Source organism: Phaethon aethereus (assembly GCF_964289735.1).
Source record: "Phaethon aethereus genome assembly, chromosome: 16".
In the NCBI taxonomy this organism is placed as follows: Eukaryota; Metazoa; Chordata; class Aves; order Phaethontiformes; family Phaethontidae; genus Phaethon; species Phaethon aethereus.
The window spans coordinates 16,759,857-16,831,498 of record NC_138592.1 but is presented as its reverse complement, the minus strand read 5'-3'; the positions used below and the strand labels follow the sequence as shown (position 1 = coordinate 16,831,498).

The 71,642-nt window shown below is 48.7% G+C and overlaps 1 protein-coding gene across 1 annotated transcript; it reads right to left on the bottom strand.

The window, feature by feature from the left end:
* Positions 1-17,918: 17,918 nt before the first annotated feature.
* On the bottom strand, positions 17,919-56,136 carry LOC309410750 (uncharacterized protein; the record flags this gene model as incomplete). Its single annotated transcript, XM_082007196.1, is given in 29 exon segments — positions 17,919-18,260; positions 18,683-18,838; positions 19,612-21,633; positions 21,694-22,146; positions 23,924-24,078; positions 25,822-25,942; positions 26,199-26,324; positions 26,756-26,948; positions 26,950-27,071; positions 27,847-28,006; positions 29,266-29,591; positions 30,023-30,166; positions 31,024-31,193; positions 31,399-31,526; positions 33,821-34,014; positions 35,908-36,138; positions 36,348-36,494; positions 36,777-36,921; positions 37,867-38,049; positions 38,488-38,666; positions 38,994-39,155; positions 39,462-39,560; positions 40,049-40,145; positions 40,738-40,965; positions 42,255-42,361; positions 43,093-43,258; positions 54,978-55,060; positions 55,775-55,843; positions 56,038-56,136. Coding segments are annotated over 29 exon segments (6,687 nt in total). The 3' UTR covers positions 17,919-18,038.
* Between the last annotated feature and the right edge of the window lie 15,506 nt (positions 56,137-71,642).

Genomic DNA, 71,642 nt, shown 5'->3' with positions numbered 1-71,642 from the left:
ACCTTCCATGACGGGGCTTTCTTCACTCGGGTGTCGTGTATCCCCGGTTCCACTCCTCCAACCTTGATTGCAGTATAAGTTGTTAACAGTACCTAGAATGGTCCCCTCCACTTTTCCTGCAGTGGTTCAGAGTTCCAAGTTTAAAGATCACCTGGCTGATACTGATGTACAGGCAAGTGACCTAGTCAGCACAATATATCTCCAAAGTGCTCCAAGGACTTTTCCTAAAGAAATTAGATACACTTGCAAATCAGTTTCCCCAGCTACCTTCATATCCCCTGGGATTAAAGGAGTCTGGTACAGTTTACCATACAGGACTTCATATGGACTTATACCGTCTCTTGACCTTGGTTGGATCCTGATTTTCAAGAGAGCTAGTGGTAAAGCCTGTGGCCACTTCAAAGATGTTTCCTGACAAATTTTACTTATTTGTCTTTTCAACATTTGATTCAATCTCTCAATTTTTCCACTCGATTGTGGCATCCAAGGGGTATATAAGTCCCATTTTATACCCAAAACTTTACTGAACTATTGAACTACATCTGCCACAAAGTGTGGTCCCCTATCAGAAGACATTCCCAATGGCATTCCAAATCTTGGTATTATTTCCTTCAACAACACTTTAACTCCCTCTCTAGCTTTGTTGGTGCGGTAAGGGAAGGCCTCCGGCCATCCAGAAAATGTATCCATTAGTACTAATAAATACCTGTACCCGTTCTGACTGGGTAACTCAGAGAAATCAATTTGCCAATAATCTCCTGAAGAATTTCCTTGTTTTATCATTCCTAGAGGTGGCCTCTTTTGGTTCATGGCGTTATTTTTAAGGCAGATTGGACATTTAGCTATTATTGATTTAACTATTCCTGTCATTCCTACACATACTACAGATGTTTTTAAACTTGAAACCATAGCATCTACTCCCCAGTGTGTTTGTTCATGTTTTTCCTCTGTGAGTTATGTCATAATTTGCAGGGTTACTATCACCTGTTTTTTTGTTTTACTGGTACTAGTGCAAGGATACCTCGTTCTGCGGCCTCTTTTGCAGCTTTGTCTGCCAATCGATTACCTATATTTACAGCCGTCTGACCAAATTGATGAGCTTTACAATGCATTACCGCCACTTCTTTCGGCCTCTGCACATCTTCCAGGAGTTGGAGAATTTCTTCTTTATACTTTATTGATGTTCCTTGAGCTGACAGCAGTCCCCTTTCTTGCCAGAGGGCTCCATGAGCATGGATCACACCAAATGCATATTTAGAATCAGTCCAAATATTCACCCTTCTTCCTTCAGCTATTTGCAGAGCCCGCCTCAATGCCACCAATTCTGCTTTCTGTGCTGAGGTACTTACAGATAGTGTCCTTGATTCCAATACCTCAGAGGTGGTGATGACAGCATATCCAGCCATTCGTTTTCCTTCTCGTACGAAACTGCTTCCATCTGTATATAGCTCCAGATCAGGGTTTTCTAGGGGTTCATCTCTCAGATCTGGTCTGCTGGAATAAACTTGTTCAATAGTTAACAAACAATCATGTTCCAAATTTCCTGTTGGATTCTCTGTTGACAAAAATATTGGATTGCTGGATTAACAATCGGTGTGGTTTTCAATTCCACATCATCTTGTTCCAATAGGACAACCTGATACTTCAGCATTCTGCTGGGGGATAGCCAGTGACCCCCCCCTTTTGCTCTAGAACAGTTATTACCATATGCGGTACGTACACCACCGTCTTTTGACCCATGGTCAATTTTCGAGCTTCTTGGATCAGCAATACTGTTGCTGCCACAGCACGTAAACATCCTGGCCATCCTTTACTCACGTTGTCAAGTTGTTTAGAGAAGTACCTCACTGGTCGTCTCCAGGGTCCCAGCTGTTGCGTCAGCACTCCAAGAGCCAGATGTTGCCTTTCATGTGCAAACAACTCAAAAGGTTTGGTCACATCAGGTAATCCCAGAGCAGGTGCCATCATTAATGCCTTTTTCAGTTCTTTGAATGATTTCTAACATTGTGGTGTCCAAGTCAGATACTGATCCTTGGATTCCTTTAAAGCCTCATACGGTGGCTTTACATACAATCCATAATCCAAAATTCAAAGTCAGCACCACCCAATCATTCCCAGAAAAGTTCTCAATTCTTTCAGGCTACTTGGTTCAGGAATTTGACGGATAACTTCTTTTCTTTCATTTCCCAATTGTCTCTGTCCTTGGGATATTTCAAATCCCAAATAAATTACTGTTTCTTTTCCTATTTGGGCCTTATTTCTGGAGACTCTATATCCTCCTTGGCCTAGGAAATTTAGTAAACTGATAGCAGAACACTTCCCTTTTGGTCCTGTCTCTTCCATATCTCTAATTCCTTTGCCAATTGATTCCCAAATATCGTAGGGCTATTTTTGAATCCTTGTGGAAGTACAGTCCATGTCAATTGGGTCTTTCGTCCTGTGGCCAGACTTTCCCACTCAAAAGCAAATATGTTTTGGCTGCCTATATCTAGAGGTATGCAGAAGAAGGCACCCTTTAAATCTAGTACAGTAAACCATTTATGTTCCTCTTTTAAGGAAGTCAGTAAAATATATGGATTAGCCACTACTGGGTGTATATCTTGGACTATCTGATTTATACCTCTTAAATCCTGAATCAATCGGTATTCCTTACCTCCGGATTTCCTTACTGGTATATGGGAGTGTTATATTCTGATTCACACTCTACCAATAGTCCATATTCTAAAAATTTTGTAATCAACCCCTCTAATCCTTTTCGAGCTTCCCACTTAATAGGATATTGTTTTTGTCTTACCGGTTTGGCTCCAGGTTTTAAAATCACCTTTACCAGCTCTGCCAATTTAGATGGTCCCAGAATTCCACTTGCCCAGACCAAAGGAATAACTGCATTTTCCACTTCTTCTGGAATCTGTTCTTCCCTGTAGGAATCCTGTAACATAAACACTCTTGCCTCTATGGCTTTTGATTCTGGCATTAACAACTTGATTTCTCCATCTTTGAAAGTTCTTTGTGCATCTAATTTACTCAACAGATCTCGTCCCAACAAAGACAGTGGACATTCAGGCATATACAGAAACTGGTGAGTTACCCATTGTTTTCCCAATTTAAACTTTAATGGCTCTAAAAATGGCCAATTTTCCTTCCGCCCTGTCGCACCAACAACATCTACTGATTTGTGACTAAATTTCCCTTTACATGTATACAATACTGAGTAAGTAGCTCCAGAAACTCTATTTCTTCATTCCCTAGCTTCAATGTAACCAGAGGTTCAGCTAGGGTTGATTCCCCCAGTCCCCTTCATAGTTCTTCATCCAGAGTCATTAATTTAATTGCCTGCAGAGCCGGATCTAATTCTCCTGCCTTAGGACATTCTCTTTTCCAGTGCCCACACTTCTTGCAAACAGCACATTGATCTTCTGCCAATCGGGGCTTATTTTCCTTCTCTCTCTGATATTCATTCCTTGTCCTCTCCCTCTGCCTATCCTGTTATTCCCTGCCAAAACTGCTAGTAGCTTTCCACCCCTTCGGGTTTGCCTCACCTATTTTTCTTTTACTCTATTGTTATATACAGCCTAAGCAATTTCAAGCATTTTACCTTAGCCACCCTTTCGGGATCCTCCTGATAGGTACCTGCAGTCTCTTTCCATGATCTTAAATCAGTAATTGAAAATTAATTTCACCACCACTGTTTCGAGTTCTCATCACATTTTCCCTTTTTCATAATCTTTACCATGGGATCATACAGATATATTCCATACTGTCTCTGCCATTCTGGATGATTTTGTAGTGTAAAGAACAAATCAATATAAGCCATTTCTTCCCATTTACCCTCCTTTTTACAAAACAACATTAATTGCAAGATGGTGTTATATTGCAATGTCCCATTTTCTGACCATTTCTCCCCACTGTCCAACCTTGGACATACATTGGCCACCAATGACTGCAATATTCAATTAATTGCTTCCGAGTCAGAGGATCACCTCCCAGATCTTTCCAATGCCTCAAAATACAACCCAAAGGTGTTTTTTGTGGGATAGATCTTTTACTCGGAAATGTTCCCATCTTCCCAAGACTAGTGGGTGTGATTGTGCACTATCACAGGCACTAGTCGGAGGGACCCCTACTCTCCTCGAGGGTCCCTCTGGATCTTCTAGCCCCCTGCTAGAAATCCCCCAACCTCCTTACCTGGGCCCCTAGCCCAACCTTGCGAGGCTTTCGCCGCGTCTTATAGGCAGGCATTCCTTGTGAGGGTCTCGTACCCTCACCCTTTCCAGAGGTACCTTTCAGCCCTACTCTGCGTAGCTTTCGCCGCGCCTTACGAGCGAGCTAGTGGGACTCGAACCCACGTTACTTCAATCCTTTAAAGAATGCCTTATTACCTTTCCAGGGGACTTGCTCAGAATTCTTTGGTCCGGGGATCAGAGGTTCTCCCCGAGAATCCCTCGGTGCCGGCTGGAGGTCCTGTGATCCCACGGATCCGTCGAGATTCACAAGCAGGGTCCCATCTGGGTCGCCAAAACAGTCACCGAAATCGGGAATAAACCTCGTAACACCAATGTAGTGTTAAAAGGCAGGCATTCTTTATTCACGGCGCCGGGAACACGGGGGATAGCTCCTCCTAAATCGTGTTCGCTCGATCAGTTCAAAAATCAAACATTTATAGGCAAGATTAATACATATTCATCAAGTGTCCATACAATGATTGGTTAAGTATTCCTCGCCTACCATGTAAATGACCACGCATGCTCACTATAATTTCTTGGGATTTTACTTCCTTAATCTTTTGAGTCGGAGGGTTTCTTGAGTGGGTGGTCTCTGAGTCGGTGGTCGCGATCTCCCCCTGCCGGAATTACTTTTCCTACAAAGTTCACTTAAGCTTGGCAACACTAAATAGATCTTCACAGGCTATCGGTCCAGTATGCAATCATTCACCCCGCAGTCCTTTGTTTTAAGACAAGACTATAGAATGAATAATTACCTACCCACCGGACCGTAGAACTCACCAAGGTGTTCCTTCTTTCTGACTACTTGTTATTAGAACAAAACATAATACCATGATCACAACGTTACACTTAACTCCTTGATAATTAAATCAAGATGAGAAGGGTTAGGTGGGTTCTCGAGCAGCATTGCTGGTGCATAATGTTCTTACAGTTACAACTTTCTACAAATTCACAAACCTATTTTCTAACCCTATTTTATTTTAATTCTCTACCACCTTGGTTACAGAGCGGACGCCCCTGGGCGCGCCTCGAGCACTTTCCTCGGAGGGGAGTCCGCTGCCAGCCGCTCACCGCGGGAGCAGACAACAACCTCCTGAAGCTGCGGAAGAAAACGGTATGTTTTATGAGGGGAGCCTGTAAGTCGTACGCGTGGCCGGGGCAGCTGGTAAATCGCGCGGAGACGTCTGGCGTGCAGCACAGTCCCCGTAGGAGGAGGGTACCCTGTATGGGAATAGGGGGATTTGCTGACCGAAGGGGAGGCCGCTAGCGATCTTGAGGGTAGATCGAGCAAATCCGAGGTCACCGCTGCATCCCAGTGTCGGGAGCCAGGATGGACCTGCTAATGACTAGTATATAAGAAGCAGGAGAAGGGTAAGCGGACCTCCTCGCAGTTGCGGTAGGGTTATTATTTTATATATTTGCAGCTGCTGGATGGGTGTTACCTGGAGTGATGAATGTATAAATTAAGTACCCGGGAATTTTATGTTAAAAGTCTTTGTCTTTATGTGTGTAATATATAGAAAGATTGTGAATACCTTTATATGTTAATGAAGAAGCGGGGCAAAGGGAATTACTCCTTCAGTGGTTCGGGCTCGAACCTTGGGGATATCTAAATGAAGGAAGACATTGGATAAAAAGGGGAAATGAACAATTTTTTCTGAGGAGCGTATGTGACTCCTGCAGGGTGGAAAGTGGCCTCAGATTGGGAACAACCTTCAGACATTTTTTGTAAATCCCAGTGTTGGTGGACAAATAGGAGTAATTCCCTGTTTTGTGTGTGGAAAGGAAAATCTAATCCCGGAAATTTGGGAAGTGTGGGAAAAGAACTGGAAAGAAACCATAAAGAAGTCTAAGGAACAGCTTGTGTGGAAACTTATTGAAAAGTATATCAGAAACTAAAGTAATAGAAGAGCTTTGCAAAAATGGGTAACACTCAAAAGGGAGTTTTAAAGAAAAGCCCCCTAGGCTGTGTGCTTGCTCATTGGAAAAACATTGTTGGGATTGGGGGAACAGAAAGTAAAAAAACCCTTATTAAATATTGTAATCAGTGGTGGCCGTTGTATAAGTTAGAGAATGATGCTAAGTGGCCACTTAATGGATCTATAGACTATAATACCCTTTTACAATTGATGTTGTTTTTAAGGAGAGAAGGGAAATGGGATGAAGTTTCATATGCAGACATGTTTTTCACCCTCCGAAACCATCCGGAGTGGCAAAGGGACTGTGGAATGGTGCCACCACAGGACCCCCTGGTACTCGCACTTGAGCGGGAAAATAATAAAGAACTTAGAGGTAAATTAAAGCGATGTTGCTCGGCGTGCAGCATTGGACAAAGATGCATTAAAGTAAACAAAACCCACCAGGCACCGGAACCAGATTTAACTGACCTATTTAAGCCTCCCCCTCGATCTCAGGAACGGGATGTGGACTCAGACGAAACTTCCACCCCCCCAGATAGCCCCGTATCTTCCCGCACTAGGGGGAAGTCTGCTCCAGTGGCCTTACAGGCACCTCTCCGAGAGGCGGTAGGACCCGAAGGTGGGACAATGCTAATCAGAGTGCCTTTTTCTATTGCTGACTTACAAGGATGGGAAGGGGCTGCGAAGGATTACAGAGCTGATCCAGTGAGAGTAATGAGGCATTTTCAATTTATTGTGAAACAGCACAACCCTGACTGGAAAGATATACAGTTATTATTAGAATATATGACTGAGACAGAAAACCAGCTGATTTTAAAGACGGCAGGGAATTTAGCCGAAGATCATTATAAGAGTATAGGAGGGGACGTCAAAGATTATTTTCCTCTCCAAGATCCGAAATGGGATCCTAACAAATCCTCACATATGGAAAGATTGCAGGGGTATCAGGAATGGATTTCGAGAGGAATAGAAAGAGCTATCCCCAAAACAATAAATTGGTCAGCTTTGTATGCAGTCAAACAGGGCCCCTCCGAGTCCTCGTCTGAATTCCTGGATCGGTTGAGAGATGTAATGCGCCGTAACACACCGCTAGATCCTGGGTCAGAAATAGGGATACAACAATTAGTTTCTCTGTTCCTGGGTCAATCTACAGGGGACATCAGGCGTAAGCTTCAGAAGCTACGCACTACAGAAGGAAGGAATCTGGAAATATTGTTAGATGAGGCATGGAGAGTGTTCAGCAATAGAGAAGAAGGATATAGACAAGGACAGCGGAAAGTAATAGCGGCTCTCAGAGAAGAGGAAGGAAAAAGGTACAAACGAGAACCACCTCAGTTAGGCAAAGACCAATGTGCACTATGCAGGAAATTTGGTCATTGGAAAAGAGAATGTCCAAACAAGGAAAAGAGACGGGGCTACCAGATTGGGAAGATGGTAGCCCATGTAAAAGAAGATTGACGGGGACCCGGGGAATCTACCCTAGCGGATCCGCTGGTTATAATGAGGCTAGGGAAAGAACAACAGGAAGTGGAGTTCTTAGTTGATACAGGGGCAACCTACTCGGTTTTGAATCAAGCCTTGATGCCCCTGGGGAACGATTACATCATGGTAAAAGGGGCGACTGGCCAAAGCGAAAAGGCATATTTTTGCAAACCTTTGAATTATAAATTTGGAAAACAATGGGGGATCCATAAATTCCTATATATGCCTAACTCCCCAAAGGCCCTTTTGGGAAGAGATTTGTTAGAACAATTGGGTGCAAAAATTACATTTAGAAAGGGAGAGATTATTCTGGAGATAAAAGACCACGATTATATTCAAGTACTGAGCCTATTTCTAGCCAGTCTTCCTGGAGAAGGAGAGATTAGTGAAAAGATCCTAAATCAAGTATATCCTGGGGTATGGGCCACTGATGTACCTGGAAGGGCAAAGAATGCCCCACCCGTTGAAGTTAAACTCAAAGGAGGTCGGCAACCCGTAAGGGTTAAACAGTACCCCTTGAGGAAGGAAGATAGGGAAGGGATCCGACCAGTCATTGAAAAATTTTTACAATTAGGATTATTAAAAGAATGTGAGTCTGATTTTAACACACCTATATTACCTGTCCGTAAGCCTGACGGGTCATACCGCATGGTCCAGGATCTACGGGCTGTAAATAAAATAACTGAGGACCTTTACCCCGTAGTGGCGAATCCATATACCCTGTTGACTGTATTGACACCCGAGCTAACTTGGTTTACTGTTTTAGATCTAAAGGATGCCTTCTTTTGCCTCCCTCTCCATAAAGCCAGCCAAAAATTATTTGCATTCGAATGGGAAAACCCCAAAACTGGTCGCAAAACTCAGCTCACTTGGACGGTGTTGCCACAAGGATTTAAAAACAGTCCTACCATCTTTGGCAACCAGCTCGCAAAAGACCTGGAATCTTGGGAAATCCCGTCTGAAAAAGGGAAACTGTTACAATATGTAGATGATATCCTGATCGCCACCAAAACAGAGGACGATTGTATGACCTGGACGGTGAGTCTACTAAATTTTTTGGGGCTTCAAGGGTATCGGGTATCTAAGAAGAAGGCCCAAGTAATACAGCAGAAAGTGATCTATTTGGGCTACGAAATTAGTGCGGGACAGAGAACTTTGGGACAAGCCCGCAAAGAAGCAATATGCCAAACCCCGAGACCTCAGACAGTAAAAGAATTACGAACTTTCCTGGGAATGACTGGGTGGTGAAGACTGTGGATATAAAACTATGGACTTCTTGTTAAACCATTGTATGCATTAACAACCACTGAACAGAAACACCTTGAATGGAACAAGGAGACCGCACGAGCCTTTGAGCTACTAAAGAAAGCTCTGATGTCGGCTCCGGCCCTAGGGCTCCCAGACGTGAGTAAACCGTTTTTCCTTTTTTCCTACGAGAAACAAGGAATCGCTCTGGGAGTATTAGCACAAGATCTGGGCCCCTATCGACGAGCGGTTGCATTCTTTTCCAAACAGTTAGAAGCAACTGCGAAAGGTTGGCCTGGATGCCTGCGAGCAGTTGCAGCTGTAATATTGAATATACAAGAAGCCCGAAAATTTACTCTGGGCCAGAAAATGACCGTCTTAGTGTCTCACAGCGTATCCGCAGTGTTGGAAGCGAAGGGTGGGCATTGGCTTTCCCCACAAAGATTCCTGAGATATCAAGCTATACTGGTAGAACAGGATGATGTGGAGATCGTAGTTACTAACATTGTCAACCCAGCCTCTTTCCTCAGTGGAAACACGGGGGAACCAGTGCCTCATGACTGCTTGGAGACTATTGAAGCAACGTATGCAAGCCGCCCAGATCTGAAAGACAGCCCTACGGAAAGCGGAGAAAACTGGTTCACAGATGGAAGCAGCTATGTCCTAAGTGGTAAAAGACACGCGGGATATGCCATTACCACTAGTCAAGAAATAATAGAGTCAAGACCTTTACCCATAAATACTTCTGCACAAAAGGCAGAAATAATTGCTCTGACCCGTGCCTTGGAGTTGGCCCGAGGCAAAGTTGTGAATATCTATACAGATTCAAGATATGCTTTTGGAGTTGTACATGCGCATGGAGCAATTTGGAAAGAAAGAGGGTTATTGAGCTCTCAAGGGAAAAATATTAAGCATGCAGAAGAAATTTTGAGACTGTTGGAAGCAATCCAACTTCCTGAGAAAGTGGCGATTATGCATATTAAGGCACACCAGAAAGTAAGCTCAGAATTGGAAAGAGGAAATGAACTGGCAGATAGAGAGGCAAAACAGGTAGCCAAAGCAGAGGTAAAAACAGAAGGAGCTTTAGTCCCCGACAGGTGAATCTCTTTAGAAGGTAAGCCAAAATATACCAAGGAAGATCAAAAACTTATTACAGATCTGGAAGGATTATACAATGAAGAGGGGTGGGCTTATACCCCACAAGGAAAACTAGTTATTCCCTCTTGCCTAATATGGCATTTGGTAAGAGAGGAACACATGAAGAGGCATTGCGGAATAGAGGCTCTATATAAACATTTAATTAGAGAAATTGTGGCCAGAAATTTATATACTACGGTGAGACAGGTTACTCAGCAATGTGATCTTTGCCTCCAGATTAATCCCAAGAATATTCCCAGGCTAGAAATGGGCCAAATTGGGAAAGGCAATGGGCCTGGGCAACAATGGCAGATTGATTTTACAGAACTTCCAAGAAAAGGGGGGTATCCATATTTATTGGTATTAACTGATACCTTTTCAGGTTGGCCAGAAGCATTTCCAACTAGAACCGCTAAGGCTCGAGAAGTAGTTAAAGCATTAATACAAGAGATAATACCACGTTTTGGGGTCCCAATGATAATGTCCTCTGATAGGGGACCACATTTTGTTTCAAAAATAGTACAACAAGTTAGCCACCATTTAGGCATAGATTGGCAACTTCATACCCCATACCGCCCCCAGTCAAGTGGCCAAGTAGAAAAAATGAACCACCTGATCAAGCAACAGATTGTGAAACTAGGACAGGAAGCAAATCTAGCCTGGCCTCAGTCTCTTCCTTTAGCCCTCTTGCGTATACGAACTAGGCCAAGGGCGAAGGAGGGACTGAGCCCATTTGAAATCTTGTATGGACAACCATATGGAATACAGAGAGGAATATCCATACAAGCTGGAAACGAAATCATGACCTCTTACATGGTTGCCCTAGGAAAACAACTCAATAATATTAGAAAACACGTAATTGGGACTAGGGGGAGAGGTTTGGATGGACCTGTACATAATATACAACCAGGAGACTACGTATATGTAAAATCTCTTGCAGAAAAGACTCTGGAGCCACAGTGGAAAGGACCTTTCCAAGTCCTCCTTACCTCTTTCACAGCAATTAAAATTAAAGAACAAAACGCTTGGATTCATCATACCAGAGTCAAGAAAGCTCCTCGGCTACCATGGAAGTCAACATTAGCTGGACCTTTGAAATTACGCCTCCAACGAAAAGACGAACCCTGATCGTTTGTATAATGGGACTATGGGCAAAAGCTGTGTGTACATGGGACCAAAATATGTATGTACAAATGACTAAATCAATAGTAGATAACATGAACTTGTCTAGCTGTTGGGTGTGCATAGCTCTTCCCAGAGGTCAGATGGAGATACCCACTTTTGGAGTCATGTCTTCTAATTGGTCTATAATTAATGAAGTCACTGAGGTGGACATGTGGAAGTCAGGAAACACATCCAAACTAGAGTGTCAAACTAAGGTGACAATTAGAGAAAGAGGACCTAAATTTGAACTTCAGGTCCTGGAGGGAGGAATATTTTTTGAGGGATGTAAGAACAAGAGCTCCGAAGCATGTATTAGCGCCCCTCAATTTGGAAGCTTTAATTTGAGCACCATAAACGGTACTATCATTGATTTACAGAACAGGAATCAATCGGAACCTTAAGTAACCTGGTTAATGACGACCTACAGGTGACTTTGAATGGAATCTATCTTAATATAACTGCCCAAAGAAGGAGTAACGCGGCAAGCCCAGTACCTATATGTCCAACCCCTCAAGGGACTTGGTGGTTATGTGGAGATGGACGTGCACAAAAGATATTACCCAGAGCTTGGCAAGGGACCTGTACTCTTGGGTATCTCACAACACAATATAGGATCGTTAATCAAACTGAGGTACCTTCAGGAGTCCTGAGGAGCCCCTGGGTACGAGTAAAACGGAATAACCCATTGATAGATAGACCTACTAGTTTTCACAGTTTCGCTCGATGGTTCCTCCCTTGGTTAGGAGTAAGCGAACTTGAAAAAGCTATCCTAAACATATCAGCAACAATGGAGTTGTCTTTAAATGCAACAGGAGATGCCCTGTTGTCTCAGCAAAAAGAAATAGAGTTTGCGACTGTTTGCGGCACAGAATAGGATGGCTTTAGGTATTTTATTTGCTAATCAGGGAGGAACATGTGCAGTGATTAATAGTAGTTGTTGTTCTTATATTGATCAGAGTAAAAGAATTGCCGCAGACATCAACCAAATTTGGAAACAGTCAAAAATATTACACCTAGTAACACTAGATGACACTTCACTGGGTTTCTCTGATCTTTGGAATAAGTTGACTTCTTGGCTCCCAAACTTGACTTGGTTAAGACAATTATTTGTTCTGATAATTGCGATTATCTCTTTGGTTATAACTCTCTGTATTACAGTTCGATGTGGTCTCTGGTGTTTTCAGAACACAGGAGACTCTTACAGTGAATGGAAGAAAAACCAATTACGACGCAAATTGGAATCTAACAAGTACTTTGAAAATGTTAGATAAAGAAACATTGTATTAGAAATAGTATCAGAAATAAATCTAGTAAAAGAATTTACTAACTTTTCTAAAAAGGGGGGACTGAGAGAAGGGGTTAAGGGAGTCTTAGCAGTTAATTAGTAGATGAAGCTTGAAATCTTGTTAGCTATTGTTAAAGCAGGAGAACTGTAGTTCCTCCCAAAGACAGGTCCTGATAAACTGAAAGGAGCAAGAAGATTTGTGGCTCCTCACAAGGACGGTCCCTGATAAGAATTAAGAACTTACCTCAAGAAACTAGCTAAAACTGACTCTGCAGTTTGGACAGAAACCAAAAAACAACGGAGCCTGCGCAAAGTCAAAAGGTTACTAGCGGTGATGAAGAGGAACCACCGGCCTTCATCCCCACGACCCCCGACGACCACCACCAGGAGGCAACACGCAAGCGCAGATGGGAGGAGAACTCATTTTAATACGAAGCGGGGATAGATCATGCATATGTATAGGTATATTGCTAAACTTTATGTATATGCAACACTTTGCTGTATATATTTGAAGTAAGTGCCGCGTTGGGCACGCACGGTTTTTGGTGGGACTACCCCCCGTGCTGCCCAGCGCTGAATAAACATACCTACTTTACAATCTTATAGATTGTGGAGTCTGTTTTCCGCACGTCACTGTCAGGTGCCCTGACCCTTGACCAGTTGTAGAAGGTGGAGGCTCATGTGCCTTCAAGACTGGGAAGACTGAATACATGGCTTCTGTCTCTTATCTGCAGTTATCTTCTGTGGTGAGCATAGGGTGCAAGAAGGAGCTGAGGCCAGCCATGACATCAGTGGGAAGTGTGTCTGTGAGCTTCTGGGGACCATAGGAATGAGGGGTGGCTCCAGCCAGGAAGAGGAAGAGTGCTGCCATCCAGTGGGGACTTCTGCCCCAGTGGCACCAGGACTCTATAAGCAGGACAGGCATCAAGGCTGTGGCTCCTCATGGAGCATGGAAGCTGGGGTCCTTCACAGGGTCCATCACAGGATTCCTCTGTGGGAGCCTGTGCCCTGGGCTCTGGATCCTCCTGCCAGCTGGGTGGGAACCTTGAAGTTAGAGTAGGAGGAGGGTGCTTTGACCCTGCATGCCTTTGTCCTCCCATCGGTAAGAGGAAAGTGGGGGTTTGAAGAAGTCCTAAACACCTGGGTCCTCCTCTAGCTTGCAGGGAGGAGGTTCCTTATGTCCTGGATGTTTGGTTGCTTCTGCAGACTGTAGATGAAGTGTTCAGTGGAAAGAGAAGGGTAGGGTGCCTGCAAACCTGGACACCTGTGTTTATCAGCCTTTTGTGGAAGTAAAGTCCAGGAGTTAGAGCAGGGAGCATGTCCTAATGCCTTGGTGACCTGCGTTCTCCCCAGGGCTCCTCTTCTAGCTAATCAGCAAGCCACACCTCCCCCTGAGAAAGGCATACCCTGATTATGACTGTAAGAGTAGTGGCTAATAGGACATTTGAGAAGATCCTGAGGAGAAGCGTGCAGTTATTATATAGGAGAAGTGTTGGGAACCCCCTGCCATAGCAGAGGGGATGCCTGTGAGAGGACACACTTGAAAATCTAGTTGCTGCTCTTCTTGGCTGCTCTCTGGGGACGGTGTTCCCTTTCCCTTCTCTCCTTCTCCTTTTGTTCTGGTTCCTCACCCCCCAATATACCTTTTGCCTAAATTTACAGTCAATGTCTGACATCAGCTGTAAATGTCAGCAGCAGGTCTGACAGTCTATTTCTGTCAGTGACTTTGAAATCAACCCTTACTAAAAAAAAAAAAGCATTCTCCACCACCCACCTATCTTTAAAACTCAGTTCCCAGCATCTTTTTTCACCACCACTCTTTTTTTGGCTTTTAACAATTGCAAACTATAGGTTTGGATTTTGTTTGCAATGAGTAAACTTTCCTTCCACTCTCCCTTTTCTTCTTTACTGAATTCATTCTGTGGAGACTCATGTAGAATTTAAACTTTCAGCAAGACAGAAAATATCTCATTATCAGGAGTTGAAGCTGCTGATTCTGCCCTGAAAGGACAGGTTGTTCAAACCTCAGAATAGCCAAACAGGAAGCAGCTGTGCTCAAGACAAAGACAGAGTGTGACCTTTGTCTCAACTGTTCTTGAGATTTCTCAAGAACTTTTTAGAGTCTGATGTGTAAAACAGATCACTGAATTGCTTGATGGGAGAAGGAGCACTGTTGGCTAATGGAAAGGACTGTGCGTCTGCCCTCTACCTGGGAAGAGGACTTCTAGTAAGGTTTCACTGACCACTTCTTCAGGGTCAATCCTCTAATTGATTGTCCTTTTAGTAAGTAAGTGGTTTGTATATTCACATCAGCTCTGGAAACAAGAGTTAAAGAATGCCTTTATTACAAAAACATAAAAGCAGTCTGCTGACCAAACAGGAAGTCAGCAGTGCCAGGAAAAAGAATGTAAAGAATTAGGATTAAAATGACCATTAAGATAATTGCAACAAAACCTCTCATTTGCACAACCAAGGGCAAGTCGTTAATAGTGTTTTTGTTCCCAGCAAAAACCAGGAAGGAAAGATAACATGTTAGAGAGTGCTGGGTGCTGTAACTCTGACAGTCTATCCCTCCACTGGGCGAGGAGGGGGCTTTTGTAGGCTTAAGACAGGTGGTTGAGAGGAAGGATTCCTGGCTCCTCTTAGTCCAGCCCATTTCTCCAGCCCGTCAAGGTCCTTCTGAATTGCAGCCCTACCCTTCAGTGTACCCTTCAGTTCTCTCTCCTTGCCAGTGTTTTTGTTCTCACTTACTCGCATTTTGTCCCCAGAAATCATTTGCCTGAAATAATGCTTTATAGATTCTAATACTCATCATAAGGAGAGGTTTGACGGCGCCAGCAGAATCTGAGAGGAATATAGGTAAAAGGCAGGGAGTGCCCTCGCCCAGCGGAGTTGATCCCATTTCTCAGATCTATGAGCCTTGATTCTCTGTCTTTGGCTTGGCAGAAATCCTTCCATTACGACAGAGGTCCTGTTTAGACTAGGAAAAAAAAGACTGAAGTTACATACAAGTTTGCTAACATTAGCTAAATTCAATTACTTTGCCAATGAGGAGAAAGCTAATGAGGAGCCACCAAAATCAGATTACCAGCAATTGCTCTCCAGTTTTTTTCACTTTTAAATACTGTGTGAGTGGGTAAACCTCATGAAGGTCTTTCTTCAGAGTTACTGTATGTCAGGTTTTATTAGTTACAACCACATTGGGATATTCCGAGTTATTTATTGACACAGTATGGTATATATGTCTGTTTTAACGCAGACATGTCTATAGACTAACACGAATCAGTGTTTTGAAACAGGTAGCCTATGAATCTCATGCTCTTAAGAGATGTAAGTGCACTGTCATCTCATCATTGGGTAACAGCTGCTGAAACAGATTCAAACCACATTTCACTTCTGTTTGGCATTCTAAATGTCCTGAGCGTTTTTCATAAAAAATCAAGCCCCTAACATCTCCGACTTTCTCAGAAAAAAGTGCGTTACCCAAACCTTATGTGACCCCAGAATTATTTCTTAATATCCTTATACCATGGTAATCTTTATGCCCTGAGGACCTCTGACCGTCTCCTGATGATGATCATCTTTTTTCTCTGCAAAGTAAGTGTTGGGCATTTTGCTTGTTTTAACACAAGTTCTCCTCCCTGTCTTTATGCAATATTCACGTGTCTGAAGGAACAAGAAACACTGGAAATGCTGAAAAACTAAAATTGTTTTCTTAAATAAAAAGCTTGCCCGCTTGTAAGAAAAAAGTTATTTTGTCCTTTTTAGTTTGTTTTGTTTCTGCTTGCATGAATGTTAAATCCCAGGGGGATTATTTCACTTCACTTACTATTGGTGTGGATGTTTTTCAATGCTCGTATGTAACCTTTGGTTTCATGTTCTTTTGATGTTGGTTCTGTATTTATACACACGTACCCAACCTCGATGAAAGTTGTTCTGCACACTCATTAAATACAGTTTTGCATTCCTTTTGCTTTCTCTTAAGACCAGGCTCAGAAGGAAACATGATTTGGAAACGGAGGGAGGGTGTTTATCTGTCTTTAGATAACTGAAGAGCAAGGTCAGGCTCTGCTGCATTAATTCAATTTTTAGCCAGCCAGCCAGCCAGCCCTATTCACATTTCTAGCATACCTACCTGGAAGACTTGAGAACTGATAAAGTTTAACCCCTGTTGTATCTAGAAAAGATACGACTTCTCCTGTGCTTTCCCTTTTGGCTGGTTCATGAGTAAGGACATGCATACTTGACTGACATAAATATGCATTTTGCCCTGAGCGCCTGTGAAGATTCACCGCCTCAGGGAGACCGGGGTGCACCAGACCCATAAAAGTACATGGAAGCACAGTCTGGCGACTGCTGCTGCTGCTGCCAGCACCACTGTCAGAGGATGCAGTAGGGTTCAGTAGCTGGAATGTACATTCTTACACCGATAAAAAGAGCTTAGGTCTCTGACTCGGTCCAATACTGAGATCACGATGTCCTGGTTTTGGCTGGGATTTTTCTTTCATTTTTCTTCCTGACAGCTGGTATAGTGCTGTGCTTTGGATTTGGTATGAGAATAATGTTGATAACGCACTGACGTTTTTGGTTGTTGCTAAGTAGTTGTAGTGTTTCTACTCAGTCAAGAACTTTTCAGCTCCCCGGGCTCTGCCAGCAGGGAGGTGCACAAGGAGCTGGGAGGGGGCACAGCCAGGACAGCTGACCCAACCTGGCCAAAGGGATATTCCCCACCAGATAACGTCATGCCCAGCGTATAAACTGGAGTTGTCGGGGTGGGGGGGTGGGAATTGCTGCTCAGGGATGGGCTATGGATCACCGGGTAGTGAGCAATTGCTGCACCGCGCATCACCAGTTCTTGTATATTCCTTTATCACTAATGTTATTATTGTTATCCTTGTTGTTTCCTTTTCTTTTGCTGTCCTGTTAAACTGTGTTTGTCTCAACCCATGAGGTTTTTTTCCCCGAGTCTCTCTCCCATCCCACCTGGGCGGGGGGTGAGCGATCAACTGCGTGCTGCTTAATTGCTGGCTGGGGCTAAACCACAAGACACGATTAGCACGGCACAGCAGTATGAGACCAACAATCGCCTGAAGGCTACAAGTGCTGGCACTCCCTCAGGTCCCTGCAGATCTGACACGATGCAAGCTCCACTGTTAACGGAGTCAAGGGAAAATGGAAGCAGTCAACAAGATGAGTAAGACTCAAGGGGAACATCCATGGAATATTCTCTATTTTCAGGCAAGTTCCAGTTTTCTGACTTTCCTCCGACCCTGCCTGACCTTGAGGCGAGTCAGAGACTAGACCTAGGTGAATGATGTTGTTTGGCCAGGGCCAACAGATGTGTCTAACTGACAGTGCCTGGGGTGGTCCCTTCCTGACAGCCAGACAAAACTCGGCCTGAAGCACAATGCAAAGCTGTGCCCATCAGGACAGCCACAGTGGTTTTTGGCGAGAGCTCTCCTACTCCTCACCTGGTTCTGTAGCTCAGATAATCGACTGCAGCGAGCAGGAGACTCCTCCTGTGAAGAAAATGCAAGCGTTTCTTTTTAGTCTCCAGTTTGGTCGGGGCACGGTTGAATATATTCAACTTCCGTTATTAGGTCTGTACTGGGGGGCTGCTGCCACTGGGAGTTGCCATTGTTCCTCCTTGTGGCCACAGCCTCCTCCCACCAAGTCAGATTCTGTCCTCACCTCCCTAGAAGCAGGCATCTTGTGCTGGTCAGACTCCGAGAGAGAAAATCCACGGGCATCTGGCAGCAACCGACCACCATAAACTCTCTTCAGTCTCCTCCGTTCACGTTCCACCTGCACGTTGCAGAGGAGAAAGGGTCACAGAAACCTGCCACCGAACAAGGAGCAAAAGGACCTCTGGACATCACGCCATGGCAAGAAGATGTCTGCTCAGAGACTGTTCATTGCACCAGAGAACGTTACGGGCAGAAGGTGCTCGATGTAGACTGTGCAAAGAGAAAGAGCAAGAGGAAACAGTTCCTGACACACACGAGAGTCAAACGGGTGTGTGGGCGAGAAGGGTGGTACCGGAGTGAATGTGCATTTGTGAGGGCAATGGGGTGCCAGAAGAGAGGGAAAGTACAAAAGTGTGTGTCCACAGGGGGAAGTGGGAGAGGGAAGGAAACAAGCAGAGGACTCCAAAGCGCTGCCTGTGCAAATGTGTTGTGCTCCAGAGGACCGCGAGGCTTTGCAGAGGCGGCGAAAGCCTGTTTTACCTGCTCAAGAGTCCTCCTGAGCTCAGCATTGAACTGCTGCAGCTCCGTCTTCTCATGTGCCAGCCTCGCAACTGCTCGCTGCAGACATTCCAGCCGCTGCAACAGGAGTCCCTTCTCTGAGAGCCACGGTAGCTGCTCCCCTTCTGCAACAGCCTGCTGGGTGTCCAGAGAGGAGATTATGGGAGCTGGTGCCACATAAAGGTTAGGAGGGCCAGGATCAACACGCCAGGGAGAGTGAGCGGACTCGGGAATGGACAGTGCCAAGTCCCTTCTTCTCCTCCTGGTCCACAGGCCAAAACAACACACGTTCTTCCTAGGGGCCCTCCTCCACATCAACTTGGAGAAATGCGCACAAATTTGCCTTCGTGCTTTTTGGACTGTGGCACACGGACATCCTGAGTGTGCAGTGAAGCTTTTACCCTGATCAGGCAACGCTACAAATTCCATTCTATTTAATACAGTGGAAAAGCTGCACCTCAGAAATCTGCACCTCTGAAAGCATCCTCTAAGCACCGGCAGTGTAGCTGCTGTTCAGACATCGCTATAAAATTCTACCAAGTTTAGCGCATTAGTTTGGTCCGCTGTGCCCTTTCCTTTCCATGCCCAATCCTAACCATGACACGCCGGCTAAACTTGCCTAGACAGGAGATGGGAATTACCCACCCCCAACCTTTGGACTTGACTGAGTTTTCACAGCAAGCTCTGTAGTTCTTTGAGTACTTCTGGACTCAACAGAACACATTCGAGCATGTGAACGGTCTCTGGCCGCAGCTACACAGACAGGCAAGCCTGCTGGCTGCAATCCTGGTTTCTTTGGCCAAGCAGGTCATATCTTTATGGGAAACATATATTCCCATGTTTTTATGGGAAACATCTTTAGAATCCCTTCTAGACATTTTAGGTGACTGATGATCAATCACAGTGCCTACCTGAAGATGAAACCGGTCCTTGTCCCTCTCCGAAACCATACTCTGCAGGATGGCTACTTCTTGCCTCAGAGTCCCATTGGCCATTTCACTCTTGGTGAGGGCAAGAGTCAGTGCTTGTGCCTTCTCTTTCCATTCGATTTCTCCGCTTTCAGTCTGCTTCAAAATAGCAACCACACGCTCCAATTCTTCCCCCTTTGCTCTCCTCTCATCTTCCAGTTGTCGGCTTAGCTCCTTCTGCCTTTTCAGGAGATGGTCTCTCTCCTGGAGAACTTTCCTCTTCTCGCCTTCCTCTTCCTCCCATTTCTGGAGTTTCTGGATTTGTTTCTGTAGGGTCTCCCCTTCACCGTTCCATCGCAAAGCTGATGCCAGTTTTTTCAGGAGTTCACTCTGCCTCCTAAGCTCTCGTTCTCTCCCTGTCAGAGTCTTCTCTAAATACCTGACTCTGTCTCTCTGGCGCTTGATCTCTTCATCCTTCTTTGTCAGAGTCTGCTGAACGTGCTGGAGATCTTCCCGAAGACCTCTTATTTCCTCTTCTAACTCTTGTAGCTCACCTTGAGCCTTGGTCTCTCCTTCCCTCTCAAGCAAGCCTTCTTCCAGGAGCTTCTCTTGCTCTCCGTGCTGTCTAAGCTCTTCGTTCTTCTTGGTTCGCCTAAGCTGGAGATTCTGCAAGGCCTCCAGGTCTTCTTCTTGGAGCTCCAGTTTTTGCAGAAGAGTTGCATTGTCTTCATCTCTCTTCCTCACCACTTCCTCAAGCAGATTCACTTGCTTCTGGCAGGATGCTAGTGCTTCTTTCACGCTTTCTTCATGAAGCTGCAACATGTTCATTTGCTCTGTCTGCCTGAGGAACTCCAAATGGTTCTTCTTCACTATTTGGCTCATTTTGTCTAGATCCTGCTCTAGACTCTTGGCCTGCTTGCCTTCCAACTCCTTCTGCTCCTGAAGGGCCCGGACATGCTCTTGCAAAGACACTATCTCTTGATCTCTAGCTTCTAGAAACGATTCAGCATGTTCTAGTTTGTGCAGGATGGCTTTAGTCTGCAGCACTGCCTCCTCCTTTTGCTGTTGAAGCCTGGAGATAGTCTCCTCCAGAACCTCTATCTTTTTTTCGCTGTCTTTCAGAGTCAGTTTTGGTGCTTGAAGATGTGTTTGAGATGTGTTTTGCTCAGCTGCATGCTTTTCCTCCTTTTCCTTGCGTGCCTCACATTGCTTTCTAAGGCATAAGATTTCTTGTCCTTGCTCTTGTAGTGCCACTTGAAGATGCTGCAGAATTTCCTTCTGCTGTTCAGAGTCTTGTTCTTGTTTTTGGAAGGCCTCAATCACTTCCCTCTGAGACTCAATCATTAAATCCTTGTCTTTCAGTATTGCCTTAGTGTATTCTAAGTCTCTGTGTAAGATATTAATCTGTTCTTCTGTTTTTTCCTCATAGCTCCTTGTTTGCTGCTTGTGCATGTCTAGGAGTCTGTCCTTTTCTTTTAAGGTTGCTGAGGTCTGCTCCAGTTGGTCACGGACAGTCCTTAACTGCATTCCCATGACTTCTTCAGCTTCCTGGATTTGCTTTTGTTGTGACTCAAGCTCTCGCTCTTTTTCAGATAAAGAAACTGTCATCTTCTCTACTTTACCACGAAGCTCTTGCAGGTGTCCCTCTTGCTGTTCCTTGTACCGCTGCAAGAGACTTAACTGATCCCTTTGAGAATCACACTCACTCTCTCTGTCCTTCAGAAGTGCCTTCAGGTGTTCAAGGCTTGTGTGCAGAGATTTTACCTGTTCTCTCTCCTTTTCCAGTTCCTGCATCTGCTGAGTCAGAGACATAAGCTCTAAGTTTTTCTCCTTCAAGTTTCCTTTCATATGATCAAGATCCGCAAGCAGATTTCTCACTTGTGATGTACCGCGTTGCTCTAGAATCATTATTTTCCCCTCCTGGGATCTGATCTCCTGGTCTCTCCCCTCCAGCTCTTTGCTCATCTTGCTGACAGCAGCCCTCTGCAATTCCAGCTGCTTCTCCAGCTCCCGTATCTTTTCTTGCTGGGATCTGATCTTCCGGTCTCTCTCCTCCAGCTCTTGGCTCATCTTGCTGACAGCAGTCCTTTGTTTTTCATGCTGCTTCTCCAGCTCCTGTATGTGTTCTTGCTGGGATTCTGTCTTCTCTTTTTCCTCTGCTATGTCCTTAATAACCTGATCAAGAGCAGTTTTATGCATTTCTTTCTGCTTTTCCAGCATTCTCATCTGTTCCTGGTATAACTTCAATTCTCCCTCCCTCTCTGACAGGAGGGCAGTCATGTGAGTGAGAGTATCCTGCAAAGCTTTCACCTCTGCTGCGTCTTTCTGTAGCATCTGGATTTTCTCCCACCGCATTCTCAGGTCCTCATTTTCAATTTTTAACATAGACAATGTAGTTTGGAGTTCATGTTCCCGGGAGTGATTCATATCATCTCTTGCTGTATTTGCTTGGGTTTCAGAGCCTGTGACTGATTCCTGAGGAAGTTTTATCTTCCATACCAGTTTTTCTCCAACTGCTTGAAGCCTCTCCCGTTCATGCTGCAAAACAGGGAGGAAAATATCTATTTTCATATATATATACAGAAAAATATATATAGGTCTAAAATATATCTAGACGTTTGTTTTTCCTACAAGAGTTGAACTCCAGCTCCAGTGGCAGTCAAGCACTGAAGTTTGAGCTTTTACTAGAAATTAGCAGCTATTCAGTTGGTTTCCCTGCTCGATGTAAATGTTCTGCTGTCTCTCAACGAAGATTTGGGAAGTGCACTGTGTTTACCAAACTCTGTCCACAGCTGATTTTTGGAGTCATTGTGAAATGGAGAAGTGGGAAAATATTGGTCATGTAAGAACAGCTGCACTGGCTCAAATGTCTGAGCTACTCTCCTGCCTATAAGCGCATACACTGGGAAGAAAGCCTCAGGGTGGGGTAGACTGACATGATACCTCCCCAAGCCCAGCACTGTTCCAGCTTGTGAGAACTTTCGCAGCCTCCTCCTGAGGCCATGCAGACCTGCTGTATTTGCAGCACCCTTTGCCAAGGCGTTCAACAGGTCTGCTCTGCTGTAAGTACACCACCTCCTGTCCTCTGCCTGCAGCAGAGGCTCTCACTACCTTCATCAGGTGGCTCTTGTTCATCTCCCGGAGAAGAGAGTGAACGAACGCTGCCCCCTCTCTCCCTGCCTCTCAGGACGGTGGAGCCCTTTCCTGCACCACTCTTTAGGTTGCGTCTTGCCCAGCTTCTTCAGCCAGCCCCATCTTTCTTTTTGCCCCTCTCGGAAGCTCTTCTGGCTCTCGTGTGTTCTTCTGGGCAGGAGCTGCCAGAACTGCAGCCAGGATTTGAAGTCCAGACTAAGCATCATTTAGGCAGTGGCATGATGAAGTTCTCTCTATTAGGATGGGAAGAGAGAATACCTCATTCACCTTTTTTTTTGGTTTTGGACTTCTACTGTGCAGAATTTTCATGGTACCATCCTCTAGAACCCCACTGTCCTCTCTTGAAAGAGTAATGGTCAGATCACAGTCTATCACTCTGCGTTTCTGTGGCTGAAATCAGGACTAGTTTTCCCCTTGCAGACATGCATATTTAGCTGGATCAGCACTTTCATTTCCCAAATGCCTCTGTTTTCTCCCCGCTGTCTGTGCTCAGACGGGCAATGTTGAACAACTTTCTGTTATTATCCAGCTTTGTCTTCTCCCCCTGTTTTCCTGATCCAGACATTGAGAAATCTACATATGGATTTGGACACCAATAATTGCCAAACCATGCAAGGTAAGTAAGTAAGCAAGGTAAGCAACAAGTTTGGAAATTACCTTGACTTAAGCTTCAAGCGTAGAAATCTTCAGAACTGAGGAAAATAAACACCCCAAATCACAACTGAGTTTTCTATGACTATGGCATCTTTTCCTACTTATTCACAAGAACGCAACTGGAAATGTTAAACCAGAAAAAACACCACTGGTCTAAGCAGTATTCTTCTGCTCTTGTAGTGGTCTGTGGTCTCTCCACATAGTCTGTGACATTGGTCATCTTAGCAATCTCTCCTTTCTGGACTGTCTTCTCTTACCCAAGGCGATGACCCTGCTAATGCAGCTACACGGCCTGGCAGGAAAGCAAAAGCCTGGGAAACAAGGAAGGAGGAGTGGAAGGAAGGGGAAAATGAGGGAAACTACTCTGCATCTTCTCACATCTGGACTGAACCTGTACACCACCACCCAAAATCAGCTCTCCAACAGAAAAAGTTGCTCCTCAGAATTAGTAACAGAAGGCAAAAAAAAAGTGTAAGGAATGGCGCTTCACGGCATCTGCCAGCCTCACCAGGACATCCTTCCTTTGCTTCTCGGTACTCTCCAGTTTCCTTGCCAAAGATGCCACCTCTTGATGCAGAGTCACAGCCTCCTCCTTTAGAGCAGTGGCCTCTTCCTGCAAGGCAGCTTGTAGAGAGTTCTTCTTGCGTTCTGCCATCTGTGTCTCTGCAGCAGCAAAGGGGAAGGAGAAGGAGAAGGTGAAAAGCGAAGCAAAACCAAACCCTGATTTGCACCCCATCGAGAAAACATCATTTTTTCTCTGCCTGTCTGTGTTTTCCAGGACTAAGCCCACACGGGCTTTCAAAGTAGACATGAGTACAGGAAACTTCCAGGCAGAGAAAAAAAAGAAGAATGGAATGTGGCAAGGTTCAGAAGAATATGAAAATGTGTTTGCTCTTCTGCTTGTTGAAAGGCCGGGGCTAAGGGCATGGCAGCACATCACCCACAGTGTCAGAAGCAGGTTGAACCAACGTCCACGAAGCAAGGACACAGACAGCAGGTGAGAGCCAGATCTAGTGCGCGAAAGGAAAAGGAAGCAGCAGCAAAAGCAAAGACTGACTATAACACAGCTAATTGACCAGGAAGACTTAAGAGACGTTAGAGAAAAGAACAGATGTCAGTGTTGTGCTTGAAGATGCACTTTGCTACTTGTCCAAAAGGACGCTGGGCAGTACGTTGTGCATGGGCAGAAAAAAGAAGAAAGGAAGTATCCCAGTGATACTAGGACAACAGCAAGGCCAGAACAACTGAGCATCACACCAGGACCGAGACCTGAAGCAAGGAGGACTACAGATAGACAGGAACTAAAACTAAGCCAATAGACCAAACTGATAGACAGGAACTAAAGAGGAAAAGAACTGAGGCGTGGGCCAAGCAGGATCCATCCAATGGCAGAATTTAAAGTACAGAAGCTCTTATCATATGTAACACATGTGGTAAAACTACGGCTGTTCCAGAAAAAGGGATGATCTAAGGCCTGAGACGATCTCTCCTGTAAAGAGTCTGAAAAATGACCAGCAGTGCCATCTCAGAGCGGGAACATGAAGAAATGCTGAGCACGTAAAGGCAGGACATGAGCAGGCGACAGCCTGTGGCAAAGGCAATGAGCAATGCCCACCCTTCCCTGTTCCTGCAGTTTGAGACACGGAAAACAAGGCGATGAGATGAAAAAGCTTTTCTGATGGGGAGAGTGGGAAAACAATGACAGAGGAAGGAGCAGGGATGCCTGTCCAGCTATGATGTAGAGAGGCCAATAGCCCTGGAGGCTCTGGGATGGCCTGCAGATTAGAGGAAGAGGTGACTAGCTACATGTGAAAAACAGTTTGTAGATAAACCCAACGTGAACACGTTAGCAAAGGCGTAAGTAAGAAGTGGCTAGGGAAGTCAGAACCTGTGTTTGCTATGGCTCTAAGCTCAGACACCAAATCAGTATCAGCAAGAAAACAGGTAAGAAGGATGCAGAAGCACGAGGCACCGGGGAACGAGGAAAAGCAGCGGAAGAAAGGATGCAATAACGCAGGAACTTAACACTGAACTAACGCTCGGTGAATCTGCCACGTAAGAGGAAAAGGAAGTCACTAAAGACAAGCCTTTTTGCAGGTTGGTGCTGTTACAGAGCATATGGAGACGGATGCTGTGAGGCATCAAGCTACCCCTACCTAGCAGTGACCCGTGACCCGAAGGCACCACCTCTGCACATGTGTCACCGGTAGCACAGCGAGATGCACTGCCAGCCACTGGATCCTTCTCTCTCAAAAGCTTCCACTAGTAGTTCTACCGAGAAGTCTCTTGCTTGTTGTTTTACTCCCTTTCCCATCTCTGGGCACTGCACTTTCCCTCCGCCTGGTATCAGAGAACCCCGCTGGTGAGACAGGACGGGGTCAGTGGGTTGGAAAGGAGAAGCTGTACCTTCCTGGCTTTGAGACAACTGTTTCTGCAGCTCTTGATTGTGGGCGCTGAAATGGTCCCTCTCAGCTTGCCTCTTGCTCAGCTCCAGCTCCAAGTCCTCTATCTTCTTCCTCGCATCATTCTGGAAGAGGAGAGAAGAGAAGCATCACCTCACTGCTGGCAGGAGACAAAGAGGTGCAAACGCTAAGGCAGAAGTAGCCAAGGCAGGAGGGGGTGTTGGACAGTAATGGTAGCTGTTATCATCATTCTCCTTACTCCCCACGGCAGCAAGCCAACCTGCCCTACAAGAATTTACCCCCATTCTGGCTTGGGCACTCTGCTCGTTGGTTCTGTCCCGCCGAGGGACGGGATCTCTGGCTGCACCAGACATACGTTACCAGATCTTGCTGAGTCTGCTTCAGGTGCTGACGCAGGTCTTGTAGGGCTGCTGCCACTCTGTCCACTGTCAGCTCTGCAGGGGGGTCCCTGGCCTGAGAAACAGTTTGGCCCCACACATGTCCCTGTTCTGAAGAAAGAAGCCATTCTGTTTCAAGCTTTAACTGAAGGGCCTCCAACCAACAAGGCCACCTTTCTACACAGGAGAAGGTGGCGGTGCCTTTGACGTCGTCCGAGAGCTCACATTACAGCAAGACGTGTGTCACAGGCTAGCGTTATTTGGACGACCGCTAAAGCCAGCGCTGCCCCAAGGAAGAAGGCACGTGCCCTCTGACTTGGCATGACTTGTGCCCTCTTTCGTTTTCATGCTGGTCATTTCTCCATGTACAAACATGGACTTGCCTCTCTGCAGCGATGACAGGCTTTCAAGACTTCCCGAGGCTTGAGGCAGCCGAAGCGGAAAGGATGAGGCTACCACATCGGGATTACAGCGAACCACCCCTCCCTCCATCTGCTCTCCTGTACGTGCTCTATGGACTTGCTCAGCCAGTCTGCCACACTTGCCTGAGCTCCAAGCGACCAAGTCTCTGCTGTCACAGATCGTGTGGTGGAGAACCAAGTGCAGTTGCTCCAGCTGGGATCGCGCTTCACAGCGGGCGCTGTCAGCCTGCTGACGCTCCGCGGCCAATGCCTCTGCTCTGTTCTCTGTGCTACGAAGCCTCAAGCGCAGTTCAGATGTCTCAGCCTCCAGCGTGCGCAGTCTCCCTCAGGCAACGTTCGCCGGCTCGGGACTCCTCCAGATCCTGCAGCAGCTGCTTCTCTTGAGCTGCCAGGTCAGCCTCCTTCTCCAGCACTACCGCCTGCAGTGACTGTATCTAGAAGACAGACGCACAGAGCCTCAGGGACACCGCTGCTCCTGAGGCAGCGGAGCGGGAACTAGAGGAAGCAATGAAGGAGAAATCACCTCAAGCAAATCAACCACTGGAAACAGAAGGCACAAAGCCAAGGATTCAAACTGAGCAAAATAAGCTAGAAACAGGTATCCGGAGGCTGAGGGGCCCGAAGGCGGTTTCCCCATCCCCAAAGGAACGATCAAACTGTCAGGCTTTCGTGCTTTCCAACCTCAGAAACGAAGCTCTGTGGGCGGGGTGAGTGTGAGAGCGGGTGGCTGGCAGGTGAGGTGGCAGATCAAGCATCCCCACATGGAGAGAGGGGCTGCCAGGGATGCTCAGGAGTAGAAGTGAAAGGGAGACAATCAGCATCCTTCATGGGGCATCTCCAAAATGCCCGAGGAACCGGCTGAGATGGAAGTGACTTCCACAGACTGCCATAACCACTTCTGTTTCACCAGACTGCTCAGTGCCCGTCGAAGGCAGAAACGCCATCTGGGGACGACGTTTGTAACAGAGGTACTGAGAAGCTCCAAAGGAGCCTTCCGTTTCTCCTCAGAGATTTAATGCCGTGAACCATGAGAGAATAGGGGAAAGCACAGGCAGAACATCGCAGATCCAGCCTTGACCTCCATGTGCAAAGTCCCTGGGCAGAGTACAGCAGGTGTGTACGTTGTTGGGAGGGGAAACAAGCTGGGGCCTACAAGCTGAAGGTGGGATTCTATGTCCCTGGAGAAGAAGATGCTAGTGCCTAGCTCACCTGGTTGTTGAGCTCTTGTATTTCCCTTCTGTGGTCTGAATGCAGCTTCTGGGCCTGGTGAACAGCAGAAAGAAGCTGAGACACCTCGTTTTGCTGGGCAAGGTTGTTTTCTTCCAGGGTTCTGAGGCTCAGTTCCTTCTCTTCCAGAGACAAGGTCAGCCTGCCAGACAAAGCATGCAACTCATTGCTACGTGGCATAACGTTTAATAAACTCTTAGGACTTCCACCACCAAGGGGAAAAGTGCTTTGTCTGCTGAGGTTTGTCTAAACATCCGGGCTGCTGCTTCAGTCCTAAGGCAGGTTGGCAGCCACACCCAAGCATGTGCCCACTACGCTTGCTTCCACAGAAGAAAGGGGAATTACTGCCTACATACCCGATCTTTCTGGAGATGGGAATGTGAATAGAAACACAACCAAGTCCTGAAATGAAGACATCAGGGAAGAGGAAAGTTTTTCTTCTGACTAATGAGATGCCAAGGGAGACGTTTTGTCAATAATGCAGAGACATTTTCTCCCCCTAGCTTGTATGCCCTGATAGGAAGAGCAGCAACTGACAGCAAGGTGATCTTTGGGGAGTTTTGCCAGCACCCATATCACTTTCAGCTAGAGAAATGACGGCTGACACCAGCCGTGGTAATGGAGGCTTGGAGGAAATGCTCAGATCCGTATAGAAGTCGCAGGATCCCTCGCAGGGGAAGCAAGACTGCACTGCCTTTTATTTCTCTTCTTCAGGGAAGACATGTGCTGAAGACTGGCAGGACTTTACCAGGGGAAGTAGCCTGCCTACCCTTTCTCTTCTTTCGTGCACTCCTTGGACAGTCAGTCCTATCTGCAGCTGCTGAGGCTGGCAGGGACCCTGCTCGAGCCTCTCCAGACACCTGTGGGGATTTTCTGAGGAGCGAGGAAACAGATGGCAATCAGAAACATTCTTCTTTCTTGGGTGTCTCAGAGGGGAATCTGGCTTAGTTCAAAACCATGGTTTTAAGATGGCTTCTCCCAACCAGAGGTATCGGGATGGAAGACCGATACAGATCCCAAATGCTTCAAGTTTACTGGACCCGAGGAGGAGCTGATGGATCAATCCAGCTCACTGTACTGCAGCTCCACCTGCCTCCTTCGGTGCATTTCAGGTTTGAACCCCCTGCAAGTCTCGTTTATCAGTATTAATGTGCCGACCTAACAAAAGAACACCGCCTTTGAAGGGAAGGACTACTCCAAAAGCCACCGTCTTCAGAAAAACAGTAACTGAAGGATTAGAAGAAAATGAAACACAGCATCAAGAGAATGAAACATCTCTGCATGGGTAGTTCAGAAGTCTGCTTTTTAGGAAATGCTGCCAGAGCCGCTTGTATATGCAAAGATCTGGAAATGGCATCAAGCCATCAAACAGAAGGGAGACTCTCACTGGCTTTTGTTTACCTGGCTTTTTCACTCTCAAGGACCTTCAGCAAAGCCTGAAATTCTCTGTTGCAGTGCTCCGCTTCTTCCCATCGACTCCTTTCCTCCTGCAAGGACTGCAGACACGCTTGCAGCTCCTCATTCTGATGTTCTGCCTCCTCCCATTGACTCCTCTTCTCCTCCAGGATCTTCTGGAGGTGCACAACCTCCAGCACCTTCTGCCTTGACAGTTCCTGTGCCTCACTCAGATCTTGCTGAGCTTTGCGGCCAATCACTTGCTGGGACTCTTTGGAGGCTGCTAACTGAGACGTCAACTCTTCCACCTCAAGCAAAACAGAACAAAGCAGTCAAAGACTACAGCTTGTCACTGCCAGACATATCACACACTGTGAGGAAAGGGACAGAACAACTTTAAATTTCACCCTGTCACGACAGTACTAGATTCACAGTGGATACAGCCGACTTGTTGAAAAATCCACGTGGGTCACCACGTTCATCTGAAAAACCACCTCACGAAACATGGCTAGCAGTAACTGGCCAGCAGAAATCCATTCTGATGATCGCTGGCAAACAGGCAGAGGGACTAACCCATCTGTCCAGGGCAGCAGCTGCAATTCAGCTGACCAGTAAGTCTCCTTCAGACCAGCTGAGATGGAGACCACAGTAAGGTGGCAGTCGGAGGGACTACCCCATCAGCCTGCTGCTCTGCAATGGAAAGGCAAGAAGGGGAGAGACCACCTGTTTGATGACTGGAGTCATCTATTGCTGTTCCAGTCACCTGGTTTCGTAGAGCATCCCTCTCCTGCAGAACAGTATTAATTTCCTCTTTGGTGGTTTGGATTTCCTCATTGTGCCTCTTCTCCACTGCCTTGATCTCTCTCCGAGTTTTGTCCAGCTCTGCTTGCAGCTTTTCTGTGATGTTCTGTAAACACAAATGGAGAGCAAGTTACTGGCACGTGCCATCAGGGTCACCTCTCTCCTCTTCCTGTCTCAGAATCACATTCACTCAGCCACTTCTTTCTGCTTTTCTGCCCCGCTCTGCTTCTGCTTGCCTGAGGAGTGGAGGAAAAGGCTTCAAGATGAACTCCCAGACAAGCTCCGCAAAAAAAAAGCAAAGCTTCATCCCTCCCACAAACCCCCACCTCAACAGTGCACAGCAGTGGCTCTCTGCCATCCATAAATCATGTCCCATCAAGGAACTTAAAGGGAGGCTCAGCACAGAGAAGAACCATAGAATCATTTAGGTTGGAAAACACCTTTAAGACCATTGAGTCCAACCACAAAGAAAAGGGGATGTCTCCTTCCCCTCTTTGATGGCTGCCTGTTTCCTAGCACCTCTCTTCTCATGATTTCTCTCTATTCTCAGAGTCTCTATTTTCAAAGCTCACCTGCCTTTTCATCAATGACAAGGTGCAGGTGGACTGCAGGGTGAGAAAGAGACCAGTACCCTGATGCCCTAGTCACAACACAGGCCACGAACTGAAGTACCAGGAACCAGGGGCCTGTTCCGTAAGCTGCCACGCTTTGGGTGGAGACCACCCAATCTTCTGTTGAACTCGTCTTACGCCCACACAGAACCTGTGGCTGCATATACTCTCCCACCATAGCCCCGTGGGTCTTCACGGGCCTTCAAGTGCGAGCCATTGGCTATGCTGCCTGGCCTAGCAACGTGTGGCCTGTGACAGATGATTGCTGCCCTTTCACATGCTCAGGCTGTTCTTCTCCTGAAGCCAGCCCACAAGGCTTGCGTCAAGAATTCAGAAGCATATTGTTTCCTACCAGGTCTTGCAGGAGCTTGTTTATTTCCGCTTCATGATCAGCCTCCCGAAGCTGGAGGGTACTGTCACACTGCTGTTCTGTCCGCAAGAGCTGCTGCGCCATGTTTTCCCGTTCCTGCTTCATGAGAGATCGCTCTGCTTCCAGCTCATATCGAAGGCACTGCACTTCCCCTGCAAACACGGCAAACAGCAAGATTCAGAGTCTACACAAGCAGCGCTTCTGACTTTACTGACCTTACGCCATTTGAATTTCGGTCTAGGAGGGATCTGCCTCCAGCTCCTTCACTCCTCAGAAGCACTGCGGACACAGAGCCATTTTTATACCACCTTCCCTAGGGCAGGGCACCACCAGAAACAAGGCACATGAGGCTCTCACCTTGTATCACCTCCTTGGCTTGCTTGACTGCGTGAAGTTGGATTTCAAGCTGACTCCTGCTGATCTCCAGCTGAAATAAGTGCTGCTGAGCCTCAAACAGGCTGGATACCAGGGTCTCCTTCACAGACCTGCAAGTTGTGAATACGGAGAGAAAGGAGCTTCTTGCTCCTGACATCCACGCAGACTTATTCCAGTAGGAAGTCGTTCAAGGTCCCTACACCTGAGGATGGAAAATGGCTTGCATGGAAACTTCTATACAGACATCACATTTCTACCGTTGCAAGAGCAATGCAGGCCCCTCCGAGGGAATGCCCGGGCTTTCCTTACGACCTAGCGTAACGCAAAAAAGCCCAGCCGAGTTTGATCTCAGTAGACAAATCTTAAATTGCTGTTGTCTGATCTAGGACACGCGGGTAGCTGTGCCCACAACGTCTGTGCCGGCAAGCAAAAGCCCAGCCTCTGCTCGCAGCCCTTAATCTCATCAGCACTTCCAGGTTGCTCTGCAGCAGCACAGAAAACAGAAGAGTATTACCCTGACTCGTGACTTTTTAGTGCTGTTCATAGCATAGGTATAGGTAGGTAGTTTTCCAGACTCCCTATATTTAAAAGGGGCCAAAGAAATACATCAGGTGATATAGTAAAATCTCATGCTGGTAGCAGCATTTGTAAGAAATCAGAACTAGATTTTATCTGAACAAGAACGATCTGAAAGGAGAGACAGGTATCCTTCCGTTTAAACGCTGGGAAGGTCAAGAGAAAAACTTGCTACCTTTATTTCCACGTTGCTAACTAAGTAGGCAGTAGCCCAAATGACTTGTCACTCCTTAGACAGGAAGCTGTAGTACTGCAGAGGCAAACTGTTACTCCAGAGGCTTCAACCAGCTGGTGCATAGATACACAGGATTCTGGAACCAGGAGCTGCAGTTACCTCCCTGACCTCACACAGCGCCCTGCGTGCCAGCGTCCTCCAATACACAGCACCGCCTCACTAGTACAAGGATGCCATCAGGGTAACGTCCTTCAGGGCAACGGGGCACCCGAGTGGTACAACAGTAAAACCCTCAATGGGAGGATTTCACTGCTTTGATGGACAACGGAGGATCGATCTCCAAGAAGGAGAACAAGCACAGATTTCTGATTACGCCGATCTCGGGCAGTCCAGAGTAAATGTGCCCCATTTCATGGATAAATAGAACTCAGGCTCTAAAACAGAAAAGATGGGACTCCAAAACTGTGACAACAAAAGGCTCTTGAGAACAGCATCTGGCAAGAACAGTTGCTGATTTTTCATTATCTATTGCCAAAGGTTCTTCATAACTAACTGATCTCTTTTTAAAAATAGCATTTATCTCTTTGGCGGAAAAAAAAAAAAAAAAGGAGCTGAACATTTAATAATTTAATAACAGCCCAATAATTGACCAAACATAATTCAGTTGGATCAAATAAGAGAAGCTGGAGCTCCAAAGAAGCAGCAGCTCTCAAGAAACACACTGAGTCAAAATGGCGTTTATCAGCTTTGCTAACAACATACTCTGGAGTGGTAAAGTGTAGAAGTCAAGAAGTACGACAATCAATCTCAAATACCAAATGTACAGATCTGCAAGTTCAGGAGTCTTCTAAAAAACACCTAAGAGGAGGACAAACATCTCAAGTCTTTTTCTCTTTTTCTTTGTGGAAGGGAAAAGCAGAACTTGTCACATGTGATCTCAGAAACCCGATACAGCAGAAGCACAGAAGCTTGTTCCTTCCCTGTATAACTTCTCCACAACGTCTGTCTCTGAACAGCAGGTGGTAAGGAGCCCAGGACCCAGGCATCAGTGATGGGCAACAATCCCCAAAGACTGGTGAGAATTCAAAAGAGGTTTCTCTGCTGCTGCTGTAACCAGCTCTAGGTCCTGCACCATACTTGACAGGAGTTAGCTTAGAAACAGAAGGCCCTCAAGATTTTCAGCCTCTAGCTTCACCCTAAATGGCAGTGTCCTCCTCACAATGTCCGTACGCAACAGCCTTGAATTCTGAAGATCCCATGCCAAGCTACTTATTAAGGGAAGATCTATGTTCAAAGGCACAGAACAAGAAACCAAAACTAGAGAGAAACTTCAGGTTTCAGTAAATGTCTGCATGGTTTAATTGCTACTCAACGCAGAGCCAAGTTGGCTTGCTTTGGACTTCACACCTGTGTGAAGTGCAAGGGGGCAGAAACATGAGCCCAAGGCTCAGGGGAGCTTTAGCTGTCAGAAAATAACACTCAAATCATGGTAGACTCTTTTTTCTTTTGGCTCGAGAGTCTTCCATTTTCTGTGCATGGAAGGTGAAAACATCTGAAAAGCACGCAAGATGCAATAAAACCTCGTGTAATGATTACCTTTATAATTACAGACATTAAATAACGTCCTGCCTAGGCTCTCCTCCCTGCCTTTACCTGGTTTCCGCCAACTGCTCTGAAAGGCCTTGGTTGTCCCGCTCCATGGCTGCCAGTCGCACCTCTAGGGCGGCCTTCTCATGCACCAGCAATTCCTTCTCTTTGGATGCCTCGGCCAGCGCGTGCCCTTGGCGACAGGACTCCTGGCGCAACTGCTCCAGACCACTGCTTGCCAACTCTTGCTGATGGTAAACCTGAAAGCGGGACAAAATACAGTTAGAGCCCTTTCTCTGGAGTTCTGTGCAGAGCCAGCCAGTGCCACTGGTGAACCAGCTACCGCAGAAAGAGCTCCTGTACCGTGGGCTGAAAGCTTAACAGCATCTGCTGTATACCGCGCTCATACCCTGGGCTGCCAAAAGGCACTGGCACCGTTAACTTGGAAGAGATGCGTAAGGCCCTGCTGGCGTGCCGGGGACCACACAGCTCCTTCACGACAAACGTACGTATCCCACACTACGTGTTTTCATGCACAAATTCTGCATTTTCCAGAACTGCCACCTTGCAAACTGACATTCTACCAGGATCTATTGTAGTGCTGGAAATTTTCAGGAAGGTTTGAGCAAAAGCATCTTTGCTCATGGGAGAAAGTGAAAATACACATGGTTTCACCTTCTAGAAAAAGAAAATACTCAAAGTGTCACCTACTTTGGTGTCTAAAGTCTGGCTGATGTGGCCAAAGAGATGGTAGACTCTGTTGGCACAGTAGCTCATGTCAAGAACACTGTTTACTTGTCTTACACAAACAAGTTGTCTAATATACCTTGCTGGTATTCCAGCTTGAAGATTAACCACAATTTTTGGGCTTTTTTCTTCAGTCTAACACCGCTGCTGGGTATTTGCCAAACATACCACATACTCCAAAACTAAGGCTATCTAACAGAGAACAGACCGTCAGAAACAAACAATTCTCTCAAAGCTATCCCATAATACCCAAGATCATACATTGTGACACTGACATTTCCGTGATGACAAACTCCCTAGTCTCCTCCAGGGACATGATTCTCCCAAGCTCTTCTTCCAGGCTACCAAAATCAGTTAGTCCTGACTGAAGAGTCTTGTGTGATCACCTCTTTCTCCTCTTCTTCCTCAACGCCTAAAGAGACTCTAACAATCCATAGAATCACAGAATCATTTCGGTTGGGAAAGACCTTTAAGATCATCGAGTCCCACCGCACACCTAATAATGGCCAAGACTGACACCCACCTCGCTACAACCCCCGTTCAGGTACTTGTAGAGAGTGATAAGGTCTCCCCTCAGCCTCCTCTTCTCCAGGCTAAACATCCCCAGTTCCCTCAGCTGCTCCTCATCAGACTTGTGCTCCAGACCCCTCACCAGCTTCGTTGCCCTTCTCTGGACACGCTCCAGCACCTCAGTGTCTTTCTTGGAGCAAGGGGCATAAAACTGAACACAGTAGTTGAGGTGGGGCCTCACCACTGCCAAGCACAGGGGCACGATCACTGCCTGCCCTAGTCCTGCTGGGCAGGACCTGTTTCTGACACAAGCCAGGATGCTGTTGGCCTTCTTGGCCACCTGGGCACGCTGCCAGACGATACGCAGCTGGCTGTCGACCAGCACCCCCAGGTCCTTTTCCCCTAAGCAGCTTTCCAGCCACAAAGTTGCATGTATGTCTTACAATACCATTTCAACAATTTCAGGATGTCACTGCCACTCTTAGCAATACATGACAGCAGGCACTGACTTGCAGCTTTGTCCCGCTCTCTAGGCTCAGACAAATGGAGTTTTGAAAGTTGCAGACTTCTCAATGAAAAACATAAATAGGAACATGCAGCCCTGCTTTTCACCTCAGAAAAAGAACTCAGAGCTACACAGTTTGCTGCTTTGGCCACATGTGAGAGTAGTAGCCCCACTCAGATTCATGGACAATGCAATCGTCTCTTTGCAGCTTATCAAAAGCTCTGCAAGCCATCAAGACGTTTCCAAGAAGAAGTAAACATGACAGTAAAAGCATGACCTCCAGCACTGCCATGTGTCTCCTGGACAAAACCACTGCAGAATCCAACGGATGCAGCTTCACTGAGCCAAGCAGCCCAATGCCCACCCAGAAGCACCAGGTTTTTGGTCTCACCTGACTGAGTTTCTCTTGGGTTTCTTCCTTCTCCTCTGCCAGCCACCTCAGCTCTGCCTGCAGCCTCTCCTGTTGCTCCTCTGCTTCCTGCAGCAGCTGCTCCAGGTGGGCTTTCTCTGCGCAGAGCTCGTCATTTGCTCTTTTACACAGGCTCAGCTTCTCCTGGTCAGACATCTTTGCTCTCGCCATGTCGGCCACTCTACCTGACAGAACTTCATTCTCTTGCTCCAGCTACAATCACAGAAGCAGAGAGGAAACAAAATACAGTTTTATGTATAAATAAAATACAGAGTTTACTATGAAGAAGCTTTGGCATGCACAGGAAGAGGAACAACATGTCCATATTCAGTCAGCCGTACGGTCGGAAGGCAAGAAGTCTCAGAAGCAGCAGCAGCAGCTGGAGACAAACACCTCACAAGCTCTTTGGCAGCGCTGCTCACCTGCAGCACAAGTTTGTTCAGCTGCACTTTATCCAGTGCGAGAGCTTCATTGATGCTGCTCATGGTTGCTGTTGCAACATGCAGATCAGCATTTTCAGCACTCGGCTCACTGTGAGCCCCGGTCAACTCTGCTACCAACTGCTCAGCCTGAAGAGACAAAAGAACAACATGACAATAAAAGCAGGAAAATCCCCGACTTCAAGCAGCAAGCCCACACCCCCGTGCGTTTCTGACATACTCCCAGTTCAGCGCTCCCAATAAGCACGTGGGGACTAACTACCCCAAAGAGCCTGGGTGCTCTGATCACCGTTTTCCAAGATGGAGAACAACGTTGTCCCTGTTCTCTACTGCCAGAAGCAGCATCTGCGGTGGTCTTGTTATCACAACTCCCTCTCCCACAAGTGCTGCCTAGCAAGATGGTGACCATACCTTCTCCAGTGCCACCGTAAGCTCGTGTTTCTCTTGCTTCAGCAGATCCCTCTGAAGGTGCGATTCCTCCAGTGCCTCTCTCGCGACTGCCAGCTCACTCTGTAATAATGAATGTTTGCCTTCAAGTGCGGCTAAGTCCTTCAGTCTAGGAGAAGGGGAAAGGCAAACAAGTGGTTAATGTAAAAATATGCTCATTTCCAAAACCAAGAGCACATCCTGTGTCCCAGATATGGCAGTTTGAATGACTTCCAACAGCTTCCTGTTTGCACCTAACAAATACTGGAATTCCCTGACTAGAGCTGCCTCACTCTTTGTCATTGATGTAGGTGAAACACTTGTCACTGAGAAAGTAAAACAAGCTTCCAGAAATCACAGAACGTTTCCAAAAGGTTCAGGTACTCTCAACCGCTTCCTGCCTGTTAGTTCTCTCTCTCCTTTTCCACACATTGGCTACGAGACTTTCCAAAGTTCGTCTTTGGGCAAGACAGACTTTCTAAGTCCAGATTCATATTCCCACAATTGCTCTTGCCTTCAGCAGTGAGATGAAGGAAGAGCCTGCAATCTGTTTGGGGAGGAGATGTGTATGAATTTCCAGTCCAATAATCATAGGATCACAGGATGGTTCAGGCTGGCAGGGACCCCAGGAGGCCTCTAGCCCAATCTTCAACTCAAAGCACCTGGGGTCAGCTATGGGATCAGCCCAGGTTGCTCGAGGCTCTCTCCACTCGGGTCTCCCAAATTTCAAGGGATGGCATCTGGATGGCCTCCCTGAGCAACCTGTTCTGCTGCATGATCGCCTTCATGGTTCAAATTTTTTGTTCTCCTTGAATCCAGTCTGAGCCTCTCTTGTTTCAGCTTATGCCTGTCAGCAACTACTCTGGCCAGGTTTGGAATGACTTTTTTTAAAGGGTCATAAAGAAAGTACAAGGAGGCAGCTATGCTGTGTGTCAGTAGGTAGCCAGACCTGCCCACGCAGTCCCATCACCCTTCTGTGCTACAAACGAGGAGCATGCAAAATTCATTCTTTTACGGTGGGCCTCCTCAAGTCCAGCAATGCCCACCCCTGCCCAGAGAAAGCTTTAACGCTCACAGGAGCTCCTGGTCACAACGTGCTCTCTCCATCGCCTGTTGCTGCTCCACCTTTTCCCTCTGGGCTGAATCTCCCTTCAACTGCAGTTCAGAGTTACTTTGACGCAGACGCGAGGCTTCTTGCTCCGTTACTTCAAGCTGTTGCTGTAGCTCTTCCCTGGTTTGCTCAAGGTTTGCACAGTCACTGCAGAGACAAGGCTCAGTTAGAAGAACACAGAGGCCTGAAGAGTCACAGGTCCCATTTTCATCACGCCAGGATGGAGTTGTGGGGAGCACGGTAAGGAAGAACTTGCTCTCCCCCTTGCCAGGTAACCGAGGAGGGAAGGAGAAAGGAAGGCAGGCTTTTGCCTTCATTCAGTGAGCAGCAGTGGCTAGGAAGGGCACCCAAAGAACACAATTCAGAGAAGCAGCATGTCGAGAGGGAGGCCTCTTGTAGTCCAACAACGCTCGGAATCTCCAAGACAGCCTTACGATGCACAGTAGAGCATGAAAAGCAGTGACAGGAGGATGACAAAGTGCCAAGCGTGGCAGGGCAGGCGAGTTCTTTGCCCATAAATCCTCCGGACTCCCAGCACTGGAAGCAGATTGCCTCTAGAGCGCAGGAGGAGGAGGAAACACTCACCTTTGGAGGGCTTCTACCAGAGCCTGGAGGTGCTGCCGGTGGCTGCTGGATGCCTTGCATTCCTCCTCCAGTTGCTCAAGCCTTTGCTGCAGCTTCCTGCACTTCTCTTCCTGCTGTCTGTGCTGCTGCTGCAGGAAATTGAGAGAGTCCTGCCTGGCAGAAAGCTCTTCTCTTACGGCCTGCAAGGAATGGGCAGGGAAAGAGCACAAAAAAGCCATAAGGAGCAGGGAAGATGGCTCCAGGTAGCTGGAGTGGAAGCAGCAAGCAGAGAGACAGCTCACCTGAAGGCAAAAGCTGTCACGAGGGGGTGGAGATCAAGGAGAGAAAAGAAGTAGAACACAGAGCTGGCGAGACTGCCAAGGTAATACTCAAGGTAGCAATACTCAATAGCAAGAGTGGGCAGGCTAGAAAGGAACTGGCTCAACTGGCAAAGTAAATGGAAAGCTGTCAAGCTAAGCATGGCATTAGCAGCTGAGCCAGCAGGGAAGACAAGCAGAAATTCTCACCTGTGTTGCTCCTCGCCTCCTTGCCAGTGCTTCCTGAACCAATACAAAGGCACGCTCTGCATCAAGGGGGCTCAGACAAGAGAGGATGTTGCTAGGCTCTGCATGCTGGGAACTCTCAGGGCAGGTAATGCTGACCGTACTGTCACTGTCATCTAACACCACCTGAAAGCCCGCATCAAGCCGTTACTCTTTGCTCATTCTATTGGGCTTCCTTTATCTATTTCTACTTTTCCCCCCACTTCACCCTAGAGTCATTCAAAACTCAATTCTCTCATTTCTTCAGTCAACAAAGCAGTTTTGTCCCTGTGGCCACAAGTGCTCCGCGATTGTGGTCCCAACTCCTGAGCAACCTGATCCAGTTAAAGATGCCCCTGCTCACTGCCGGGGGGTTGGACTAGGTGATCTTTAAAGGCCCCTTCCAACCCAGACTATTCCATGGTTCTATGATTCTCTGAACTCTGTACTCACCTCCATTATATCTTTTATCAGCTTCTGGAGGGAAAGATTCTCTTCTTTGACACTTCTAGTCAATGAAGCTTCATATTCTTTCTCTAATCGACTTCCTTCCTGCGAACAGAATAAGGCAAGGGTGGGCAGGGGAGAGCTGCTCCCCTCTGTAGCATTCCCATCCTCAGTAGCACTGCCATGCCGATAAGCCTCAGCCCTAGTGACTCCAGTATATTCCCTCCCACATCTATTCAATTTCTTCTTTGCAAAAACTAAGAGGAGAAAGACCAACAGCTAGTTTCTACAGACTGCTGTCAAGCTGTCCATTCCAAGGAACTCTCATCCCTAGAGACTGAAAGCCACAGGCACAATAGCACCGCTGCAACCCCGCTGAGGAAGACACCTGAACTGTCTCCAGCCCCCCTGCCACTGCCTGCACCTGGACTGACTCCACATGGGCCCAACGCACGAGGAATATTGGGCCATGTGCCTGACGTTCCCAGACAGTTAGCACCTTTGCCACTCTTTCTCTTGAGGAAGCTACACCTCTTTGTGCTGAGCCTGGAGAGCAAACGCTGCGCCACCTCCCAGATAAAGGGAGAACATACTAGAATCTCCACGGTGTCGTGAAGTGTCCTCATGGTCGTCTCCTTCTCCTCATTCTGTTTCTGAGACTGTACAAGCAAGGCCGAGAGCTCCATCACCCTGAGAACAGAAGGTCCACGTGCCATTCCAGAAGCATTGCACACCATCGCCTGTTAAAGAGCTCAGCAGCTCCCAGAAGCATAGCAGAGAAAGTTCAACCCAGAAAATACAGCAAGGGCAGCATTCATCTCTACAGGTTCATATGCTCAATGTTGCAAAACAGCACTTCTTGCCCCAAAGAGGCCTTCTGCACTCAGCCTTGCAAGGACTTGTCAGTACACAGGTGCTACACTGCTTATGATGGCCCTGGGCAAATGCCTCCCAACTCCCTTTAGCACAGCCCTGGCTAGCAAAAGGGCTGTACGAGAGACAGAGCTCTCTTTATACTGGTCTCAACCGCTCACCAAGAACCACTTAACGGCAAAAGCACTGAAAGACGCAATCTCTTTTCCAGTCCGGGCTTACTCAGAAGAGCTGCTGTCACTCAGACCGTTTTTTCTGTCCTTTCTGCGGAAGGCAGTACTTTGACGAGGGACAGAAACAAGGCTGTGCACAATGGCTGTGTTTTAAACGTGAGCACAGCCCAGCTAGGAATCCAAGCAGCAGCCACAAAAGATCACGCTGGCAACAGCCACATTTAAAACACCTTCACCTGTCTTGAAGCTCCTTCTTCTCCAGGTCCCCCTTGACTTGTAAGCTCATCACTTCCTGAGTCTCCTGGTTTATCTCCTGTCCCGCTTGCTGCTCTGCCCGATCCTTGAGGACAGCTCTACCCAGCGTGATGGGCTGCCGGAGCTGTACGACGGATTTTAGATGGGAGCAGTTTACAAGTATAGATCCAGAAACCCTCATTTGCTCTGCCTTCAGCTCAGACAAGTCTCTGAAGAAGAATAAAGAAAGAGCTCATGTTCACGCCACCATCTTTAGCAGCCGACTCACCTCTGAAGCACGTAATTGCGCAACAGTAAAAGCTGGCAGGAAAGATGACATCTTTGTTGCGGACGAATCATTCATCTGACACTTTGGGACCAGGACACATGTTGACAGGTGAGCAACAAGTCTAGGGACGGTTGAGAAATGAGCCTGTTTTCTCCTCAGAGAGAGGAAGAAATGGAGGGCACAGCCAGAAGTCTTCATGAGCCTCTCATTACTCTTATTAACTGTTGCTCCTGCTCTCTCTTATTAATATCCTCTAGTTATCATCAACAGATGTAAGGCATTTTACCAAGGTCCCCAGCTTCTATACCTACCTAGGGGATCAGCCTTAAGCGGGCTATTATTATCAACCCTTGGACTGCTAAGAGGCTCACAACAATATCTACATAATAAACATTCCAGCAAGGTGCTGTAAGAATAAGCTTAAAATGTTGTAGCAAAAAAAGCACAAATATCACAAGAATTGAATAGTAAGTCAGGCACACTCCACACACTAAGGATGGCTTATCGCCAAAGAAGGTAAATGGCTGACAATAACCCAGAGTTGGAAATAAACTGCATGCTGACACCAGAAGAAGGTACTATTACGGCTACGCTACATTTGTTTGTGTAGAAGGCAACTGTGAGAAAGGAACTTCAGAGAGCCCAAATACAAGAAAACAATCACAAAAAGAGGTATTGGACTAAGCAAAATTAATTGGATAAATGCAGAAACAGGGTAGAGAAGATATTCTTTCTCTCAGCAATGCTGGTACAGAACTAAGCACATACAAAGCGACCAGAATAAATGTAAGCTGGAATTGAGAAGAAAAAAAAAAAATATATCCATGAATGATCTCTCCATCGGGAGCAGTGGGAAAAGAAACTCAGTGAGATTTAAGGCAGATTTTCATCATTCTATAGAAGGGACTGCTCTACGTGCGGCATGCATAGCGCTGGTGAGTCTCTTCCAATGTGTCCACACACGCCTGTGTCTCTGTGAATATGCCCAAACATCACCATAGTCAAGTCACCTGAATAAGGCCCCTGCATTGCCTATAGCCCGAGCCCCTCAGCGTTACCTGAAAACCAGCATCGAACAAAATGCTTCTGAAAATAGCCTAAAGCATGCTTAATGCTTTAGGAGAAATCTGAGCTTTAGCCACAACTAAAGTTAACATCGAGGCTCAAAAAGCAGGTGTGAAGGGAAGCTACAGCTCTTCTGCAAGAGCTCTAGCCTTAGCTTCTACTCACCGGTCAGTGGCAGTCTTCATTGCCAGGAAATGGCGGCGGAAGGTTACCGCCTGGCACCACAGGCCGAGGAGACGGTCATTTTCACCCCTTAAGTAGCTGTCATAAAGCTGAACGTGCAAAGACAAAAAGAAATGCCAAGTCAGCCTTCGCTGCCACTGCACAAGTCTCTCTACACAGGAGAGACTACAGCCACCATCCCCAGGTCTCCTTCAGCAACCACTGCAACAGGGGCATCAAGGGCTCAGGAGCCACCACAGAAGCATCCTCAGCAGACCTGCCACCTGACTGCCAAGAAGGGAACGTCCATGCTCCTCCTGCAGGAGTGGACGGCAGCAAAGCAAACTGATCACGATTCCTCCTCTCGCCTTGCCGAGGTGTCCAGCGGTCATGGTGGAGGAAGACAAAAACAAGCCCCTCCGAGACCCGCGTCAGATTTCCTGCCAACAGGCTGTTACGGGAGGTAAGGGAGGCCTGCCTTGTTCTTCTGCTGGCTCCTCTGAACCTCAAAGCACACAGTCCTCTCTGGTCTCCACTGCTCTAGACGGACACTCCAGGACTATTAAAAAGACGAGCGGTCCTCTGTGACTGCCCTGCAGTGCCCAGCAACAGCAAGCATTTGCCTCCAAGACCGAGCAGTATGCTCACAGCAGGTGGGCATCTTCCATCACCACGATTTGCTGACACTCCTCCATCTCACACCCCTGGCTTCTGCTCGTCAACACCAACACAGCCTCAACAAAGCCACAACCTTCCCACAGCAAGGCCTCTAGGCCACAAATAAAATGCACTCGCATTCCACCCTGGCATCGCCCGTGACGCTCCCGTAGCCGCTCCTTACCTCACGTTCAGCACGCCATTCACTCTCCCTCAATTCCAGCTCCTGCCGGGCCCTCATCCAATCCGCCGTCAGTTTTCCAACATTTTCTCCGAGGGCTGAATTAACCTCATTCGCTTTATCGAGGTGCTCCCGCAGGACAGTGTTCACTTTGGCCAGCTTCTTACACCTTTGAAAGGGAGAAACAGCAATGAGGCCTCTGAACAACTGCTATCCACAAGCAGCATCCCCGTCATTTCCCAGCTCCCTCCACACAGACTTTGTTGTCAAACCGAGAGGCAGTAGAAGTGCTTTCTAGCATTAACTGAGAGCTCTCTGTGAGGGCAAGCTCATCTGCTTAGGCTGGAAAGGGTCCTTTGGAGGTCGCCCGGAATAGCCCCCCACCCAAAACAGAGCTGTTCAGCACACACCCCTAGGACTGCCCCACGGAAAACAGACTGTGGACCTTTCTCCTTTCAAAGCAGCTTGCCCAGCCGCTTCCCCTGGGGTGACCAGGTAGCACTGACAGGTTTCCCCTCACTTCCACGAGCATCCAGGGTACCAAGTACCACTCCTTCCTGGTACCTTTGCTGCTCCTCTTCCCACTGAAGCAGTGCTTTCTTCAGGGGGTGCTCTTCGGCGGCTTCCCACCTGCCTGCAAGGGAGCCCTGAAGGAGAAAGGACATGTTTAGTCAAATTCTCCTGTTCCCTTCGCTCCCGTCAGCACCCATCGCTTTCCCCTCCCTTTGTTGGCTATCATCTCAGGAGCTCGGGGCTCCTTCCCGGCGTAACGGTGTTGTGACTACGGACAGGAAGGGAGGGGAAGGGCGTTACTAGCTAACGGCAGCAGCTCTCCTCAGTCTCCCACTGTTGCACTCTCACAGCGAGGTATCCTCAGCTCATGACCGCGAGCGCTCACTTTGACCCGAACCCCAGGAACGCTCTCCCACTCTCCTGCCCTTCATTCCCTGGGTTCACTTTAGCCATGAAGCAGAAAGAAAAGCGCAGAGCCGGCTCTGCATGTGGAACGCCAGCATTCTCGCCTTCCAACATGCCATGTTCCTAGCGGCTCTTTTTCAGAGACAGCCATGTAGCGTACCAGGCAGCACAGCCCTCTCCCGAGCCCTAGGACAAACGCTGCTCCAGCAGCAAAGCCCTCTTGCACGCAGCTAAAAGCCTTCCTGACAGGCTTTTCTGGAGGGGCATTTCTGCGCCTACCGGCTGCTCTATGAGCGGCAACCGGACAAACCACCGACGGGCAACCGTACAGGGCTTCCTTCCAGCCTCAGGTGGCAGAACCTCGTTTTCCTCTGCCCCGGCTTCGGGGAGCTTTGTGCTGTCTGCGTCAACGAATGCTACGCAGGCGACCTCTCGTCCGCAACCTGCACACTCACCCCTGCTGCTCCCGCTCGCCGCTCCAGCTCTCGATACCGAGCCCGGTACTGCAGGACCTGGATGGGCACACGCAATGGCCATGTGCGGCTGCAGCCTGTGAGGGGCTCGGCTCCTCCTGCCCCGGCTTTTCTCCCGGTCCCGACAGCCCCAGCACCGGGCCCTGCCCGGCGCTGCCCACACGGGCAACAGGGAGCCGTGGCGGCCCGGGGCAGCTCTCGACACGGGCCGGGCAGGCGCCCGCGTTCCTCACCTTCGCCTGTAGCAGCCGCACCGGCACCGCTTGGCGCTGCCGCGCCTCCTGCGAGCTCTGCAGCCGGCGCCGCAGGGAGGCCTGGCTCCGCGCCGCCATGGCGCCGCTCGCCAGCTCAGGCGGCTCCGGGCCGCGGGCTGGCGCCTGCCGGGCCGGGTGGAGCGGCTCACCCTGCCCGCCGGGCGCGACCGGGAGCCGGGCCGGGGGCCGGGAGCGCCGGGCTCGCTCGGGGCCGCTCTGTGGCAGCGCTTCCCTTCTCGCTCCTCGCTGACGATGCCGCGCCGGGCTGCGGGGCTGCCGCGGGGGAGAGGCCGCCCAGGCAGCGGTTTGCTCCGGCGCGTTCTGCGCGGAGACCGTTAACGGCCGCGCAGAGCGCTGCGGGCAGCACGCGCTCCGGGGAGCGTCCGCGAGAGCAGGAGCGGCGGGATGCAGCCCCTGGCACCGGGGCGGCGATGGGGCGTGTGGGCACCCTGGGGCGGGGGGGCTGGCACCGCGGCGGCACGGGGAAGCTCCCTCGGCCAGGGCAGCCCGCGGAGCAGCGGCAGCTTTCGGCTGAAAGCTCAAGCTTCAGCCCTTGGCTGCGCTGGAGCAGGAGGCCCCGTCTGGTGCGAAACCCAGAGCTCCGCGGGTGGCGTCGCTGGCGCTTCGTCTCCCCGGTTGCAGCACGAACGGGACGGGCTGCAAGCAGAAAAGAGAAAACACGCTGTGGCAGACAGAACTGCAAACCCACTGCCAGGACAGCCTGCTCTGTGACTGAAGCTCGCTGTCAGCAGCTCGTGAAGAAAGACAACAAACACACACGGCAAGCGGGGCTCAGTTCCCTTTGCCCAGACCAGGCTGTTACGTGGATTCCCTTATCCGCCACTCAAGCCCTGAGGCTGCAGAGTTTACACTTACTTAAGTAACGCTTAATTCCTGCGCTTGCGAGCTAATCAAGAAAAAGGGCTAGTTCCCTGGCCAGGGTGCTCCTCCTCCCTGCTCTGGCACGCTGCGGGCGTCCCCCGCATCTCTCTGGGAAGCGCCACAGCCTCAGCAGTCCGGCTGCTGTTGGATCCGCTCCCAAGGCGTTTGGGACCGGCTGATGTTTTGTACCTTCCAGCTTGGCAGTCTGGTCTCCACCATCGCCCAAAGTCAGCAGAGTCGGACAGAAGATCACACCAGTGATGTCCAGCAGTTCAATTTCTGTTGCGATGCTGACAACCCGGCCAGTGTCGTCTTTGACAGCGATAGTCCCGTGGTTCTGGTACGCAACAGCTTGGTCGTAGCTGCTGATTAAGGAGTCCAGCTCTTCCAGTTGAGAGCACACTGTGCCCCACAATGTTCCTAAGGGTACGGACCAAGTTGTAGGCAAGAATTGCACCAGCATTGGTGTGAGGTTTGCTTTACAGTTTCTCTAACACCGTCCACAAGTTTCTGGCACTGTAACATTTCAGAGAGGGACAAGGACTGGTTTAGTCTTCACATCGGTGCTGTGCTTGATCATCAGTCGTCTCAATTGTCTGTGAAGGATTCTGATGATGTTTCCCATGAAGATGTGCGAATATATATTCCCACAGATACATGTATGACCTTCTTGGCCAAAGAAGCCATGATTGCGGCTGCCAGAAGGAGCAAGTGGTGGGTTCCTGGCAGATTAATTAACTTGGTGCTCTGTAGGCAGCCGTAATCAAAGTAAAGGCAGTTAGAGAATGTTGGTGTCCTATGGGATCCTGATTGGTTTGAGTCACCTCATCTGGGTCCAAGCCTCACCGGCTTACCTAAAACACCAGATGCAGCACTGACCAAGCCTGTGACAGGAAATAGATCTTAGATGATTAAGATTTATGTGCAGGTTACACTGCCCTATCGACACAACTACCTGGGCAATATTGGAAATGTGGAGAAAGGGCATTCAAGCATTTGCCCGCGGCCCGGGGTGCGAAGTGTATTCCAGCTGCAGGAAAAGCACCCACAGCGGTTAGAACCAGTATCTCTCCCGCCTCTGTAGCTCACAACTACCAGTACATATAAGAAAAAGCACTACACCCCTCTGATGGAGTGCAGCACTGAGTTCCACCCGCCTGTAAGAGCTCTTATGCCATGGTTAGGGCTTCTTGAACCACAAAGAGCTCTTGCAAATAGCTAACTACATTACTCATAACTAAGTAACTAAAGCAGCTGTGTGATCGATACTGTTGTCATTACAAATCCAAAGTAGAGCACCATACAGCTCCCATGAAGAGAATTAACTCTATGCCAGCCAAACCCAGCACACACCGGCACCGTTATAACTAAAGGCCCATACACCCGTTCAGTTGCAGACACAGGCGTAAAATATATATAAACACAGACACAATTAGCGTCACAGACACCACACCCCGCAAAATTATTCATGCAAGAAAAGTCGCACAAACCAGTACGCATACGACTGCAGATACCATTACAGATAAAGACACGATTACACGTGCAGTTGCAGATACAAGCACACTTTCCGTTACACCTACAACTCCAGCCCCCGCTTGCGATACCGTTACTGATGGAGGCGCCGGTAAACAGGTGTGGTCCGAATGCGACTGAAGATGCACATACAGGTGCCCGTACAGACGCAGACACAGGCACAACGAGGCACGCAGGTACCCACAGAGATACCACTGCAGACGCGGATACTGGAACCATTAGAGAGGCCGTTGCAGATGAAGGTGCCAGTGTAGATGCCCGGGCAGACGCAGACACCCCTGCCGAAACACATGCAGTTCCTGATGCGATTGCAGGCGGAGGTGCCACTGGAGATGCAGGTGCCCCTCCAGATCATAGACTCCTAGACTCATAGAATGGTTTGGGCTGGAAGGGACCTTTGGAGGCCATCTAGTCCAACCCCACTGCCATGAGCAGGGACACCTTCAACTAGATCAGGTTGCTCAGAGCCCCGTCCAACCTGACCTGGGATGTTTCCAGGGATGGGAACATCTACCACCTCTCCGGGCAAGCTGGGCCAGTGCTTCACCAGCCTCACTGTCAAAAATGTCTTCCTTCGATCGAGGCGAGATCTTCCCCTCTTTCCGTTTAAAACCGTTACCCCTTGTCCTACCGCTGCAGGCCCTGCTAAAAGGTCTGTCCCCAGCTTTCTCAGAAGCCCCCTTTAAGCCCTGGCAGGCTGCACTAAGGTCTCCCCGGAGCCTTCTCTGCTCCAGCCCGAAGCACCCCAGCTCGCTCAGCCTGTCCTCACAGCAGAGCTGTGCCACCCCTCTGAGCACGTTTGTGGCCTCCTCTGGCCCCGCTCCAACAGGCCCGTGTCTTTCCTGTGCTGAGATACCCTGCATGTGCCGCTGCAGATGGAGACAAAACGGGACATGCAGAGGCCCTTGCAGATAGAGACAGCGTTGCTGATGCAGATACCGTTGCAGAGGAAGGTATCTTTGCAGAGGCCGTTGCAGACGCAGATGAAATTCAGGATGGAAATGCAGATGGAGATACCTCTGCAGATGCCGACAGCATGGCAGATGCCGACAGCATGGCAGAGGGAGACGCCGCTGCAGATGCCCAGACCATTGCAGATGCCCATACAGGTGCAGATACCATCGCAGGTGCAGAGGCCATTCCAGATGGAGATACTGCTGCAGATGCACAGACCATTGGAGATGGCGTTGCAGATGCAGAGGCAGTAGAAGAAGAACATTTGCTGGGGGGAGACACCACTGAAGACAGCTTTGCAGACGCCCTTGCAGATGCAGATGACACCACTGCAGATGCACATACAACCACAGGTGCCCTTGCAGATGCATGTACAATTGCAGACACAAATAGAGATGCAGATGCCAGTGTGGCTGCAGACACCGTTCCAGGTGCCATTTGCGGATGCAAATACTGTCCCAGATGGCACCAGCCCGCACCCAGGGCCTCCTCTGTGCCAGCTGGTCCAGCCTGACGTTTGCTGGCAGACGACAAATCTCCCACCAGCCACCCCACCTCCCCCCGCACACTCTGGGGAAGATGCAGGCACTCGCCCCCGCGCCAGTAGCCGGCACCGGGCACATGGGCTGCCACCCAGGGTCCAGCTCCAGCCGCCAGTGCTGAGCGCGTCACGGACAACGGGCTTTGGGGGCAAGCGGGGCAGGCCAGGCCCTGCTTCCTGCCAAGGGTTTGACTTGTCTCCGCGGGGGGCCGAAGGCCTCCCTTCCCCAGGGGATGCTGCACCTCGCAGGGTCAAGGGCCCAGCCTGCGGCACCGCAGCGTAGCGAGTTCCCGGTAGAGAGGGGGCTGCTCCCCCCGCTCCCTTGGGGTGAGCCCTGGCACCGCCTGCCTGAACCTGCTCACGTGCACGATTCTGGGCCTCCGCAATATACCCGTCCCCGGGCTCCGGACAGACGAGACCCAAACGCCGTGTGGCAGAGCCGTCCCCGGAGCGGCGAGAAGTATTCGTGCAGAGCCGCTTGGGGAGCTCGGTCGGAGGAGAAAGGGCCCTGGAAAAAGGCTCTCGAGGCAAAGACCAACATTACCCTTCACACAATGTGAAAAGCAGGCTTCCGAGAACGGGACCCGTCCCTCCACCAGCCCGGCAGCAAAGCTTGCTAAACGAGGCAAAAATGCTGGCTACTTCTCGCCTCCCTGGTTAAGATTCCCTGTCAAATTGGGCCTTAGCGTGAGAGAGGCTGTCGGGGGGAAGAGGATGAGACAGGTTATAGCAGGGAAAACGCCCAGGCCCAGTATGGCCTGGCTTGAACGAAGGTAGGCACAAGCAAGCACTTGCGAGTGAACACTTTATTGCGAGCACAAGGGTGTAAGGTCTGTCCTTGGTGCCTGGTGGAGCTGCCCAGGGGCTCTGCACCTCTCTTGCCACACGCCTCCTCAGGACGTCGTCCACAAGCCTCCCAACTAACGCCCTCGCTTCTCATACGGGCTGCTGGGGCTCGCCTCGGACAAGTGCGTGACGCGCACCGATCTGCGCCGTGCTCCTGTCTGGGCAGGCGGCTTCGGACCTGCTGGGGGGACGGGCTGTCTGGAAACGCGTGCGCCCGTGGCGGGGAGGGCGTTCTCAGCGGGACAGCTCTCCTTTCCATCTCGTGGTCTTGGCGGTTCTGCTACACGGCTTCCAAAATGAACTTTGGGGGTCCGTGCAGTTTGGATGCCCTCCCTGGCAGCCGTGCGGCTCAGTCGCAAGTCATCGGCAGCGGTTGTGTTTGCCAGTGGTTGCGACACAGGCAGCTTTGCTCCCTTGCTTGCTGCCAGGCTCCGCTGTTCAGACGCTCTGGGCAATCCTCGTCCTTCTTCCCCACCCTGCCTTGAGAAAGGTGTCTGGGGTGGCTGCGGCTGCCTATTGGAGACATTTCCCCTGGGAAGCTCCAGGATTTTGGAATCGCTGCAGCAAGAGTGTTGTTTAAACGGGGAAGCCACAAAGGATTCCATGGTGCAGCAAACACCGTCAACAACTTCTCTGGTGAGCCTGGCAAGGGAAGCCTCTGAAAATGCTCCGTCGGAAGCTGCCATTTCCGCCTGCCCCGATTTCTCTTCCTCCCGTTTGCCCACTCGGCTGGCTCCTTCGGCAACAGGCTGCTCCTTCCGCCTGGCTGCCGGCCCTGGCTCGGACGCTTTGGGTGTGCTGGACGCCAAACGGTTGCCCAAGCTCTCCAACATGCTCGCTGCAAGCTCTTTGGCCAGCAGGGCAACCTCCTGACAGCAACCTGGAGGAGAAGTCTCCAACGGCTCTGCTCTTCCGGCGCTGCCGCTCATTGTTCCTCTGATCGCCAGGGCAGCCCTCCTTAAAACCCAGGCACACTGATCCCAAGGAGCCTTCACCCTCTCAAACACCTCCTCCACCACAGTCTCAGCCACCTCTCCAAGCTTCTGGGCTCCTGCTGCAGGTTGTTGTGCAGAGGCAGCTCGGAACCCGCTGGCTGCATCGCTACTGACCCCCCGGGGCAGCTTGGCACCTTCCTGTCCCAGCTCAGCTTGGGAGCAGGTTTGGCCCTCGTCGCAGGCTGCTTTCACTCTTCTGCATCGCCCCGATTTCAGGGAGTCCTTTCTGCTCTTGGGTGGAGGTGAGCAAGATGGCTTCCGAGGGCGCAGCAGCCACTCTGCCAGGCAAGATGTGTTGCTCGCTACCAGTGGCTTGGGGACGTCCTTTAATTTGGGCAGCTCTTCCCGAAGCCTTTCCTGAAAGGAGACAGCAGGTTGTGGCTCGCTGTTGCCTGGACAAGCGCTCACGCCCCTGCGCGCTGAGGCTTCACGCGGGCCCGGGCCAGCGCTCTGCTTCAGCCACGCGTCGCGGGCAGACGAGAAGGGCTTCCCTCCGGCCTCCCCGTGCTTCACGTGACCGTCCTGCCTGTGCCCGCCCCAGCACCCTGCGCTAGCTCGGCTCCGAGCCGGCTGGTCCTGGCCCCGCCACAACGCCCGGCCCAGCAGCACAGCCCTCGCCTCTTCTGCGCCGACCGCCTCCCCGAGATGCGGCAAGTAAAGCCCCAGCCCTCGGCAGCGCGCCGCCGGCCGCTGCCCGCCAACACTGAGCTTTGCCTACCTCTTCTCGCCTCGACCTTCTCTCTGCCTCCAGCTTGAGCCTGGCCAGGTACTCCCTGTACTCATTGAACTCCTTCAGAGTGCAAACCACCTGCGGAGAGACGAGGGCAGAAATGCCCCGAGTGCTGTCAAGCCAGCTACGCAGACTGCCTTCCCCGAAACGGCCCGAACCCAGCGGTTCGGAGGGCAGCTGCTCCCCTGCACACCCGCCCTCTGCGCTCGGGGAACCCCGCTCGGAGGGAAGCCTTTTTACCAGTCCGACGACGTCCAAACCTACTTTGCCATCGGCGGTGACGTAACCCCCTCTCTTCAGCCTCCGGATGTTGACTTTGCGCTTGTGGTACACCCGCAGGTGCGGGTCATGCAGGCTGTTGTACTCTGTGCGCGTTAGGCGACAGTAGGGATCTCCCAGGTCAAAGTAGCACGAGGGCCGGTGAAGCTGTAAGAGGGATGTTCCGGACTAGGAACGGGGCAGCAGAGCGCAGCAGAGATGAACGCACCCCCGAGCTCCTCCCTCGCACAGGGCGGCATTTCCAAACCTCCGAGGTACAGGCTAATCCCGGGCTTACTTCCCACCCAGAGGAAAGGTCTCTCTACTTCCGAGACTCTCCAACGGAAAAGCGGCCCTGTGCCCCCATCCTCCGTCTGGGGGCTGTCTACTGTTGCTGTAGCAATACAAGGAGCTGCGTACTGCGGGCGTGAGAGGGCTGTGCCCGGCGCTGCAGCTGGAAGGAGCTAAGCTGAAGCAGTGCCTACAGCCGGGTCTTTTCCTCGGGCAATTCAGTCCGATTGCAAAATGGGAGGTGCCACAAGCCGCCCTTGTGGAAAGGGAAAGGTAGTGGGAAGAGCTGACTCCAACACTCTTCTCCATCCACCTCTGGCCAGCCTGGAACTACGGGCAAGTCCTCCTTCCTCTCGGCACCACGGAGCCAGGCGCTTCCCTCGGCTCCCCAGCCCTGTCCGACGCAAGGGCTGCAGCTGCCGCTGTACGGCAGGTGGCCACGAGGGCTTCTCTGCGTGACGGGGACCCCGCCAAAGAGCAGAGCTTTTCTACCCCTTTCTACTGCCTTTACCTTTTCCCCCAGCTTTGCCCTGCAGAAGACAGGCTTGCAGCCGGGCGGCATCGGGACCTTGAACCCGAGGGGGAGGTCCAGCAGCCTAGGGTCCATCAGCCCAGCAGCTCCTTCTCCCGGGTCCCGTCTTCTGTGCCCGCACTAGGAAGACAGAGACAATCAGGCGCTAGCTCGACAGGCCTCCTGCACGGCCCTTGCAAGACAGGGCACGTCCCCAGGGCCCGGAGCAGCCCCCCCATGGCGCAGGCTCCCCGGCCCAGCCCCCTCCAGCGGCCCGCTGCTCACCTCTCTCCCCTTCCCTGGTGCGCTCGGCATTGCATCTGCCTTTCGGACGCCAGCAGCGACACGGCGCTCCATGGCCTCTTCCAAGAGCTCTCCTGGAGCTGCGACCCTGCGCTGGCACCTCTCGCTCCAGAGGCACCCAGCTGCGGCCGCCCCAGCCGGTCCCCCAGCCAGCGGCTATAGAGCGCAATCGCGCATCGTTCCATCATCGCGTTGCCACGTCGCCACATTGTCACCTCACTGGGTTGCCGAGACGCCGCCCGGCTGCTGTCCACCGGGCGGTGGGGCGGGCCCGCCTGGAGGCCTGTTTGGACAGGCCCGAGGGCCACCCGCTCTTGCTGACCGGGCTTTGAGAGGCCATCTCCACAGGCCCCTTCCCACCTCGACTGTTCCGTGCTTCGGTGAAGCCAAGCCGGCATCCTCGCCCACCGGCAGGAGACGCAAGGGACTGCCGCACCAAAGGTGCTCGGGCTTGGCTCGGGTTTACCCCCTTTTCCTTTTCCGACCTCTTCCCTGTCACGGGCAAAGCAGCCTCAAGTCGGGGACTTGCGCTGAAGAAGCGGATGCAAACTGACCAGAATAAATGTAAGCTGGGAATGAGAAGGAAAAAAAATACATCCATGAACGACCTCTCCAACGGGAGCAGCGGGAAAAGCAACTCAGTGAGATTTAAGGCAGATTTTCATCATTCTATAGAAGGGACTGCTCTACGTGCGGCATGCATAGCGCTGGTGAGTCTCTTCCAATGTGTCCACACTCGCCCGTGTCTCTGTGAATCACCAATCATCACCATAGTCAAGTCACCTGTTTAGGGCCCCTGCATTGCTTCTAGCCCGAGCCCCTCAGCTTTAGCTGAAAACCAGCATCGAACAAAAACGGTTCTGAAAATAGCCTAAAGCACGCTTAATGCTTTAGGAGAAATCCGAGCTGTAGCCGCAACTAACGTTAACATCGCGGCTCCAAAAGCAGGTGTGAAGGGAAGCTACAGCTCTTCTGCAAGAGCTCTAGCCTTAGCTTCTACTCACCGGTCAGTGGCAGTCTTCGTTGCCAGGAAATGACGGCGGAAGGTTACCGCCTGGCGCCACAGGCCGAGGAGACGGTCATCTTCACCCCTTAAGTAGCTGTCATAAAGCTGAACGTGCAAAGACAAAAAGAAATGCCAAGTCAGCCTTCGCTGCCACTGCACAAGTCTCTCTACACAGGAGAGACTACAGCCACCATCCCCAGGTCTCCTTTAGCAACCACTGCAACAGGGGCATCAAGGGCTCAGGAGCCACCACAGAAGCATCCTCAGCAGACCTGCCACCTGACTGCCAAGAAGGGAACGTCCACGCTCCTCCTGCAGGAGTGGACGGCAGCAAAGCAAACTGATCACGATTCCTCCTCTCGCCTTGCCGAGGTGTCCAGCGGTCGTGGTGGAGGAAGACAAAAACAAGCCCCTCCGAGACCCGCGTCAGATTTCCTGCCAACAGGCTGTTACGGGAGGTAAGGGAGGCCTGCCTTGTTCTTCTGCTGGCTCCTCTGAACCTCAAAGCACACAGTCCTCTCTGGTCTCCACTGCTCTAGATGGACACTCCAGGACTATTAAAAAGACGAGCGGTCCTCTGTGACTGCCCTGCAGTGCCCAGCAACAGCAAGCATTTGCCTCCAAGACCGAGCAGTACGCTCACAGCAGGTGGGCACATTCCATCACCACAATTTGCTGACACTCCTCCATCTCACACCCCTGGCTTCTGCTCGTCAACACCAACACAGCCTCAACAAAGCCACAACCTTCCCACAGCAAGTCCTCTAGGCCACAAATAAAACGCACTCGCATTCCACCCTGGCATCGCCCGTGACGCTCCCGTAGCCGCTCCTTACCTCACGTTCAGCGCGCCGTTCACTCTCCCTCAATTCCAGCTCCTGCCGGGCCCTCATCCAATGCGCCGTCAGTTCTCCAACATCTTCTCTGAGGGCTGAATTAACCTCATTCACTTCATCGAGGTGCTCCCGCAGGACAGTGTTCACTTTGGCCAGGAAAACCTTGGAAAGGGAGAAACAGCAATGAGGCCTCTGAACAACTGCTATCCACAAGCAGCATCCCCGTCATTTCCCAGCTCCCTCCACACAGACTTTGTTGTCAAACCGAGAGGCAGTAGAAGTGCTTTCTAGCATTAACTGAGAGCTCTCTGTGAGGGCAAACTCATTTGCTTAGGCTGGAAAGGGTCCTTTGGAGGTCGCCCGGAATAGCCCCCCGCCCAAAACAGAGCTGTTCAGCACACACTCCTAGGACTGCCCCACGGAAAACAGACTGTGGACCTTTCTCTTTTCAAAGCCGCTTGCCCAGCCGCTTCCCCTGGGGTGACCAGGTAGCACTGACGGGTTTCCCCTCACTTCCACGAGCAACCAGGGTACCAAGTACCACTCCTTCCTGGTACCTTTGCTGCTCCTCTTCCCACTGAAGCAGTGCTTTCTCCAGGCTGTGCTCTTCGGCGGCTTCCCACCTGCCTGCAAGGGAGCCCTGAAGGAGAAAGGACATGTTTAGTCAAATTCTCCTGTTCCCTTCGCTCCCGTCAGCACCCATCGCTTTCCCCTCCCTTTGTTGGCTATCATCTCAGGAGCTCGGGGCTCCTTCCCGGCGTAACGGTCTCGTGACTACGGACAGGAAGGGAGGGGAGGGGCGTTACTAGCTAATGGCAGCAGCTCTCCTCAGTCTCCCACTGTTGCACTCTCACAGCGAGGCATCCTCAGCTCATGACCGCGAGCGCTCACTTCGACCCGAAGCCCGGGAACGCTCTCCCACTCTCCTGCCCTTCGTTCCCTGGGTTCACTTTAGCCGTGAAGCGGAAAGAAAAGCGCAGAGCCGGCTCTGCATGTGGAATGCCAGCATTCTCGCCTTCCAACGTGCCATGTTTCAGGCGGCTCTTTTTCAGGGACAGCCATGTAGCGTACCAGGCAGCACAGCCCTCTCCCGAGACCTAGGACAAACGCTGCTCCAGCAGCAAAGCCCTCTTGCACGCAGCTAAAAGCCTTCCTGACAGGCTTTTCTGGATGGGCATTTCTGCGCCTACCGGCTGCTCTATGAGCGGCAACCGGACAAACCACCGATGGGCAACCGTACAGGGCTTCCTTCCAGCCTCAGGTGGCAGAACCTCGTTTTCCTCTGCCCCGGCTTCGGGGAGCTTTGTGCTGTCTGCGTCAACGAATGCTACGCAGGCGACCTCTCGTCCGCAACCTGCACACTCACCCCTGCTGCTCCCGCTCGCCGCTCCAGCTCTCGACACCGAGCCCGGTACTGCAGGACCTGGATGGGCACACGCAATGGCCATGTGCGGCTGCAGCCTGTGAGGGGCTCGGCTCCTCCCGCCCCGGCTTTTCTCCCGGTCCCGACAGCCCCAGCACCGGGCCCTGCCCGGCGCTGCCCACACGGGCAACAGGGAGCCGTGGCGGCCCGGGGCAGCTCCCGACACGGGCCGGGCAGGCGCCCGCGCTCCTCCCCTTCGCCTGTAACTGCCGCACCGGCACCGCTTGGCGCTGCCGCGCCTCCTGCGAGCTCTGCAGCCGGCGCCGCAGGGAGGCCTGGCTCCGCGCCGCCATGGCCCCGCTCGCCCGCCGGGCCCGCCGCCCGCGGGGCTCCGCCGCCCGCGGGGCTCTGCCGCCTGACGGGCCCCGCGGCGGGGGCCGCTCCGCGGCCGGCCCCGGCGGACCGAGCTCAGGCGGCCCCGGGCCGCGGGCTGGCGCCTGCCGGGCCGGGCGGAGCGGCTCACCCTGCCCGCCGGGCGCGACCGGGAGCCGGGCCGCGGGCCGGGAGCGCCGGGCTCGCTCGGGCCGCTCTGTGGCAGCGCTTCCCTTCTCGCTCCTCGCTGACGGTGCCGCGCCGGGCTGCGAGGCTGCCGCGGGGGAGAGGCCGCCCAGGCAGCGGTTTGCTCCGGCGCGTTCTGCGCGGAGACCGTTACCGGCCGCGGAGAGCGCTGCGGGCAGCCCCTGGCACCGGGGCGGCGATGGGGCGTGTGGGCACCCTGGGGCGGGGGGGCTGGCACCGCGGCGGCACGGGGAAGCTCCCTCGGCCAGGGCAGCCCGCGGAGCAGCGGCAGCTTTCGGCTGAAAGCTCAAGCTTCAGCCCTTGGCTGCGCTGGAGCAGGAGGCCCCGTCTGGTGCGAAACCCAGAGCTCCGCGGGTGGAGTCGCTGGCGCTTCGTCTCCCCGGTTGCAGCACGAACGGGACGGGCTGCAAGCAGAAAAGAGAAAACACGCTGTGGCAGACAGAACTGCAAACCCACTGCCAGGACAGCCTGCTCTGTGACTGAAGCTCGCTGTCAGCAGCTCGTGAAGAAAGACAACAAACACACACGGCAAGCGGGGCTCAGTCCCCTTTGCCCAGACCAGGCTGTTACGTGGATTCCCTTATCCGCCACTCAAGCCCTGAGGCTGCAGAGCTTACACTTACTTAAGTAACGCTTAATTCCTGCGCTTGCGAGCTAATCAAGAAAAAGGGCTAGTTCCCTGGCCAGGGTGCTCCTCCTCCCTGCTCCGCCACGCTGCGGGCGTCCCCCGCATCTCTCTGGGAAGCGCCACAGCCTCAGCAGTCCGGCTGCTGTTGGATCCGCTCCCAATGAGAGGAGGGGTTAAGGGAATCTTAGCAGTTAATTAGTAGATGAAGCTTGAAATCTTGTTAGCTATTGTTAAAGCAGGAGAACTGTAGTTCCTCCCAAAGACAGGTCCTGATAAACTGAAAGGAGCAAGAAGATTTGTGGCTCCTCACAAGGACGGTCCCTGATAAGAATTAAGAACTTACCTCAAGAAACTAGCTCTGCGGTTTGGATAGAAGCCAAAAAACAACGGAGCCTGCGCAAAGTCAAAAGGTTACTAGCGGTGATGAAGAGGAACCACCGGCCTTCATCCCCACGACCCCTGACGACCACCACCAGGAGGCAACACGCAAGCGCAGATGGGAGGAGAACTCATTTTAATACGAAGCGGGGATAGATCATGCATATGTATAGGTATATTGCTAAACTTTATGTATATGCAACACTTTGCTGTATATATTTGAAGTAAGTGCCTCGTTGGGCGCGCACGGTTTTTGGTGGGACTACCCCCCCGTGCTGCCCAGCGCTGAATAAACATACCTACTTTACAATCTTACAGATTGTGGAGTCTGTTTTCCGCACGTCAGTTTTGGCGAGCCAGGCAGGAGACTCTCTGCTTAACCGCGGGACCGGCTGTGGAGCTGTCACCGAAATCGGGAATAAACCTCGTAACACCAATGTAGTGTTAAAAGGCAGGCATTCTTTATTCACGGCGCCGGGAACACGGGGGATAGCTCCTCCTAAATCGTGTTCGCTCGATCAGTTCAAAAATCAAACATTTATAGGCAAGATTAATACATATTCATCAAGTGTCCATACAATGATTGGTTAAGTATTCCTCGCCTACCATGTAAATGACCACGCATGCTCACTATAATTTCTTGGGATTTTACTTCCTTAATCTTTTGAGTCGGAGGGTTTCTTGAGTGGGTGGTCTCTGAGTCGGTGGTCGCGATCTCCCCCTGCCGGAATTACCTTTCCTACAAAGTTCACTTAAGCTTGGCAACACTAAATAGATCTTCACAGGCTATCGGTCCAGTATGCAATCATTCACCCCGCAGTCCTTTGTTTTAAGACAAGACTATAGAATGAATAATTACCTACCCACCGGACCGTAGAACTGACCAAGGTGTTCCTTCTTTCTGACTACTTGTTATTAGAACAAAACATAATACCATGATCACAACGTTACACTTAACTCCTTGATAATTAAATCAAGATGAGAAGGGTTAGGTGGGTTCTCGAGCAGCATTGCTGGTGCATAATGTTCTTATAGTTACAACTTTCTACAAATTCACAAACCTATTTTCTAACCCTATTTTATTTTAATTCTCTACCACCTTGGTTACATTTCCCCCCTTTGGAAGTTTTGAAATAATTTCTTTTCAATACTTCCATTACAAATTAATTTCCTTATTAACATTCAATCACTTTATTGTATGATGGTAGGAGCATTATTAGTTAGTCCATTTAAATTTTGGTGTTTTGTAGTCAATGCAAGTGTAATTCTGCTATCAATGGTAGCTCTTTTTGTAAATTTCTTTTTCAAACAATGATAAATGAATAATATTCTCAAAGATATTATTAATAATAATAACACAGTATCAATTAAAGGACTTCACCCAAGAACTCAAGTTTTATCCCTATCCACTGAAAATTTTATCAAACCAATTTTCTTGCATGTCTTGTTGCATTTCCTGAGTATCCTTTTCTATTTTTCTCAATAAGTCCAAATCATATTCAACATCCTGGGTAACATTTGGGATATCTATGCAACAATGATCTATCCTATCCCTCAGGTATCCACAAACTCCATGTTCTTTTAGTAAGAGCATATCTAGAGCTATCCTATTTTGTAGGGTCATCTTCAAAGTGGCTTGTAACTGTAAATTTAGTTGTTTAAATCCTTTCCTCATTATTTTGGCTAATCTTTTCACTTGACCTGTTAACTTATATAACCAATCCCTATTCCTGTAAGTTGCCAAGGGAGTCAATAAGGATTCTAAGGCTCATCCAAGTTTCACTCCTGTCGAGGGTTCATTCCAATCATCATCATCAATTTGTGATCTTTTTGTCCATAAAGTTAAAATTTTCAGAATCTCCCCTAAAGGAAGATTTCTTTCAGATTGGACATAATCTTGGCATTCCTAAAGTAATTTGTTTTACTTTCCCGTCCATTGGTAAATGGGTGGTCCAAGTTCCATCACTCATTGCCCAAACTAAATGTCCTGGGTTCTGAACTGTAGATCTTCTACAACTAAATATTGATCCCTTTCTAATTTTATATACACTAGTCAAATTTAAATCGTTCTTGAGTCCTCTGCACTAACACCCATATTTCAATGCAGCTGCTAAGGGAGGAACTTCTCGGACTGCTCTATCAACTGCACTGCAATTACATATCTTTTTACAATTCCACCAGGGTACTATGTCTTCCTTTTCCCTGGATGTGGTTCCCCTGTCATTAACTGATGGGAAAACTGTAAAGATTGTTCCGTCCCAGGCAAAACACCATGAAGTATTAGCCATATATTGAAATTGAGATAGAATAGTCATAGACCACACTGAATCCCATGCAGCCTCTGCCTCTAGCTTAGTCTGATTTTCACAATTATGGACTACATGTCCAGCTTCCTCGGGATCATGTACAGGGAGGCCTCTACTTATTTCTTTGCATAATTGTTTATCCCTTGTGCTTACTGCACTCAAATTTGTTGTTAAGATTCCCCATGGAATTGATTCACCTACTGCTCTTGGAATTGGAAGACATGCGGTTATTTGGGTTACATTTTGTAAATTTGCAAATTCTTTTATCAATCCTACCATTAAATTTTCTTCTGGAGTTCTCCTTGGAATGTATATTAGCTGCTCTGCTTCACCCTCCCTTCCAATTGATCTATTATCATCTCAAATAACGCTCCCAACATCATCAGTTTCCAAATCAAAACCCATTTTTCCATATTTTCCAATGATAATTTCTTAAACATGTTTTAAAATCAACTTTGCAGTCTCTGAATCCCTATTGATGACCTTCCATGACGGGGCTTTCTTCACTCGGGTGTCGTGTATCCCCGGTTCCACTCCTCCAACCTTGATTGCAGTATAAGTTGTTAACAGTACCTAGAATGGTCCCCTCCACTTTTCCTGCAGTGGTTCAGAGTTCCAAGTTTAAAGATCACCTGGCTGATACTGATGTACAGGCAAGTGACCTACTCAGCACAATATATCTCCAAAGTGCTCCAAGGACTTTTCCTAAAGAAATTAGATACACTTGCAAATCAGTTTCCCCAGCTACCTTCATATCCCCTGGGATTAAAGGAGTCTGGTACAGTTTACCATACAGGACTTCATATGGACTTATACCGTCTCTTGATCTTGGTTGGATCCTGATTTTCAAGAGAGCTAGTGGTAAAGCCTGTGGCCACTTCAAAGATGTTTCCTGACAAATTTTACTTATTTGTCTTTTCAACATTTGATTCAATCTCTCAATTTTTCCACTCGATTGTGGCATCCAAGGGGTATATAAGTCCCATTTTATACCCAAAACTTTACTGAACTATTGAACTACATCTGCCACAAAGTGTGGTCCCCTATCAGAAGACATTCCCAATGGCATTCCAAATCTTGGTATTATTTCCTTCAACAACACTTTAACTCCCTCTCTAGCTTTGTTGGTGCGGTAAGGGAAGGCCTCCGGCCATCCAGAAAATGTATCCATTAGTACTAATAAATACCTGTACCCGTTCTGACTGGGTAACTCAGAGAAATCAATTTGCCAATAATCTCCTGAAGAATTTCCTTGTTTTATCATTCCTAGAGGTGGCCTCTTTTGGTTCATGGCGTTATTTTTAAGGCAGATTGGACATTTAGCTATTATTGATTTAACTATTCCTGTCATTCCTACACATACTACAGATGTTTTTAAACTTGAAACCATAGCATCTACTCCCCAGTGTGCTTGTTCATGTTTTTCCTCTGTGAGTTATGTCATAATTTGCAGGGTTACTATCACCTGTTTTTTTGTTTTACTGGTACTAGTGCAAGGATACCTCGTTCTGCAGCCTCTTTTGCAGCTTTGTCTGCCAATCGATTACCTATATTTACAGCCGTCTCACCAAATTGATGAGCTTTACAATGCATTACCGCCACTTCTTTCGGCCTCTGCACATCTTCCAGGAGTTGGAGAATTTCTTCTTTATACTTTATTGATGTTCCTTGAGCTGACAGCAGTCCCCTTTCTTGCCAGAGGGCTCCATGAGCATGGATCACACCAAATGCATATTTAGAATCAGTCCAAATATTCACCCTTCTTCCTTCAGCTATTTGCAGAGCCCGCCTCAATGCCACCAATTCTGCTTTCTGTGCTGAGGTACTTACAGATAGTGTCCTTGATTCCAATACCTCAGAGGTGGTGATGACAGCATATCCAGCCATTCGTTTTCCTTCTCGTACGAAACTGCTTCCATCTGTATATAGCTCCAGATGAGGGTTTTCTAGGGGTTCATCTCTCAGGTCTGGTCTGCTGGAATAAACTTGTTCAATAGTTAACAAACAATCATGTTCCAAATTTCCTGTTGGATTCTCTGTTGACAAAAATATTGGATTGCTGGATTAACAATCGGTGTGGTTTTCAATTCCACATCATCTTGTTCCAATAGGACAACCTGATACTTCAGCATTCTGCTGGGGGATAGCCAGTGACCCCCCCCTTTTGCTCTAGAACAGTTATTACCATATGCGGTACGTACACCACCGTCTTTTGACCCATGGTCAATTTTCGAGCTTCTTGGATCAGCAATACTGTTGCTGCCACAGCGCGTAAACATCCTGGCCATCCTTTACTCACGTTGTCAAGTTGTTTAGAGAAGTATCTCACTGGTCATCTCCAGGGTCCCAGCTGTTGCGTCAGCACTCCAAGAGCCAGATGTTGCCTTTCATGTGCAAACAACTCAAAAGGTTTGGTCACATCAGGTAGTCCCAGAGCAGGTGCCATCATTAATGCCTTTTTCAGTTCTTTGAATGATTTCTAACATTGTGGTGTCCAAGTCAGATACTGATCCTTGGATTCCTTTAAAGCCTCATACGGTGGCTTTACATATAATCCATAATCCAAAATTCAAAGTCAGCACCACCCAATCATTCCCAGAAAAGTTCTCAATTCTTTCAGGCTACTTGGTTCAGGAATTTGACGGATAACTTCTTTTCTTTCATTTCCCAATTGTCTCTGTCCTTGGGATATTTCAAATCCCAAATAAATTACTGTTTCTTTTCCTATTTGGGCCTTATTTCTGGAGACTCTATATCCTCCTTGGCCTAGGAAATTTAGTAAACTGATAGCAGAACACTTCCCTTTTGGTCCTGTCTCTTCCATATCTCTAATTCCTTTGCCAATTGATTCCCAAATATCGTAGGGCTATTTTTGAATCCTTGTGGAAGTACAGTCCATGTCAATTGGGTCTTTCGTCCTGTGGCCAGACTTTCCCACTCAAAAGCAAATATGTTTTGGCTGCCTATATCTAGAGGTATGCAGAAGAAGGCACCCTTTAAATCTAGTACAGTAAACCATTTATGTTCCTCTTTTAAGGAAGTCAGTAAAATATATGGATTAGCCACTACTGGGTGTATATCTTGGACTATCTGATTTATACCTCTTAAATCCTGAATCAATCGGTATTCCTTACCTCTGGATTTCCTTACTGGTATATGGGAGTGTTATATTCTGATTCACACTCTACCAATAGTCCATATTCTAAAAATTTTGTAATCAACCCCTCTAATCCTTTTCGAGCTTCCCACTTAATAGGATATTGTTTTTGTCTTACCGGTTTGGCTCCAGGTTTTAAAATCACCTTTACCAGCTCTGCCAATTTAGATGGTCCCAGAATTCCACTTGCCCAGACCAAAGGAATAACTGCATTTTCCACTTCTTCTGGAATCTGTTCTTCCCTGTAGGAATCCTGTAACATAAACACTCTTGCCTCTATGGCTTTTGATTCTGGCATTAACAACTTGATTTCTCCATCTTTGAAAGTTCTTTGTGCATCTAATTTACTCAATAGATCTCGTCCCAACAAAGACAGTGGACATTCAGGCATATACAGAAACTGGTGAGTTACCCATTGTTTTCCCAATTTAAACTTTAATGGCTCTAAAAATGGCCAATTTTCCTTCCGCCCTGTCGCACCAACAACATCTACTGATTTGTGACTAAATTTCCCTTTACATGTATACAATACTGAGTAAGTAGCTCCAGAAACTCTATTTCTTCATTCCCTAGCTTCAATGTAACCAGAGGTTCAGCTAGGGTTGATTCCCCCAGTCCCCTTCATAGTTCTTCATCCAGAGTCATTAATTTAATTGCCTGCAGAGCCGGATCTAATTCTCCTGCCTTAGGACATTCTCTTTTCCAGTGCCCACACTTCTTGCAAACAGCACATTGATCTTCTGCCAATCGGGGCTTATTTTCCTTCTCTCTCTGATATTCATTCCTTGTCCTCTCCCTCTGCCTATCCTGTTATTCCCTGCCAAAACTGCTAGTAGCTTTCCACCCCTTCGGGTTTGCCTCACCTATTTTTCTTTTACTCTATTGTTATATACAGCCTAAGCAATTTCAAGCATTTTACCTTAGCCACCCTTTCGGGATCCTCCTGATAGGTACCTGCAGTCTCTTTCCATGATCTTAAATCAGTAATTGAAAATTAATTTCACCACCACTGTTTCGAGTTCTCATCACATTTTCCCTTTTTCATAATCTTTACCATGGGATCATACAGATATATTCCATACTGTCTCTGCCATTCTGGATGATTTTGTAGTGTAAAGAACAAATCAATATAAGCCATTTCTTCCCATTTACCCTCCTTTTTACAAAACAACATTAATTGCAAGATGGTGTTATATTGCAATGTCCCATTTTCTGACCATTTCTCCCCACTGTCCAACCTTGGACATACATTGGCCACCAATGATTGCAATATTCAATTAATTGCTTCCGAGTCAGAGGATCACCTCCCAGATCTTTCCAATGCCTCAAAATACAACCCAAAGGTGTTTTTTGTGGGATAGATCTTTTACTCGGAAATGTTCCCATCTTCCCAAGACTAGTGGGTGTGATTGTGCACTATCACAGGCACTAGTCGGAGGGACCCCTACTCTCCTCGAGGGTCCCTCTGGATCTTCTAGCCCCCTGCTAGAAATCCCCCAACCTCCTTACCTGGGCCCCTAGCCCAATCTTGCGAGGCTTTCGCCGCGTCTTATAGGCAGGCATTCCTTGTGAGGGTCCCGTACCCTCACCCTTTCCAGAGGTACCTTTCAGCCCTACTCTGCGTAGCTTTCGCCGCGCCTTACGAGCGAGCTAGTGGGACTCGAACCCACGTTACTTCAATCCTTTAAAGAATGCCTTATTACCTTTCCAGGGGACTTGCTCAGAATTCTTTGGTCCGGGGATCAGAGGTTCTCCCCGAGAATCCCTCGGTGCCGGCTGGAGGTCCTGTGATCCCACGGATCCGTCGAGATTCACAAGCAGGGTCCCATCTGGGTCGCCAAAACTGTCACCGAAATCGGGAATAAACCTCGTAACACCAATGTAGTGTTAAAAGGCAGGCATTCTTTATTCACGGCGCCGGGAACACGGGGGATAGCTCCTCCTAAATCGTGTTCGCTCGATCAGTTCAAAAATCAAACATTTATAGGCAAGATTAATACATATTCATCAAGTGTCCATACAATGATTGGTTAAGTATTCCTCGCCTACCATGTAAATGACCACGCATGCTCACTATAATTTCTTGGGATTTTACTTCCTTAATCTTTTGAGTCGGAGGGTTTCTTGAGTGGGTGGTCTCTGAGTCGGTGGTCGCGATCTCCCCCTGCCGGAATTACCTTTCCTACAAAGTTCACTTAAGCTTGGCAACACTAAATAGATCTTCACAGGCTATCGGTCCAGTATGCAATCATTCACCCCACAGTCCTTTGTTTTAAGACAAGACTATAGAATGAATAATTACCTACCCACCGGACCGTAGAACTCACCAAGGTGTTCCTTCTTTCTGACTACTTGTTATTAGAACAAAACATAATACCATGATCACAACGTTACACTTAACTCCTTGATAATTAAATCAAGATGAGAAGGGTTAGGTGGGTTCTCGAGCAGCATTGCTGGTGCATAATGTTCTTACAGTTACAACTTTCTACAAATTCACAAACCTATTTTCTAACCCTATTTTATTTTAATTCTCTACCACCTTGGTTACAGAGCGGACGCCCCTGGGCGCGCCTCGAGCACTTTCCTCGGAGGGGAGTCCGCTGCCAGCCGCTCACCGCGGGAGCAGACAACAACCTCCTGAAGCTGCGGAAGAAAACGGTATGTTTTATGAGGGGAGCCTGTAAGTCGTACGCGTGGCCGGGGCAGCTGGTAAATCGCGCGGAGACGTCTGGCGTGCAGCACAGTCCCCGTAGGAGGAGGGTACCCTGTATGGGAATAGGGGGATTTGCTGACCGAAGGGGAGGCCGCTAGCGATCTTGAGGGTAGATCGAGCAAATCCGAGGTCACCGCTGCATCCCAGTGTCGGGAGCCAGGATGGACCTGCTAATGACTAGTATATAAGAAGCAGGAGAAGGGTAAGCGGACCTCCTCGCAGTTGCGGTAGGGTTATTATTTTATATATTTGCAGCTGCTGGATGGGTGTTACCTGGAGTGATGAATGTATAAATTAAGTACCCGGGAATTTTATGTTAAAAGTCTTTGTCTTTATGTGTGTAATATATAGAAAGATTGTGAATACCTTTATATGTTAATGAAGAAGCGGGGCAAAGGGAATTACTCCTTCAGTGGTTCGGGCTCGAACCTTGGGGATATCTAAATGAAGGAAGACATTGGATAAAAAGGGGAAATGAACAATTTTATCTGAGGAGCGTATGTGACTCCTGCAGGGTGGAAAGTGGCCTCAGATTGGGAACAACCTTCAGACGTTTTTTGTAAATCCCAGTGTTGGTGGACAAATAGAAGTAATTCCCTGTTTTGTGTGTGGAAAGGAAAATCTAATCCCGGAAATTTGGGAAGTGTGGGAAAAGAACTGGAAAGAAACCATAAAGAAGTCTAAGGAACAGCTTGTGTGGAAACTTATTGAAAAGTATATCAGAAACTAAAGTAATAGAAGAGCTTTGCAAAAATGGGTAACACTCAAAAGGGAGTTTTAAAGAAAAGCCCCCTAGGCTGTGTGCTTGCTCATTGGAAAAACATTGTTGGGATTGGGGGAACAGAAAGTAAAAAAACCCTTATTAAATATTGTAATCAGTGGTGGCCGTTGTATAAGTTAGAGAATGATGCTAAGTGGCCACTTAATGGATCTATAGACTATAATACCCTTTTACAATTGATGTTGTTTTTAAGGAGAGAAGGGAAATGGGATGAAGTTTCATATGCAGACATGTTTTTCACCCTCCGAAACCATCCGGAGTGGCAAAGGGACTGTGGAATGGTGCCACCACAGGACCCCCTGGTACTCGCACTTGAGCGGGAAAATAATAAAGAACTTAGAGGTAAATTAAAGCGATGTTGCTCGGCGTGCAGCATTGGACAAAGATGCATTAAAGTAAACAAAACCCACCAGGCACCGGAACCAGATTTAACTGACCTATTTAAGCCTCCCCCTCGATCTCAGGAACGGGATGTGGACTCAGACGAAACTTCCACCCCCCCAGATAGCCCCGTATCTTCCCGCACTAGGGGGAAGTCTGCTCCAGTGGCCTTACAGGCACCTCTCCGAGAGGCGGTAGGACCCGAAGGTGGGACAATGCTAATCAGAGTGCCTTTTTCTATTGCTGACTTACAAGGATGGGAAGGGGCTGCGAAGGATTACAGAGCTGATCCAGTGAGAGTAATGAGGCATTTTCAATTTATTGTGAAACAGCACAACCCTGACTGGAAAGATATACAGTTATTATTAGAATATATGACTGAGACAGAAAACCAGCTGATTTTAAAGACGGCAGGGAATTTAGCCGAAGATCATTATAAGAGTATAGGAGGGGACGTCAAAGATTATTTTCCTCTCCAAGATCCGAAATGGGATCCTAACAAATCCTCACATATGGAAAGATTGCAGGGGTATCAGGAATGGATTTCGAGAGGAATAGAAAGAGCTATCCCCAAAACAATAAATTGGTCAGCTTTGTATGCAGTCAAACAGGGCCCCTCCGAGTCCCCATCTGAATTCCTGGATCGGTTGAGAGATGTAATGCGCCGTAACACACCGCTAGATCCTGGGTCAGAAATAGGGATACAACAATTAGTTTCTCTGTTCCTGGGTCAATCTACAGGGGACACCAGGCGTAAGCTTCAGAAGCTACGCACTACAGAAGGAAGGAATCTGGAAATATTGTTAGATGAGGCATGGAGAGTGTTCAGCAATAGAGAAGAAGGATATAGACAAGGACAGCGGAAAGTAATAGCGGCTCTCAGAGAAGAGGAAGGAAAAAGGTACAAACGAGAACCACCTCAGTTAGGCAAAGACCAATGTGCACTATGCAGGAAATTTGGTCATTGGAAAAGAGAATGTCCAAACAAGGAAAAGAGACGGGGCTACCAGATTGGGAAGATGGTAGCCCATGTAAAAGAAGATTGACGGGGACCCGGGGAATCTACCCTAGCGGATCCGCTGGTTATAATGAGGCTAGGGAAAGAACAACAGGAAGTGGAGTTCTTAGTTGATACAGGGGCAACCTACTCGGTTTTGAATCAAGCCTTGATGCCCCTGGGGAACGATTACATCATGGTAAAAGGGGCGACTGGCCAAAGCGAAAAGGCATATTTTTGCAAACCTTTGAATTATAAATTTGGAAAACAATGGGGGATCCATAAATTCCTATATATGCCTAACTCCCCAAAGGCCCTTTTGGGAAGAGATTTGTTAGAACAATTGGGTGCAAAAATTACATTTAGAAAGGGAGAGATTATTCTGGAGATAAAAGACCACGATTATATTCAAGTACTGAGCCTATTTCTAGCCAGTCTTCCTGGAGAAGGAGAGATTAGTGAAAAGATCCTAAATCAAGTATATCCTGGGGTATGGGCCACTGATGTACCTGGAAGGGCAAAGAATGCCCCACCCGTTGAAGTTAAACTCAAAGGAGGTCGGCAACCCGTAAGGGTTAAACAGTACCCCTTGAGGAAGGAAGATAGGGAAGGGATCCGACCAGTCATTGAAAAATTTTTACAATTAGGATTATTAAAAGAATGTGAGTCTGATTTTAACACACCTATATTACCTGTCCGTAAGCCTGACGGGTCATACCGCATGGTCCAGGATCTACGGGCTGTAAATAAAATAACTGAGGACCTTTACCCCGTAGTGGCGAATCCATATACCCTGTTGACTGTATTGACACCCGAGCTAACTTGGTTTACTGTTTTAGATCTAAAGGATGCCTTCTTTTGCCTCCCTCTCCATAAAGCCAGCCAAAAATTATTTGCATTCGAATGGGAAAACCCCAAAACTGGTCGCAAAACTCAGCTCACTTGGACGGTGTTGCCACAAGGATTTAAAAACAGTCCTACCATCTTTGGCAACCAGCTCGCAAAAGACCTGGAATCTTGGGAAATCCCGTCTGAAAAAGGGAAACTGTTACAATATGTAGATGATATCCTGATCGCCACCAAAACAGAGGACGATTGTATGACCTGGACGGTGAGTCTACTAAATTTTTTGGGGCTTCAAGGGTATCGGGTATCTAAGAAGAAGGCCCAAGTAATACAGCAGAAAGTGATCTATTTGGGCTACGAAATTAGTGCGGGACAGAGAACTTTGGGACAAGCCCGCAAAGAAGCAATATGCCAAACCCCGAGACCTCAGACAGTAAAAGAATTACGAACTTTCCTGGGAATGACTGGGTGGTGAAGACTGTGGATATAAAACTATGGACTTCTTGTTAAACCATTGTATGCATTAACAACCACTGAACAGAAACACCTTGAATGGAACAAGGAGACCGCACGAGCCTTTGAGCTACTAAAGAAAGCTCTGATGTCGGCTCCGGCCCTAGGGCTCCCAGACGTGAGTAAACCGTTTTTCCTTTTTTCCTACGAGAAACAAGGAATCGCTCTGGGAGTATTAGCACAAGATCTGGGCCCCTATCGACGAGCGGTTGCATTCTTTTCCAAACAGTTAGAAGCAACTGCGAAAGGTTGGCCTGGATGCCTGCGAGCAGTTGCAGCTGTAATATTGAATATACAAGAAGCCCGAAAATTTACTCTGGGCCAGAAAATGACCGTCTTAGTGTCTCACAGCGTATCCGCAGTGTTGGAAGCAAAGGGTGGGCATTGGCTTTCCCCACAAAGATTCCTGAGATATCAAGCTATACTGGTAGAACAGGATGATGTGGAGATCGTAGTTACTAACATTGTCAACCCAGCCTCTTTCCTCAGTGGAAACACGGGGGAACCAGTGCCTCATGACTGCTTGGAGACTATTGAAGCAACGTATGCAAGCCGCCCAGATCTGAAAGACAGCCCTACGGAAAGCGGAGAAAACTGGTTCACAGATGGAAGCAGCTATGTCCTAAGTGGTAAAAGACACGCGGGATATGCCATTACCACTAGTCAAGAAATAATAGAGTCAAGACCTTTACCCATAAATACTTCTGCACAAAAGGCAGAAATAATTGCTCTGGCCCGTGCCTTGGAGTTGGCCCGAGGCAAAGTTGTGAATATCTATACAGATTCAAGATATGCTTTTGGAGTTGTACATGCGCATGGAGCAATTTGGAAAGAAAGAGGGTTATTGAGCTCTCAAGGGAAAAATATTAAGCATGCAGAAGAAATTTTGAGACTGTTGGAAGCAATCCAACTTCCTGAGAAAGTGGCGATTATGCATATTAAGGCACACCAGAAAGTAAGCTCAGAATTGGAAAGAGGAAATGAACTGGCAGATAGAGAGGCAAAACAGGTAGCCAAAGCAGAGGTAAAAACAGAAGGAGCTTTAGTCCCCGACAGGCGAATCTCTTTAGAAGGTAAGCCAAAATATACCAAGGAAGATCAAAAACTTATTACAGATCTGGAAGGATTATACAATGAAGAGGGGTGGGCTTATACCCCACAAGGAAAACTAGTTATTCCCTCTTGCCTAATATGGCATTTGGTAAGAGAGGAACACATGAAGAGGCATTGGGGAATAGAGGCTCTATATAAACATTTAATTAGAGAAATTGTGGCCAGAAATTTATATACTACGGTGAGACAGGTTACTCAGCAATGTGATCTTTGCCTCCAGATTAATCCCAAGAATATTCCCAGGCTAGAAATGGGCCAAATTGGGAAAGGCAATGGGCCTGGGCAACAATGGCAGATTGATTTTACAGAACTTCCAAGAAAAGGGGGGTATCCATATTTATTGGTATTAACTGATACCTTTTCAGGTTGGCCAGAAGCATTTCCAACTAGAACCGCTAAGGCTCGAGAAGTAGTTAAAGCATTAATACAAGAGATAATACCACGTTTTGGGGTCCCAATGATAATGTCCTCTGATAGGGGACCACATTTTGTTTCAAAAATAGTACAACAAGTTAGCCACCATTTAGGCATAGATTGGCAACTTCATACCCCATACCGTCCCCAGTCAAGTGGCCAAGTAGAAAAAATGAACCACCTCATCAAGCAACAGATTGTGAAACTAGGACAGGAAGCAAATCTAGCCTGGCCTCAGTCTCTTCCTTTAGCCCTCTTGCGTATACGAACTAGGCCAAGGGCGAAGGAGGGACTGAGCCCATTTGAAATCTTGTATGGACAACCATATGGAATACAGAGAGGAATATCCACACAAGCTGGAAACGAAGTCATGACCTCTTACATGGTTGCCCTAGGAAAACAACTCAATAATATTAGAAAACACATAATTGGGACTAGGGGGAGAGGTTTGGATGGACCTGTACATAATATACAACCAGGAGACTACGTATATGTAAAATCTCTTGCAGAAAAGACTCTGGAGCCACAATGGAAAGGACCTTTCCAAGTCCTCCTTACCTCTTTTACAGCAATTAAAATTAAAGAACAAAACGCTTGGATTCATCATACCAGAGTCAAGAAAGCTCCTCGGCTACCATGGAAGTCAACATTAGCTGGACCTTTGAAATTACGCCTCCAACGAAAAGACGAACCCTGATCGTTTGTATAATGGGACTATGGGCAAAAGCTGTGTGTACATGGGACCAAAATATGTATGTACAAATGACTAAATCAATAGTAGATAACATGAACTTGTCTAGCTGTTGGGTGTGCATAGCTCTTCCCAGAGGTCAGATGGAGATACCCACTTTTGGAGTCATGTCTTCTAATTGGTCTATAATTAATGAAGTCACTGAGGTGGACATGTGGAAGTCAGGAAACACATCCAAACTAGAGTGTCAAACTAAGGTGACAATTAGAGAAAGAGGACCTAAATTTGAACTTCAGGTCCTGGAGGGAGGAATATTTTTTGAGGGATGTAAGAACAAGAGCTCCGAAGCATGTATTAGG